General features: G+C 45.4%; 1 protein-coding gene across 2 annotated transcripts; it reads right to left on the reverse strand.

Moving 5' to 3' along the window:
- Positions 1–1050: 1050 nt before the first annotated feature.
- On the reverse strand, positions 1051–51453 carry SLC15A2 (solute carrier family 15 member 2). 2 transcript variants are annotated; one of them, XM_032189580.1, is made up of 23 exons: positions 51309–51453; positions 47938–48025; positions 47181–47322; positions 45488–45580; positions 44266–44365; positions 39146–39236; positions 36941–37018; positions 34241–34323; positions 32856–32942; positions 32452–32541; positions 32140–32184; positions 29893–29925; positions 28732–28820; positions 26964–27045; positions 24956–25081; positions 24078–24242; positions 21665–21711; positions 20337–20447; positions 18860–18956; positions 16451–16597; positions 15303–15407; positions 14605–14791; positions 1051–1110 (listed from the first exon to the last, which is right to left on the reverse strand). In XM_032189580.1, exons 1-22 carry the CDS (start codon positions 51438–51440, stop codon positions 14615–14617), a joined length of 2208 nt encoding a protein of 735 aa, XP_032045471.1. In that variant the 5' UTR covers positions 51441–51453; the 3' UTR covers positions 1051–1110; positions 14605–14614. The 2 variants fall into 2 exon arrangements, with proteins under 2 accessions (XP_032045471.1, XP_032045472.1); XM_032189581.1 differs by lacking the exons at positions 26964–27045; positions 28732–28820; positions 29893–29925.
- Positions 51454–71697: the final 20244 nt, after the last annotated feature.

The raw sequence follows: 71697 nt of genomic DNA on the forward strand, positions 1-71697 counted from the left end.
CTGGGCCGAGAACAATACCTGCAGCCACACAACCCTGCAAGGAGCAGAGACACATGGATGTCAGCCACACAGCTGCCAAAAACCCAGGATTTGGGCATTTTGGGTTGAGTGCGACTTCCCAGGGCCATAGGGCACATGGCTGGGGGGCTGGCAGCACCAAGCAATGATGTGGCTGCAGGTCACTTTTTTCGTGCCATTTCAATTAACAGTCCCAATGTGCTGTCTGGTCAGATTAACACCTGTCTGGTGTTAATCTGTGGTTAATTGGGTCAGGCTGGATGGCAGCAGCAGTGAGCACCAGGCAGCTCTGAGCACAGTCTCACTGCCTTGACCTCTCTGCCACTGTGCCATGGGGACCCCTGCACCTCTCCCCTCTCCACCACCTTCTGAGAAACCTGCAAAATTTCATGCATCATCTGGGACCCACTCCATGCTGCAGAGACTCGTATCTCATTTACAGCACTCCACTTTCCCAAGAAAAATCAATGCTTGTTTACATTACTACCATACAACCCCTATTTTAAAGTAATTCATGGCTGGGCCGATGCTATTAATTTTATTAAGCCGTTATTAGTGGGCAGATATTATTCCGCTCCATTGATCCTAAGTTGATGCAATTACCACTCGCGAGCCAAGCACCATATGTCTGGAAATTTCAATTCTGTTTGCAACCTGAACGGTAAAACCACACCACACCAGATGCTGGTGGTGGGAATCAGGGAGCCTGCTGATTTCCAGGCGGATTCAAAACAAGCAAAGAACTGCCCAAATTTTATAACTTAAATCCTTTTAAAGCAGAGGCACTGATATCAGCCTGGATCTGAGCTATCTGTGAATGCACCGTGCCAAAGGCAGAAATGTGCTCAGATATTCTCGAGCCTCCCGGGTCTTATAGTCCATAGAAATCTCATCAGTGTGGATTACCAGTTAACTGAAACATCCTCTGATGTGAACAGGACATTTTACACATGAGGCCAGCTAAGGTTAGCTCTGTCTACACAGAAAATGTGCCAACCATCAGGAAGGGCCACGTCCAGCTGCGGGTACATTGCACTCTGCTTGCAGGGGATGGATTTCACCCAGAGGCCTCAGAGCACATTTTCCTCTTTCCTGTGGAAAAAAAAAAAAAAAGCAGTGTGGGAATATGAGACAAAGCAGTGCAAATCCTACAGTCTCAAACATCCCCCAGGAAATCCAACCACAAGAGTGACCATCTGATCATGAGAGGTGTGATGAGTCCCCAGGAGCAGGAGGATACAGGAACCCCATTGGTGATGTCCGCCCCACTGAGTGGTCATATGGACACAAGGGAAAAACAACGACAACAACAAAAAAAAAACTCTTTGCAGCCAGAAGGAATCCAAGACTGCAGTTAAAAATAAAAATAAGAACTCACACAGCTTGGAGGAACATTAGCTCAGCCACATCCTTGTGTTCATGGACAGAAATTGGGTTTGTGTGTATCTGCAGGTCAGAAAGAACCTGTCACTCAGGGACTGGGAGAGAAAAGAGAGAGTTCCTGTGCCAGGAGCCTGCAGTGTAAATAAAAGGTGGTGGGTGGGAGGATGGATGGATGGATGGATGGATGGATGGATGGATGGATGGATGGATGGATGGATGGATGGATGGAGTGCACATCTGCTGGGGCTGCCTCTGTCTGTAAGGCCAGGTGTCCCGTGCTGAGACTCAGGCCAGGGTCCCCGCAGGACAAGCCAGGAGGTACCATGCAGCTGCTGGCTCCTGCTGCTGGCTGCTGCTCCGGAGGGAGCAACTGATTTATGGGGCCCACTGCACTCAGCTAAAATGCTTGTTCAACATCATAAACCAGCAGCCTTGTCTCCCACGCAAAGCAAAGAAAGGGAGAAACAAAATGAATGCTTTTCTCCACAATTGAGATGTTTCCTGGCAGCCGTGGAGCTCTGCAGGGCATTTGCACTGGGCAGCAGGGCAGAGAACGGCATCCCCACCTCGGCTGCCAGCAGACTCGGCCACTGAGGCTCTCCACATGGGAACACACTGGGAGGGTTCCCACTATCATTTGGTGCCCGGGACGGGGCACAGCAGGGCAGGAGCATCCTCCCTGAGGCACTGAGGGATGGAGGAGTGGACACAGGGGCTCCCCAAACCCAGCATTTCATTAATGAAGTTGTTTGCAAGGTGGTGCCAAAATGAAAAGCATGGCTGAGTGGTTTATTTAAACCTTTTGGAGGGTTGGAGACCAGGGTTGAAGCTGCCCTGCTGCAGGTGCCAGCAGTGATGCATTTGCTGCAGAGGTCTGGGGAGCCTGGAGCATGGGCCGAACCCATCCTTGGTGCTCAGCACCCTTCTCTGGGGGACAAGGCACACGAGAGCCCTCCCTGCCTCTCCCCACGGCTCAGAGACCCTGCTGGAAATGGCAGCAGGGTTTGGCTGATCAGCACTTGGGGATCTGCTTTATTTTAGCTGCCCCCAAAAGGACCGCATGCAGGGACAGATCAGATTAACAGGGCTGATGGAAAACATCCTCCCCTTTTTTACCCCGACAGCCGCAGCCCTTTATCATGTCTGAAGACAAAGTTTTTCAGCCATCAGTTTTCTGCCTCAGGGCTTTGTTTCTCTCCAATACAAGTTTTCTATTTCTTCTCTGAGAAAAAAAGTGGAACATTTTGCTGGCAGGTTTTCCAGCCAACCTTGTGCATTAGGTGTGGCAGCGGCCAGGGCTGGCACATCCGCACCCACCCCCCATACACTGGGGCCCTGGTGAGGACAGGGTGCAGATGGCAGCTTGCCAGCCATGGCAGGGGGAGGAGAAGAGAGAAGTGATTCCTTGCTGCTCAGCCTGGCACCACATCCCTTCACCAGCCCCCTCACGTCCTTCTCAGCCACATTAGCGACTCGCCACACTCCCTGTGCCAGGACCGGATTCAGCCGTGCTGGCATTACGAAAGTGTGCAAGGGGCTGGGACACATGTGAATGAAGACAAATATTCAGACCAGCCCCTGATGGGCCATTTTGCTGGCTTTCTTCACATCCTGCAAGGTCGAAGATAAGACCACCAGCAAGGGCGATGTCCCTCCTGGAAGGTGGAGGGACACTGGTGATGCGGGGACAGGGTCCCACTTACTGGCGTGGCATGGCCAGCACCGGGGTGTCATGCACCGAAGCTGACGTACTGTGTGATAGATTTGATGCACTTCACACTGAACTTGATGCATGGCTTTGGAACCAAATCCATCACCTCTTCTGTCACACTCCATATACTGAATCAGAGTCACCACCTACTGAATTAAAAACTTCACATGCAGTTCACATCACACCATAAATCAGGCCGAAATGGAATTAAATGCATTGTATGCTAAGAACTCATTAATCAGCCCGTAAATTAAACATGAGACAAGCCTGTAAGAGTGGATGTACCCAGATCTAGCCCCTAGAGCACACGATGCCGCTGAAGTCTCTGAGCTTCTCCACCCATTCCAGAGCATGTGTCCATGCCAGGACCTGCTGGGTACCAGGTCTGGCCCTGTCCCGGGCCCACCCGAAACCTGGGCACCCCACAAATCCTGCAGGTGGCCCTCAAACCATCCAGGCCCACCTGAGGGAGTTCAGACCTGAAGGACAGAAGCAAGTCAGAGCCAGGCCCTGCCCCTCCTAGGGAAGCAGCAGCAGGAGGCCACGAGGGCTTTGTGCCCCTTTCTGGCAGCTGGCTCACACCCAGCACCTCTCCCCTGCAAAGGGATGGGCTTGAAACCCCAACAGCCTTGGTGCTGAGCATCCTTCTCCTAAGCCCTCAGCAGGGCTCCTGGTTCCCTGACTGTGTTTGGGCACCTGTAACTCAACTTGAAGGCAACAGGAGTTTAAAAAAATCTCTGACAGGCCTGTGGCAGGAGCACAGAGCAGGGGGCTCTGGCTGCTCCAGGCCAAAGATAGAGACTGGGCCGAAGACAAGGCTTCTGAAATTCTTAGCTAAAACCAGGCTTCTGATTTCCCCTTCTTGTTATCTGCCTTAAATGTGGTTTTTGTCACACAGTTCAGGAGGCCCCTGGGAAAGGTGGGACAAACTCCTAGCCCGTCAGAAACAGAGACCTCCTTGGATCCGATCCACACTGTTTCCTTTTATTTTCCTATTCATCTGGTCCTCTCAAAATCTGCTCAGAAGCAATTAGAGCCTGTCAGCTAGAAGCTGATGCAACTTTTATTTAATTAGCCCAGCAGCCAATAAAGATCCCATTCATCAATATCTCATGGAAGGTATGGCTGGCGGTGGAGGGGGGGGGGCGAGATTTGTCATTTCTCCCCTACATCCAGATGGCTGCGAAGCATCTATCAGTGATCTGATCACACGCATGGACACGTGCACATCTGAAGAGACCGACCAGCTGGGAGGCATCTGTCCAGAAAGCAGTTATGGGGGAAAATAGTGCAAGACCGTCCCAGATGCTCCATTAGTGAGTCCTGTCTGTAATTCAGGCTCCAGACCAGCTTGGGCAGCAGGTGACCCTGGTGGGAGAGCAACTTTGGAGGGCTTTTCCTCTCCTGCCCCATTTTGCTGTCCTTCCCAGCAACAGGAAAGGGTGGAGATGTGTAAGGAGGGCCCAGTGCCAGCAGGGTGAACTGGGGCAGGCCAGGAGAAGTATGGATGGGGATTTCCCCATCCCTGCTGCCATTGCTCTAGGAAGGGGGAAAACAGCCCCCGTCACTGCCCATAAACGTGTTGGAGGTGGGAGAGGGGGACAGGGGAAATTAGTACCCAGAACTGATGGATCCCAGCAAAATTTTGGGGCATTCAAGATGCCAGAGGTAGCTCTTGGGGTGACACCTTCCTCACATGAGAACTTTTCCCTAAGTTGACTGTCAGAGCATCAAACACTTGCCTGACCTTCTGCTGGACCAATGTAAGCACATTTGGCTTTGGGGCTTTTCCCAGAGAGCAGGTAGGGTGGCCAAGAGGATGGGGACCTGGGCCTGGCACTGGTCTCATGGGACAAAAGGGAGATTTCACCTGCTCAGGCCCGCAGGATTGGGCCCCTGCCAGCATCTGTTGCCAGCACTGTTTGCAGCTTCAGCATTACAACTCCCCGAACTGAAAGAAAATAAATCAATTATCACAGGATGGTTCATAGTTGACAAACATGAGTGATGGTATCTTTGTAATTAATGATTATGAGAAAGCAGCTGAATAGTTTGGTTCCTTGTGGCTGGTTTGATATGTGATACACAGCAGTCGGTGCAAGCAAAGCAGGTAGTGGGAGCTGGTTTATCCTTGGTTTGTCCAGCTGGAAGCTGCACCTCCCAGACCTGCACACCAGGCTGTTTTCTCTCAAAGCTTTAACCCCCCATGGCAGAAGAGGCGGGTTAAGGAATACACCACATCCAAAGCTGTATTCCCAAGCTGGGAGAAGCTTGGGAATGCCAACTCATAAAGTGTTAAGTAAGCCTTAAAAAGAAGCAAGATGAAGGCTTAAACATCAGGCTGAACTACCCATGCAGTGGGGCTTGTTCCAGGACTGAGAACATGTGTGGAGACACGCTGAAGCACGCCACTACATCCAGAGGAAGCGAGCGATGCAATATACCCTGCGCAGGGGGACGGGCACTTAGCAGAGAGCTCTCAGGGGCTGTGCTCAACCTGAGCCTGTGGTTTAACTGCTTATCAGATAAAAAGTAATGAAAAAATACTCCCTCTATTAACAGATTATTTCGAGCCAAGCTGTGGTGCTTGCCTGTTTTTATTCTCTTCCATCAAGTCTTGTTTGATTTGGCTTTTTTATTATTTTTTTTCCACTTAAGGCCAATGTGATGTGCTATGCTTGGAGTTGCCAACTTCAGACATTTTTGCTGGTGTGACGTTTGGCATTTCACAGCTCCCGGGGGCTCCTCTTTTAAGGGGACTCTAGGGTTTTGCTGCATTAAAACAAACATATTCTTTCCAGGTCGGGTGTGGAGAAACCTATGTGTGGCATCCAGCTTCCAAACTCAAAAGAGAAAAAAAAGAAAAAGAAAAAGAAAAACACTCACACACACACACAAAAAGAAAAACCCTCAAAAGTGTTATCTTTTAATCATCTTTTCAAACACTATTCCCTTGGGGAACCCAATTCACAGATTTTCCGCTAACAAAAGGTGATTCTTCTGGAGAACAAACTCGCTCCTCATCTCCAGCGCCTGGCTTGCACACCACTGAACTCCTGCATTGTGCACGCGAAGCCCACGGCCAGGAGCCGCAGGGCAGCAATGGCGCGGTGCCCAGCGCCTGGCCCAGCGCCCAGCACGTGCCCCAAAGGGGCTGTTTCCTGCTTTCTCTGAGCCTCTATTCTGCTGCTCCCTTCCCTGGGAAGATGCCCCTGTCTCCGTGACAGCTTCCCCGCTGGTTAAACAAACCCAGGGGGAAGCACGGGGCTTTCCCACGCGGTGCAGCACCCTCCTTGCATCCCCTGCAGACAACTACTGCACAACAGCCTTCCCCAGGGAGGTGTGAGGACCCGTGGTGAGGACCAGGCCCAAGCACCTCCTTCTGGATCTCTCCTTTCTAGAGAGGCTCAGGGTTGTCTCCTTGCTCCCATGCTTGAGCTCAGACAGGACCTGCCTCATAAAGCACTCGCAGGCTGAGCAGGCCCAGCAAGCCCACGACAGAGAGAAAAAGAGCTCCTTTTGCCAGCACTTCATGTTAAGCTTCTATATTTAAAATGACTACTTAAATGAATAAATGAATAACAGGTCTAAGCACTTTACCAAGCAAATCCGATTTCTGCTTAGGAGAATTGGATAGAATAAAGCTAAAAAAAATTGCTTCGAGGATGGGATGTAATTGAAAGTGCCAGCACAAGTTCTCTTACTGTGCTTGTAGGTTCAGAGAAGAAACTTGCTAATGAACAACTGCTTTAAACAAGGTCACCATTAATACTGACTTCAGCTGTCAAAAAGACTGAGATTGCAAACTAAGAGGGGCACAAGGAAAACCTCTTAATTTGTTTGTAAAATATTTGCAAAGTGTCATATCAATAATGGATAATAAGAAAATGTTGGCCCTCCAGAGCTGGTGCACACTGCAAAGCTTTGCTGAATTGCACCTAAACTGTTATCAATAGCGCATTTATTATTATAATAGATGAAAAACAAGCTTTCTGGCTGAAAAACAAGATCAATTTGAGCTCAAGCTATTTGGATGTATTCTAAATTCTAATTTGGATGTATTCTAAATAAAAATGCAGCATGAATGATCGAAAGAAAGAAAGAAAGAAAGAAAGAAAGAAAGAAAGAAAGAAAGAAAGAAAGAAAGAAAGAAAGAAAGAAAGAAAGAAAAAATAGAAATAGGAAAAGGAAAGGAGAAAAAAGGAAAGGGAAAATGAAAAGGAAGAGGAAAGGGAAAATGAAAAGGAAGAGGAAAAGGAAAAAGAAAAAAGAAAAGGAAAAGGAAGACAAAAGAATAACCCTACTGCAATTGCATATGCTATCCAGCTCTGACTCAGTACCTGAAAGAAAAAAAAGAAAAAAAAGAAAAAAAAAAAAAAAAGGAAATTTTATTTGTGTCCAGCCAGACATTTCTCATCTTCAGGGTTTGATTCAGAGCCTAAGCTAACAGAGCTTTTCCTAGTGGGTCAGGATCCAGCCCCAGGCTTGAGGGCTTGATGCAGGAAGTCAGCCAGATTGCGCTGAGCTCCCGGTGCAGGTCAGGATTTGATTAGAGTCCGGCAAAGAAACCCAGACAAAATCTATCTTGCTGCAATCAAAGACAGCCACAGTTTAGACAGGGAAAAAAAAAAAAAAAAGAAAAAGAAAAAAAAAAAAAAAAAAGAGAGAGAGAGAGACTGTAGAAGGAGAAAAAGCAGCCACCTAGGTGAAAGGGGACAAGGTTTCATTCCTGGGGCAAGTGCCTTGGGGACTGAAATGGTCGGAGTGGCATCTCACCCGCAGCGTCACCACATGCATCAAAACCTGCAGGAGACCAACGTGCCCTCGCCTCCCCCCACAATTAGGTGGTCTCCGACACCTCCTGGGGCTGCCTGCCACCCTGCAGAATTAGGCTCCTCTTTTGTTCTGACAAAGAAGAGACCAGTGAGTTGCAGACTTCTCCCCGTAGCTCTCTAAATAATTGCATTTTCTTATGTCTTTTAATCGCAAGCCCCATGAGGCCCATAGTACCACGTGTGCAAGCCAAATTGGCCCATCAGATCAGTTTATCAAAGGGGCCTCATTTAATCTCAGTCTTTGATGAAGATAGCAGCCGTCAAAGCCTGCCCTAATGATTTGCTGAGTTTACTTTGCCTGCAGATCTGCGGCATGAAGGGCACTTGGCCTCCAAGCACAGCATTGCTAATGGGAAGCCACAGCAAGGGAAACAAAATTGGCAAGAGAGAAAGGAAGAGAAATCATAGCAGAAACCTGGAACAACTCTGGAGACTGAAGAGGCAAGATAAACCCTGTGGTGGGTGTCACCATGAATAATATCATGAGACTGGTCAAAAAAATTTGGAGGCAGAAGCTCCTGTGGAGTGAGTTATTGCTACTGTGAGACTCAGCAAGGAGAGGATGAGTCCAAGGAGAGCAAGGAAACGCAGAGCCAGGGGAAGGAAGGAGCTCTGGGGAGAGCAGCCTGACATCAGAGCCTTTGCTGCACAAATCCAGCTGGTTGTGAGGCACTCGGTGGCGTTTAATAGTTTTCAGCTCCGACAGAAGAGGGAACTCGGAGCCTGCATTACAGCAGCTCGAGGAGCGCTGCGGGCTGAGAGAAAGCAAGCACAACCCGGGGGTTTCAACCAGCATGTACAGACGGGTGGTGCAAAAAAGGGCCAAGAAAGTCCCCCCGGTGGGGATACAAAGGACTCTACTGGCACCGTTAGCTCTGGGGGATTCCTCACGGCTCCACCAAAGATGGATGGGCCATCTGACAGCAAACAGGCAGGGCCATTTATTTATTTCACGCAGAGAGTGCAGGTGCTCAGAACAACCTTTGGGGGGAAAACAGAAGAAAAACAGAGACATGAGCTCCAAAAGAAAAGCCACAGCCAGCAGCCAGCAAAGGGTGAAATGCAAACATTGCTCTGGCTGCCTGGTGCCTGCAAAGGTCCTGCTGAAAGCACCTGCAAGCCAGGCAGGCAGCGAAAAGCGCCCAGCACCGTACATACAGTACACATGTGCTTTTAGCATTGCACATGATGTGGCAAGGTCTGGGAGATGCCTGTCACCCATGAGCTGGAAGAAGAAGGAAGAGAAAGTGCCCACCATGGACAGGCAGGGCTGGCCCGGGTCCCTGTGCCAGGAGGAGCAGCTCTGCTCTGCAGCTCCAGGGTCTCCAGCAAGTGTGGGAGGCTGGAAAGAGCAGCCTGACCATAAATAACGTATGCTTCTGAATTATCTGCCTCCACAAGATGTGTAGGGCCACATGAGGTTCTCACAAGAGGCCAGAGCCAAAAGCAACTGAGGGTAGATGCCCTGTTAGCACCCAGATACTTGGCTCTGCGTGGTTCCTGCCCAGACACGGTGGTGCCACGGGTGAGAAGCTTTTCTGGCCTCAGCCCCGTGGGCAGCATGACACAGGACAACCCTTTTCTGCAGGTCACTTTGGCTCCTTTTCCTTACACACATGGGTACGTCAAACAGGACAGGTCGAACAGACTGAGCTGCATATGCAACAAGAAAGAAAATGTATCTAAAAAGTGATGTTAGCTCAATTTTTGTGCCTTCAGCTGGGCTGCCAGTTGCCACCCTGCTGGATTCCAGCTGCAGCTCGTCATTGCTCAGATTGAATTGCTACCTTCTGCTTTGGGTTTTGACTTTCTGCAAGCATATTGCAATTTTAATTAAACATTAAACCAGTGTTTTTGAGAGTTTTGTTGTTTACCTTGTTGATTAAGAGTCTCTGGGGTCCTAAGTTCTACCCTAAATTTAGGTCAGTTCTGGCTGAGCCCTGCAGGATAGCTGCTAAAACTACTCGTTAAAAACCCAGAGATCAGAGTTGATCAACTGGCAGTGGGAACCTGTGGCGTGGCTGCTCCACATCCTGGCAATCTTCTGGTCTACAGATACTCAAGGCAGGCTAATGTAGATCTTCTAGTGAAACACAGCATGGAAAGAGCTTGAGGAGATGCAGCAGCTGCTTGATCCAAAGCACATTAAGAGACAGCCTGTTTGCTTCATTATTGACCACCTGGGATGGCAGGGAAGGAGAAGCTTTAAGTGAAACAATTATTTTCCTTCATGCAATTTCTGTAACATGGAATGAGCCCTCCTTCGGGCAAAAAGTTTAAGGATCCCCCATTTCTGTCTTTCTGGGAAGCACTTTGCAAGAGATGGAAAAGCCTTACAAAGCCCATGGGTAGCATGCCTTACAAAGCCCCAGGGAAGCAATGCCACAGCTCGGACTTAGGCAGCCTCACTGATTTTGCTTTTTTTTTTTTTTTTTTTTTTTTTAATCCTAAATTGCTCAGGAAACCCAAGGGCCTCACAACATCTCCTCATATGTGACAGGTTTATCACACGTGTTGACATGAAGGACTAGAGTACAGCCAACTGGAACCAGAAACGTTTCTTAAATGCTGTTGTTTAAGTCGTATCACAATAATACATGCTAACAAAATGCAGAGCCTGGTACCATCCAAAAGTCAGCAGCTGTGGTATTTGCCACGAAGCTGAACTCCCAGGTTTAAGCTGCTGTTGCTAGAAAATGTTTCTTGTGGCTAGGAAAAGAAATTCAGCACAGAGAGGAGAGGAGATGATTCCTCTGCGTGTGGCCCTAACTAAACCTGCTGGTTACCATCCCCGTCTAGGGCAGACCAGGCAGAAATGAACCAGCATTTGCATCACCCTGGTAAGAGAGCCAGATCCTGAAAATGTGAGTGGACTCAGACTAATGAAAGAAGTTACTTCCTGGTGTAAGTGATGCTTCTTTTTGCCTTAAAAAAATAAATCACAAATGAAGCACAACTTCTGGAATAAGGGGACTATGGGGAAAGGGAAGAAGAGAGCTGCAAGCCCCTTGAGCTGCACAGAGCAGCTTGCTACCTAACGGTGCCCTGGTGCCTCAGAAAGAAGAGGTAAATTTAAGGGGCTCATAGCCAAGAAGTTGTTTTGCTGAGGTTTAAATCTCATTTTTATGCTTATCTCATGCAAAACTGGAAGGAAGTAATGCAGGCCACACTTAAAAACTGCTAAGGGGAAAAACATGTTGGAGTGCAATTGGAGGGAAGTTTGCTGCACTAAAAGAAAACTTGATCAGAGCGTGTCCTTCAGAGAAACAAACACACATGTACACACCTCCACAGCGGAGCAAACCCCTGCAATCTCCGCGCAGGCTTGTGCAGCGCTGTGCTAAGAGGTCCTCATCAGCTCATTACCGTCCCTTAGCTGGAGATGATCATTTCTGCAGGTCAGCCTCCGAAACAGCTAGCGTGAGCTTCCCCTGATCAGCTGCAGGGCAAACTCCCCCAGCAGCTGGGAGTCCCTTTGGTGACAGGCAGGGCTGGCCAGGCAGCAGGATGCTAGTTCCCCTCAGGGGTTCACCCAGCTTTACACATACAATCACAGTTTGGGCTTCCCCCTCTGATCCAAATTCTGAGGATCAGTAGAAGTAATAATTTTCTAAAACTGGGTGTTAAACACCGAGCGTGGCCCTGTGTCTGGGCTCTCTGTGCATAAGAAGAACCCAGAGACCTCAATACCGCACAGAATCAGGCCCCAAATCTTCGATACTGCCCTGAGTCCATTTGAAGGTGATGGAAGGGCTCCTAGGATGGATCTAAGATAGAAGTGCTATGCTGAACATGCCATTTTGCAACCTTCCACAGCTAACGCAGGGGCAGCTCTTCCTTACAGCCCCCAGCCTGGTCCTTGCTGGCACGCCCAGGGAAAATCCCTCCAAACTGCTGGTGTGTTTCAGATCAATGGGTCCAGCCAGCAAAGCTCTACAGCTGCAGCAGAGGCAGTGAGGAACGGCCCTGCCAGCAACCGAGCAGCTGGATCGGAGGGGAGCTGACCTCCCACAGGTGGGGAAGGAGTAACCGCATCAGCTGGAGGAGAAACATGAGCAGAGCCTTTCACTTCCTCGGGCAAAAGATTCCCCGGAGGGGCTGCAGCAGCAGCAGCCCCCAGCCTCATGTTAGCACTTTATTTACAGCATTGGCTTCCTGCTCGTAACCTTCCCTACTGTGAACTGCAATTTTTCTCCCCCCCAGCATTATGGCGATGGTTTGGAACACAGAGATGTTTGGAAAGGGACAATTTGGCATCATGAGCCTAAAAAGCAGATACAGATGACATCCTAAATGTATCTTTTACGAGTTTGGAATGATTCCTTTAAATTAAGCTCAGAGTGTGTGACAGCTTCTGGTAATGTCGCCAGTAAGGAAATAAAACATAAAAGTCAAGAGGTTTTTGAGCCCATGCAGTCTTAAAGATCACATCCTTTGAGCACCTTGCTTTTCCTCATGCCACTCTGAGCTGCGATGTACCAAGTGCTGCCCAAGGAAAGTGCTCCAATAATTTTCAGTTGTCTTTTCACCACATATGCCCTCGAAGCCAAGCACACTTCCAAATTCAAGGATTATAAAAAATTAAATGCTCCAATAATTCTAAATCGTGGCTGTTCAGTGCTACTGGAGCCTGTCCATTCCTTCAGTTTGGGGTTTTCTGTTCTGTTTGCAGAGGGAAGGGGGGGGAAGAAATGCTTTCTATTAGCGCTTCAAATTGGAAGCCAGTCAAACAGCATCATAGCAGAGTGATTCAGCAGCCTCTGAGCTGATTCTCAGTGTGTCATAAAACAGGGTTTGGAAAAAAACAATGCCTGGAGGAGAAAGAACACACACAAAGATTCATGGCAAGAGAACAATATCAGAAAGGAGCAGAGGGAATAATCCTCGCTTGGCTTCTGAGGCGCAGGTCAGATGGCCTAATAGATGGCTTTCAGTGCCCTTCATTCCCCACTGAGTCGCAGGGTTCAGCTGCCCGGTTCCAGCTACCACAGCTTAATAAATGGCTCTGCATCGACCGAACCACATTAAGCGTTTCTGTGCGCACACCCGCAGCCTGTTGTCTCAGATAAATGACAACGGCCCCCCTCTGGCGCAAGACCCAGATGTTATTTCACAGCAGGCAGGAGCTGATGCAGAAATCGTAGTGCAAGCTCATGGCCATTTAGGACGGTAAGCAAAGGAAGCAATCTGAGGCTGAGAGTCTTCCAGGTGCAAACCAAAACGTGGGGTTTTCTCGGTCTTATTGATGAACACACAGACAGCAGCACATTAAAGTACCAGAGATGACAAGTTAAGCATATTCCCTAGCACCACCCTGAACAGGAGTGAAATTAAACATGTATTTCATGATATAACCAATGCCAAGTTGGAAGAGGAAAGTATCATCAAAAATCTATTCTCTGTGAACCTGAAAATCCTATTGACAGCCCTTTTGTAAAGTAAGTCATACCTGGCCCAACTGCAGCCTTGGAGTGGCAGAGGAAGGCAGGGACTGGCTTGGGAGTTTTACTACATCAGCAATGGTTGAAATAGTTCTAATGCAGAACAACAACAATCACAGCTTCATGTAAGGAAGGAAAATCAGACAGTTATATCACAGTTCTGCTAAAATACCTACATCCAGAGTTTGGTAGAGAGACAGAAAATCAGGTAGGAAAAAGAAAAATCTCATATGCCATGGTCTCATTTTGTAGACTGAAAAAAAAAAAATGATAAAGTGCATCCTTGTTTAAGTCACTGCGGGATACCTGGGATTTTATAGAAACTGCTGCAGTGTGTCTCCCAGTGGGGAATAACTGAAGCATGAGATGAGAAAACAGCCATACCCTACCTTGCAGTGGCAGGTACTGTTAAAGGAAATGTCCAATATAAGCTTAAGATGGCAAATAACCGCCTGGATTCCTGAAGTAAAAAAGTGTAAACCAATTCTCTAATCATGTCTAATCAAAGAATACTATCAGCCAGTGCAAACTTCTAAGAAAAAGCGTGTATCAGAGAGATGGTAGCATGCATATCTTGTTCAGTAGTGTTTGGGGAATATTTGAGCCTGCAGCATTTAATTCCCTGTTATTACTTCTGGGCCTGGAGCTGAAAGTCATAAATCAGGGCCATTCATAATTTGCAATAATGGGGTGAAATACTCATAAGGAGAGTTACATGATGAAACCTTTTGGGATTGTAACTCTTCCAGTCCGTGATGATTGCATTAAAAAAAAAAAAAAATCTTTCATAATCTCTAACATCTATTATTTCCTGATTCCTAGACTGAGTTTTCATCCTTTTCCCCCAACATCTGCAGCTTTTGCTGTCATCTGGCATGCCCTCCACCCTTCCCTCCCTGCTGCCCTAAATATATGTTTAAATCAAAATCATAGGAAAGCATCCCTTGCTTAGGAAGATGGGCAGGTTCTAAATTACACTGTATTTACTTATAAGCGCATTTAACACCAGATGAGCTTTCCCAGGGAATTTTGCTCTGATTTCAGGACCCCTACTGTTTATATGGAGGGCTATTTTGTCCCATTTAGATGGTGGCTACATTTTGAGTAATAAAGACTGCAGTGCTATAAAATAAAATAACATGGTCCCCATTTTTCTTTCACCCTACCACCTACCCAGTTAAAAAAAAAAAAATAAAGAAAAAAAAAAGATCCCAACCCATGATGTGTTAGAGCTTTGTTTTCTGAGTAACGAGACTAATCATGTTTCCTCTGCTTGGGGTCTCTGTCTTCTCTTCCTTTTCTCGTAGGTCCTCTGGATCCACGCTGACATAGAAATATCCCATGATGGAGAAAATAATGCACACAGCAAAGAGTAGAACAGTGAACAAGACAAATTCAGCCCACTGGGAAGAAAAAGAGGGGAAAAAAAAAAAATCAGATCAGGAGATCCCAGACCCCCAGTCCAGAGGGTATCTTTGCACTTCCAAGTGCTTCTCAAAGCACTAGGTTAAAGTTAATTCCCAGCATCCAAGACTGCTCACAGGGTAGAAGCTTTCTCATCCTGTTCTCTGGTATGCCATGTAGACACAATGTAATGATTAATATATGCACTATACCTTGAAAGAGACTGGTAACATTGGGCTAGCATCATTAAACCTTTCCTTACAAGTCTGCCCTGACTGGAGTACACCTACCTGGGCTTTTTGCCCACAGGATGACTTTGGGAGAAGAAATTTCCTGGCTGAAATTTCCAGCCAGAGCCCTGGCTGGAAAGAAGCTGGTGCAGAGTGCCAGCACCCCATGCAGGAGCCCAGGGCTGGGCAGAGAAGCTGTGTCTCCAGAGCACAGGCATCCAGAAGCACCACCCAGAGCCTGTTTTAAAGCATTGGCTCTGTTGAAAGCGCCGAACCATACCTGTGCCATTGGTGCAGCCTGGGCAACGATGAGCACAAAGGTATTCCCAACAGCCACCGTGAGCAGCCAGCCTGCCTGCAGTACTGACTTCATGCTGGCTGGAGACTGAAAAGAGGAGAAGGGTCTGGTCAGTGCCTGCAGTGCTCTGCCCCCACGTCCAGTTCACCCACCACCCCTCCCTGTGATGTCCTGGCAGGTACAAGCATCCCTGGACCCAGCCTAGGAGGAGATGGTGGAATTTCCTCCGCACAGTGCTTCCTCTGTTATTAAGTCCTACAGCTGCATATAAGGAGGTTTCAAAACATGTCATCCATAACAAGAAGGAGGAAAAGTCACTGCTGTTGCAGAGCTGGATCCTGATCACCCCCAACCTTCATCAGCTGAAATTGTAAAATTGTGAAGCCCGAGGGCTTGCAGAAGTTCTGTAGCTTGAAGCCTGGTGCCCTGTGGCTGCACATCTTTGGAAAAGAGGCTGGATCCTGATGTTAAGCTTCCTGATGATGTAAGGTTTTCTATATTTCACAACAGATTGTCCCACTGGATTAATCACCCTCATTAATAAACATCTGCAATGTACTCCCCAAGGACAAATGTGAGTAGCTTCTGCTTTTTGATCTTGCAATATCTCAGTCCTCTCTGCTCATAAACCTTCTCCACAGACAACCTAGTACACCACAATCAAATTATCCACTGCATTCTCATTACCCCTTCAATCTCTTACCTTAAAGCAGCTTCCAAGCCCCCATGCCACCCTGTAGTCCTTGAGATACTTCTGCATTTTTTTTTTACTGAAAAATACATACCCAAAATATTTGGGAGAAAAACTTTCTTGCTGGGAGAAAAACCTGGCATTACAGCATTCAGAGCTTTCCCATTAAAATTAACTTCTATACATTTCTGTTCTGTTTTCTCAGCTTTACCAGAAAAGGGGTTTCCTGAGTATAATTGAGAAAAGCTATCTTCAGAGTATGAATGAATTTAGCTTGAAGGCACCCAGCAAGCTGCTTTATAATCCTACTTTTAGCTGAAGAACAGATAACATTGTTAGGAAGCCAAAGTCATGCCAAAGGACGTATTGCAAGTCAATGGCAGATACAGGAATAAATCCCAAAGTCTAATTGTAAGCCTCTTATCTTTAAGTGGAGTACCTGAGAATAGGAGAAGGCCAGACCCGTAATGGAGAACATCACTTCTCCGGCAGATATTAGTAAGTATTGTGGTAGCTGCCAAGCCATATGGACACTATTGGCTTTGATGTCTTCTGACTTCCATGTCTTAACAGCATCTCCAGAAACCTAACAGGAAAACAAAGGCACATTGATTAGCTGCTGAAAGATCAGATCCTTCCCAGCTTGGACTGCAACAGAAAATGTATTAAAATGAAGCTTAAAGCAAAGACGGAAGCAAAGCTCTGACCTGGAAGCAAAATATGGGCCTGATCTCTGCCATATCCAAGCCTGTTGGGAGAGGGCTGACTCCTACTGCCCAGGGCACAGGTGGCAGCATGCAGATGACCCAGCTAGCTCACGGGCTGCAAGAACTGCATGAGTTACTGCAGGCTGGCAAGTGCTCGCTTCACCTACACGGCCACTGTTTCAATTTCATCAGCACTGTACAACTCCCCTGCTATAATGGTGACACACAAACAAATCCATTCCACGAATTCAAAGAGCAGCATCGGCTGTCCTGTATCAGGTGTGTTCAGATAGTTAACGTAGCTGTACTCCTAATTCCTTTTGTTTGCTTTCCTAGGTGTAATTAGTACTGCCTCTGATGCATAGGGAGTCAGAGAGAGATTTGACAAGCAGTGTGGAAAACACTAGGTCGAAATGACTTCAGGCATAAAACCTTGTGTTTAAGGAGTATTTTGGGAAAATACAAGGGATGTTTAGGAAATGTACTTGATCACCGTGCAGGGAGGCAAATCAAGGGAGTGTATTTCAGAAGGCTAAAAGAGGAGAGCTGTGCTCTTCAGCCCATAAACAAATGCCACGAGCACCATACTACAACCACACACTGAGGAAGATTGGGTAGAAGGCAGCATCCCCATGATTTAAGTATTACAGTTCAGCCACATTAGCAGACTAATGTATTGGAGTCTTGGTATTGGATGTAGCACTCCCAGCAGAGGAGCAGGGCACAGTACAAATCACTGCAACAATTAAAAATTATCTTGGCCTGGAGCAAAATAACTCTCTACAGAAGAATGAAACTACAGGACAAGAGATGGAAAAAGCAGAAGCCCAGAGGGGCTGAAGCACAGAGCCACCCCTGAGCAGCCACAGCTACAAAGAGGATTTCTGTAGATAGGACCACAAAGCGGGACCCTTACCCACAGCAATGGGGGATGCACCTACCTCATCTGGCCCTGACTCAGCTGTGTTACTGGAGGCTCTGGGGCAATGTTCTTAGTCTAATGTTCTTCATGAAACTAAACTCAGCTTCTCATCTGGGGAAAGAGGCTTGCTGCCACAGAGGTAGGGTCTGGCCCATATCACTTCAAGTGTGTGTGTGTTTTATGTACATAAATCTCCGCACTCACAGATGGCAGCATCTGCCTGTTCCCTCCAGGACTGTGCATCCCATTCCAGCTACTGGAGTTTAAAAAAAAAAGTGCCAGGTGTTTTTCAGCTATGTTTTTCCCCCTGCATATTTGGACTCTGCAGACATGAACAGATTCCATTAATTGCCCAACAGGGAGATGTTATTGCCAGGGAGTAGCTGACAGCACTTTGCTCTGCTCATCACAACACAGTAGTCAAAGCCCCAGAGGGCAGCTTAGCAGTGTGTCCTGTCAGACCTGGTTTGTCTGTGAGCCCGTGCAGTGGAAAGGTTAAAGTGGGTACTAAGCTGATCACGTTCATCTCCGTGGCTCCTGCCAGCTGGACCAGAGCTGGAGCAGCGCGCCTAAGAAGCTGGCAGGCAGGCAAAGGATTCCACCCTCTGCGATGTTCACACCCCTGGGTTGTTCAGAAAGCCATGCCTTGACTTTACAATGAGCTCCAAATGAGCTGTACAGGGCGAGAGAAGGAAAAACAAATGAACAATCTCACCAACCTCCATCAGCACTTTGCCCTTTTCTTCTTCCCATGTACGTCTGCAAGCCTTGGAAGATCAGCCGTCAGGTCAGTAAGTGAAATGTGAGGATAAAGCAAACTGTTTCTGCAGAGTTCCTCAGGTGTGAGGTATTACCAGGTACAGTATTTTAGAGACCATAAGCACCATTAGCTCTTGGCAGTGTCTGCAGTAGCTCTTTGCTATGTGCTGGCACAAACTGCAGGCCACACAATTTTACATTAAGGATTTCCATCAAGGAAAATACCTTACTTCTTGTGTAGCTTGCAAGATCACAGCCTAAGGTGGACTGAGTACCCATTCACTTTGCTTGTATATGTGCCAAAACCATCTACTAGCCCTTGAGTAATGGACTGCCTTCAAATGGCTACTGCCTAGTTCTTGCTGAGTGGAGAAAGCAAGTGAAAGCCACCAACATGAGAACAAAAGCACTGCCAGAGACCAGAGCAAAACGCACTTGTTACCATCACCAGGTCACTTACATTAGTTACCACAACAGTGTACGATGCGCCAAAGTCAAGCAGCCCGAGGTCCAGGGTGAATTCCCCCATTTCAGTTATGCATTTTCCATTGCTGTATCTAGATACAAGGATGAAGCACAGCATTTTCTGGTTATTCTCACAGACAAAGAGCACAAGGCACAGCTAACAAAAATACCCCTACAATGGACTAGGGAGGATGAATGATGTAAAGCTGCAGTCATGTTAATGTCAGAGCATCTCTAGAGTTCTTGCCGTATTTTCCTTCCAGAAACACTGACTAGAGTTCACCTAATGACCCGGGCTATTACTAGCATTTTTAAATGCTGCTTCTTCCTAGCATGGATTTCTCTTTTCCCCCAGATTTATTTTACTTTCAAGTTTTTCTTCACTCCTTTAGGAACCAGACACTTATCTAGGGCCAGACAAGTTAGCTGGGCTCAGGCAGCCTTCAGAAAATCAGAGCTACACACCTAGAAGCCATGTTGCTTCCTTTCAATAGAACAAGTTAGCCATCGTATTTGTTCTTCTGATTCTGAAAGTGTAAAGCGGCACAGATGCTCAACAGCATTGCCACAGTGGTTGCTACATCCTTCTAAATTGCAGCAATAAGTATCTTGGATGGAGCTGATGCAGAGAAAAGCCATGAGGCTTTTGAAACATCACAAAGGCCAGAAATATCCTCCAGGAGCCAACTCCAGTGCTGCCAAACCAAGGCCATATGGAGCTCCTGTCTAACAAGCCCAGTCTGCAAAGCTGTGTGATGTTACTCGGTGTTACCAGCCCACATACCAACACTTCGTGGCCTGGAATATGAATTGGTCCTTCTCTGAGAGCATCCTAACATGAAGACCTCAGGCCTGAGAGAATATCAAAACACAGCAGGTGCCACATGGCAGAGGGGACTTTTCCATCTCCCACCTTACTTTGCACAGGAATGGAGATTCTCTTCCCTCCAACCCCATGTGCAATGTGAAGAATAGGTCAGAGAAAGCTAAGCCCTGTATTTGGACTTCTAAAAGCTTTTTGGGTTCCCAAGATTCCTTTGACCTGACTCTAAGAAAATCATTGCCTAAATTAGGATGGCATTACTCTCATGTCGTAGCAGAAATGTTTTCAAGCTCTGTTCCCGATGATTTTATCTTAACAGAGCAATAACAGCCATGGGAAGGGAACTATCCCAGGCACTGTTTGGAACTTAAATCTATTCAACTAGATATTATGCACAGAGTTGCTGATCTGGTATCCTTTGACTTGGACGCTTTGCAGACTAAGTGCACAGTGCTTCTGTACACACACAAGTGGTCCAGGGCACCTGCTCTGCACAGAGATGATATTTCTGCTTTTTTACAAACATCTGCCCACACAACCAAATGCCAAGACAATAGTAATGAAATTTTTGCTATTTGCCTGAGAAAAGCCCCATGGTATCCAAGGAAAGGCTTCAACAAGGACCTTCAACACAGCAAGGGAAACTTACTTGTCCCTCTCTAGCAGCAAGTACTCAGAAACACCGTAGTTTTTCTGAACAGCAATGAACTGTTTGCTGTCAATGGTGAGGTTGGCATCTTGGCTCAAACCATTGATGAATCTGCAATGAAAGCATATCAGGCTGTCACACAGGGCAGGAGGAGCACAGCATTAGACACTTCAGAAATGCACTGTCTATCCCAAAGCATTCTGTAACTCCATAGGCTTATACTAGTTTGCTCTGCAAGCTACCAAAATATTAGCTTGATTCATTGCCCAGTTTTTCCAATAAAAGATTAGCTTCCCTACTGCTGTGTAATTTTACCCTCTTATTTTCTCCCGGTCAAAGTGACCCCCACTTCTTGTGAGGTAGAACTTATCAGCAATCTCTTCTCAGACACCTTCAGAGATTCCCCTATATATGATCAAGAGGACAGATCCCCAATGCCCCCCAGGAAACTATAAAGCTGGGAGTCCTGATGGGTGTGTGCACCATGCTGGAATACTTTCCAAGGAGTTTCTACTAGTGGGAATGAGTTTTCTAGCAAAATAATGTGCTTTCATCAAAACAGTCTTCCATGGGAAGGCACAGGCTTGGGGCTGTTAGTGAAACCAAACACTTTTAATGTGATCTTTGTTATAAAATATTTCATTTTTCGGTTATTGAAATGGAGTGGAAATCCCTGAAGATAGGCAAGCACTTTACGAAAGTAACTTTAGAGGGGGAAAAAGGGATGTCTTCCTAGTTAAACCTCCTCACACATTTTTGAACAGAAAGTTCTGGGATTCTGTCAAAAAATGCTCACAGGAAAATAACAAAAGTTCCTGACTGTGGGTATTGATCAATTCCCCAAGGTGCTGTTTAGTCAGCAGGAGCCTTCACAAACACAGGGCTACGAACATACTGTTCTCGTTGTATCCACTTCAGTACAAATTTGTACGTGAGGTCGGATGAGATAAGTGAATGTCATGGGCTGGGCCAGTTTGCAGACGACAAACCACAGCAGCTCCTTTCTAGATTGCTTCTTCCCTTTCTTTCCTAAAGAGATGGGACACAGGGAGATGAATTTATCACCCTCCCAGGGGAGGGGATCTTTTACGTTGCCATCTCAGCCCAGCCACTCCTAGGCAGTAAATGGCAATAACGTTCAGCTCTGTGTGGTGAGTGTGGGAGGTGGCACACGGAGCACTCTGACACCTGAACCTTTTCTTGCAGAAGAAGCATGGGCCACATTCTAACCCAAGAACACCTAGGCTATGGTGCACACAGTTTGTATTAGACAAAAGCAATTTCCCTCACCCCACCTCCCTTGAATCCTCAAAACAAGCCATTCATACCTAACAGCTGCCAAACCATTTTCTGGCTTTGCTTTCAGGTCTGTAATCTAAAGAGGGGAAGAAAAATGAAAAAAAAAAAAAAAAATCAAATATCTGCATTAATACAGCCTGATAAACAACATGTAAGAGAAAATACCTGTGCCTGTGGAATTACATGTGTTACAAGACTGTGGAAATTAACTGGACTCTCACATAAACTTTATATCAGGCCACAGAAGTGAAGCCTTGGTACAATGAAACCAATTGCAAAATTTCAGCTCCACCAAGGGCTTAAGATGAGATCGTATGTTCCTTCTCACCTCCTGTACAACACAAGCTACAGAGTTTCAGCCAGTTATCCTTCTATTGAGGCATCTAACACCCTCTAAAATAAGTATTTGTCTCGATCTGAAGATAGCAACAGAGCATTATCCACGTTAACTTTTCAGTGATTAATTACAGCCAAACACAGGTGCCGTATTCCTACAGAAACAGCAAATTGCCTAACTTCCAGAGCTTTATTCTTGGCTTACTCATTGGCTTCACAGAGCCTAAAGCCAACAGGGAACATTAGGTTACTATTCTGATCATCATGCATCGCTCATGTTTTCCTTGACCTTCAGTACTCAAGAGAGAAAAATGTCTCATGGTGCAGGCAGAGAGCAGGAGACACCAAGACGCACTGATTTATTTTGTGGTCTCAATCTCTGCGGGCACATCCTTGGATTGGCAACCTGGTTGCCAAATTTTCTAGCCCTTCCTTCAAGCTTTCTTCCTGGTGTTAAACCGTGAGCTTCTAAGCAAGAATCCAAAATTTCAGCATCCCTATAAAATGTCTATTCTACTTCAGTGTGATATGCTGATCCAGAAATAATATATGCCCTAAATAATGAATAGCCATAGTGAATAATAAATGTCAGAGCAATAAATAATAAACAACAACATCATTTCTTTCAGTGGGAGGCACATGGGGATTAACACACTAGTTCATTGCAGGCGGGCTAGACAAATTATTACTCACTTCCATCAATGATCCCCAGAGCTCTCAAATTTATTTGCTGCCCACTCAACCACCCACAAAGGAGAAGAAACCAGTTTCAGATTGGATCCTTCCAAGGAAGCATCCTCACCTGAGTGAGGGAGGCAAATCTAGCATGGGTTTGGGGGAAACTAGCATGGCCCATGGCCACTCCAGGACAAGCCCCACAACACAGCAGTGATGCTGCCATTGCTGCCTTGTGTTGCAGTGTTGGACAGTATAATTTACTACACTGTCTTCCACACCTCCCTTATCTAGTGCTGAGAATGACAAGTCAATAGCATCACCCAACAGCGCTGCATTGAAGCCTGCCCATGCCAGAGGCAGGCTAGATAGCTGGGGCAGCACAGAGATGCACTGAGGTTTAGAGGTTGCTTTGCTTCAGCCTGTCTCAGTCTTTCTTTTCATAGCGACTGTATGAAAATCAGTGTATGAGTATCAGTTCCTAAAGGAAACAGCACACAATCATCAGGGTCTCAGGGAAACTTAACAGCACTGTGTGAAAATGAGCCCCAGGTTTCAAACCATAAAACAGAAGGGAAAAAAATAAGGAAAAAAATAAATAAATTCTTGAAACTCTACATTTTTAAAACCAATTACACGATTCCTACTACACAATATTGAAAGCCTTTGCAGTGGCAACTCCGCAAGGCAGGAAGCTGAGGAATTGCTAAGAGAATAAGAGAATTGGTGTCTCAGCACGAGGGCAGATTCTGATGGCTTTTACACATAAACACACACACCTACCACAACATGGAATGACACCATTCATTTTAAGACAGCTTCTTGGCATACAGCTGCATTCAGAAGATATCAGAATCTGGCCCTACATATCCCATATACATCTCTACAGTTATTGCAGCAATACACAGAAGTCCAAACAAAGGCGGCTCCGCAGCAGAGCCGGAAATGAGCTTAATCATTTATTCTGTTCAACAAAACAAATGGGCCTTCTGTGCTTTTTCACTAAACACTTGTAATAACTAAGCCCAGAGTCATTCCTCTGATGCTTTTATTCCGTGCCCAGCCCTAGAGCCTCTTTAACATCTTCGCTTTATAGAAGCATCTTTTGGGGAAAATCTCTGTTTCTCTGCTTCCTCAGCTTTCACAAGCTCTGCTGCCCAGCAGGCATGACTCTGCTCTCCCACTGCAGCATTCACTGGATTAAAGTGTTCCTAGCAACTCTCAGATGCCATAACACCTCCATTAATCAACCAGCAGAAATGTGTACAGATCCAGTGCCGCCAGCTAAGAAGTCAGGTTTAGAGCATCTGAGAGCAATCAGACAGACACTGCAACTGAGCAAATGAATTAATGAGCCTATTACCCCATTACCCATTGTATCATCACAGCCATTGAATTAATACTGTATTTACACTTCACTCCCACACTCACTAGGCGACTTGATAGGCTTCCTTCTGCCTCAAAAACAATTAAACTGTACACTGATTTTTCCTTCACGGTGTAGTTAAAAGTGAGAGACAATCCTTGATGTTGCAGGATGAAGTGAAGGTTCTGTTGCTCGCCATTCAGTATCAAATTTGAGTACTCAGCTGGGTCCTGTAAGGAAAGAAAAAAAAAAAAAAAAAAGAGAGAGAGGGGAAAAAAAAAAACTTGGTTACACACTTTCTTCACATGAGAAAGGCTTCAGGATGGTCAGCTCAGAGCTTGGAGTAGCTTCCTTTGCAATTTGTAAGCCAAAGGCCAGGGAACCTCCCACACACAGAGCTCCCCTTTCCTTGGCCCTGCTCTACGCCAGTGAACCCATATCTAAAATGTGGCAAGCAGCTGGTGGCCAACAGACTTCTGTTCTGAGACCCAAAATAGGCTGACCTGGAAATAACCTGGAAGCTGAAGTAGGAAACAAGTTGCAGTGCCCATACCCAGTTAACTATCTTCCCATTTCTTTCCCCCTTTGCAGATAAATACTTCTCAGATGCCATCCAGATCCCAACAGCAATGTCCAGATCGTGTCTGAGCACTGAGAGATGTGATCTGAATGCCTCGTATTGGGATATTCCTCCTTTATTCCTAATTCTAGGTGAATGTTTTTAGCCGTTTCATCCTTTGTCAAGAAAATACATCCCCAAACCTTCCCTTTCCGCCTAGTCAGAGATAGCATGCTCCTTCTCCAAAGCCATTCCCATGCACTTCTAAGGTGGCAGAGAGCAAACTCTAGCATCTGGGGGTTTTATGGGTAAGTGACTGAAAAAAAACCCACCCTTTTTCAATGGGATGCAAGTCAGGTGTGCCATCCCCACACACACACTTACCTGAAAAGCCTCCACAGGCTGCTGAAATAGGTCCTGGTCTTGGATTGTCACTTGAACGGGGTTCTTTGCCAAATTCAGGACCTGAATTAAACTTTCTTTTGGGACAAGTTGAGGCATATCGGTTTCCTAATTAAAATAAAAGGCTTTAAGTGCCATCTGCAGGCTTTATTAGTGTTTTAATAACTCTTCCTTTTTAGTCATAATAGTCTTCCTCTGTAATGACACTTTTCCATCCCTTCCTCATCAGAAGTTGCACTGAGAGAAAACTCAACATAAATCTTATTTAGGGAGGCTTCCTCAGAGTAGCTCAATAGCCAACCTACCCTTCTTCACAAAGGCTGCTCTTCACACCACTAAATGTAGAGGCTACACAGCTGCTGGGCAGGTAGAACAGTGTCACTCTCTCATTACACAGTTCCCAAGTGCCTGGATTTAACCAAATGCCATATCAGAAAGGAAGAATTGTGATAGATTTCAAAAGCAGGGACCAGAATAATTGTTTTCCCACTGCAGTCGGTGACTGGGAAAAGAATTAGGCCAGAAGCTAAGCAGTTTTGGGAATCCCAGTCCAGCTCCATGTCTGTAGTTGGTGCTTTTGCATCGCTTGACACCATGTTACCTCAGCACAGACCTTGCTCCCTGTGTTCTAGGAAAGGGAAGATAATGCCTGCAGTACTCAGGTATCTCTTTCTGCCATGAGTCTTTTCCTAGAAGGCATACTTCAGTCAATGTCAGCTTTGTACTGCAGATCTAAAACTATTTTTTTATTTTGTTGAGGTTTTATGTTTTGTTGCTGTTTGTATTTTTTTTTTCCCCTCACTTTATTTTCAGGTAGCTGCCAGGGATAAATCAGAGCTATCAATTTTTTTCTATCTCATCCTGTAACTCAGGAAGGCAGGGTAATTTGAACCTAGCTTGGAGGGGAGCCACTGTCAGAAAATATAGGGTGACACTGTCTTCCATGTATTTCTCAATCTTAATATTCAGCAAATCCCACTACTGTGGCTTTTCACTTGCACTACCCACAGCAAGCCAAGGCGGGCCACCACACGTGCCTCTTTGCTGGAGCTTTTAGTGGCCGTCAGGGTAAAAGTTCCATGGATAGGCAGGGGGCAACATCTAACTCATCGTGCCTCTGCCTGGATGAGTTGCCCACAGCCAGAGCAGACTTTCAGTGCTCAGAGAGAGCTGTTGTGGCTGGCAATGAGAGCATTTCATTGCTCAAGAAAAGAGATCAGAAAGGACCTCAGCCCACAGTCTCATTGCAATGGGAGACTCATCCATGGATTCATCTGAGGAGCCAGCAAATATTAATCCAGGGCTGTGTGCCAGCCACTCTGTAACAGAACACTTTAAGTATACATGGAAAGCTTTAAAAATTAATCCTACTGTATCTTTCTTAAGCCAAAGGTCAGCCAAAGTTTGCACAAAGCTGGTCGCGGGCCAGAAACAAATGGCACAAATCTGCAGGGGCTAACATTGAATTTACAAGAGCTTTGCTGGCTTTCTGTCTGGGGATGGCCAGCAGCCCCTGGTGTCCATGACTGCATTCACCCGCATCACTGGAGAATGAATTGATTGTGTGAAAAACACATCCCCACCCAAAGTAGAAAAGGAATAAAATAAACTGAAACAGTAAAGTATAGGCAACCTACAGCAAGAAATAGAAGAGAGAACAGACTACCTTTGGGGAATTAATCTCTAGCATTAACTAGGTGTCTGTCAAGCACTGGTGATGGAATTATAGAATATAGACCAATACAGGTGTCTGGCACAGCAAAACTGCAAAGAGCAGAAAAAGAGAGAGACGAAGACACAGAAAGACAGACAGACAGACACAGAAAGTAAGAATTTAAATTAGCAACTGGATTGGTATGTTTAGTTGTAAAGAACAAACTCAAGGTGACAATCCAGGATCACAACGGGTAAAAGGATTATCCAACAGGCATCAATAAAACACCCGAGGGAAAGCCAAGTATTTTTGAGGTATCTCTTGTGCTATACATACATTTATTTTGACTTCTACAATAGCTGCAAGTCCAAACGCCATCCCTGCAAGGATCATACCTGTTGCCATTTTCTTAATAGGCCTATGGAGCAAATGAAAGCGGTGCCATTAAGAAAAGAAAGTAATTTAAAATATAAAATATAATTCCTCAGAGCCTAAGATGTGCCAAAACCACATAATAAACTGTCCAACAGGTGGAACTAGGGATGACGTGCTGTTTAAATTGCCAATCATTTAACTTAAAACTATTCTATTTTTCTGTATGAGGCCAGCACTGAGGCCAATTAAAACTGATATGCCATGAAAAAAGCTCTGTGCTTGCAAGTTGCATATAATCTTGTTCCTAGCTCTTCTAGTGGGAGTAGCTTGTGGCATTATGTTAACCTGTGATGTTGGAAGGAGCACTAGAAATGACACATCTTCAAGTCTCTTTTGGGAAAGGCAAAAGATAAGTAGCATGCTATTTAGCAGCAGGAATGAAGAGCAGAAAAAATGTATAGTTTTTGTCAACAGCATTTCTGACCATCTGTGTCATCATTCTGGGTTATTTCTCCTGCCAATAGATTTACATTTCTGGAGAATAAGGAGCTTGCTTCTGAAACTGGTGCAGAACTAGTACAACTCTGCCAGAGTTATGTGAGACAATCTGATATAAAAGGGTGTAAAATAGGTTCAGAAAGGCAGGTCCACTGAGTTGTTGAGATTTGAAACAAACGTGGATCTAGATTCTGTGGTTTTCTGCTCCTTGTAGTAGTCTGGACTCATATTCTAGATTAACAGGGATGTGGGAAATCCAGATTATGAACCCAAATTCTGTCTCTCAGTTACGTGCCCTGGGATAAGAACATATTTACTGTTTCTATCTTGTAAAAAAAAAAACAAACTGGTTTTGACCTCAAATTGTGCATTGAGATTGTGTAGCACAAACTTTTGCAGCCACACAGATGGAAACCCTGAAGACTACAGTATTTCCACAGCCACATCTATGGGTAAACTGGGTAGGAGCCTGTTGGCATCCAGGGGACAGAAAGAGCATGACATTCAGTCCTGGTCAGTGCATGGGTTTGTGCTGCTGGGTGAGCTACTCTGTGAACTGGTCATCGGACAGGAATTCTTCCGCCAAGCTGAAGCTTTTGAAGCCGATCTCCCACTTATTCCCTCTTTCCACACTTTATTTCACATTGAGTGGTGTTGGAGCGCACAAACTTGGTTTGTTTCAGCTAGATCTGTACTAGCAGGTGCACACAACTTACTTCCACTTCTAAGAGGCATCAATCCACAGAGGCAGACTAGAGATACTCAGAAGTAACACACACCCCAAATGCATAAATTGGGTCAAAATGGTTGGGAAACAACTGTTTTGCTCTAGCATTTCTCACCGGTTCCTATCCTAGTGTGGAACCTGCCTTCACAAGACCACACACAGCCCATGTGGGACAGTGAGTTTGGCCCCCTGGAAGCTTCAGGAAGGGAATTATTTAACAATGATACAGGAGATAAGGTGAAGGACATGTTGATCAAATTCAAAAAGGACTGTTCATATCAGCTTGAGGGAAAATCTGTTGATAGAGCAAAATCTAACACCACTGAATTTTCCCCTCTGGAATTTCCAGGGCCTACAGAAGATGGTGACACTACCAGAGAGGCAGAAGCAGAAGTACTGGGAAGGGTGAATAGAAATTTGTGTTTCTTCTTAAAAGCTGTTCTTCTGCACACTTGCTGCAAAAGAGGAAGAACTGAGGTATCCGCATTGTCCCCAAGTACTTACGTGAAATTAAATTTGCACATGCTTATCAGAGGGTAGAGCCCAAGGTCAAAAATTGGGATGAAGACAAGAATAAGAAGTGGATTTAAGAACTGCAATACAAAAGAATGGGAGTTTAGTGACTAGAAAGCAACTTTCAGTAATTAAACTCATAAAGCACTGTCCTCCAGAAATAATTCCATTAAATAAAGGACATGAACAAACACTTTCAAACCTCCTTTAAAAATATAATCACAGTTTGCAGTTTGACGGCTTCTGCAATTTAGGTTTCACAGGCACGAATACATTTTGTACATATCCTCCTCTCCAAGAGGTAAGCAAGCATCACCAGCCCCATTTCCCTGAAGAGAGAACTGAAGCATTATGTTTTTAGAGAGTACAAAACCCGCTGAAATGGAGGCAGGCAACCTTAAGGGCTGTGGTGGGACCTTACAACAGATCAGCAATAATGGAAACATCTTGGGACTTGAGCAAAATCCCAGAGGAACAGGCACTATTTTGTGAGATTGCCAATTTCTCATACTTGCACACAGCACAGGAACCCCCCAGGAACTGCATTTCCCCTGGGAGGGCAGAGCTTGTCTGCCAGCCTGCAGTGGCAGAGCAAGAAAACAGAGAGCGACGGGAGAACAAGCAGAGAGAGATGCTCAGTCTCAGCTCTGAAGGATGATTTTAGGGGAACAGAACAGCCTTGTATTTCTTCAGAGCTGTTCAGCGTAGGAACTGTAATCAACTGTGACAATATGGCACCGTGTTAGAGCCTCCACATTTTCATTTGCCCTGCAGGAAGGGAGGAAGAAAACATATTTCAGGTGTAACACTGATCCCAGTGCAGAGCCATGTTAAAAGGATACACAGTTTGTATCCTCCACATGCCAGCACTATTCAAGAGCTATTATAGTGGCATATCCCCCCACACCTCTGCATTATTCTGCAGGATTCAGCCTCTGTGTTAGGACAACCTTGGGGTCTTCTGAACATCAAGTCAATAAGCTTGCTTAAGAGCTAGTGAGCAGCAAGCAAGAGTCCACAGCACACTAGTTACCAGGAACACTGCGGTTATCTTCAAAAGGAGCAGAAATGGGCCACTGGTCCCAGCAGAAAAGTAAGAATGAGAGAGAAAAAGAATTTCTAAAAGAATTTCCTACCCTAAAGTATTTTTACCTGCATTTGGTCAGGCTGAAGGACATATATTCCCTGAAACAAAAAGACATTCCAAGTGATTCATAAACACCATGATATGACAGCGTATGTGGTTGATGGCAAATAAGCAACCAGCCCACAGGATAGACTTTAGCAGCAGAAGTGGCTTCCTCAAATGTTTTTTGTTGACACTTGACACTTGTCATCTAAAGACAAATAGTGGGTAAGAATCCTTTTGCAGAAGCAAGCTGCGCTCAGCCCTTGATATATGGCAGCTGGGACACCGCCTGCCACAGGTACCGAAACCCATCTTTCAGACTGGCTGAGCCCTAGGTGAGTGGTGAGGAGCAGGCACGTTAGTGTCCAAGCTGGGACCTGAATCCAGAGCTTCCTTCCTCTGCTTCTCTAATGGAAAGCCCAAATCCTGCAAGTGAATGCCCTCAAGTTTCAAGACCTCTGAGCTCTGTTTGCATTTGTCCCCAGCACCCCAAAAGGACAACAGAAGAGCACCCCTGAGCCAGCAGGCTGTACAAAAACCCATTTCTTCCCTCCATTTGCCAAAGGCACCAAATGGGCTTTGGTCAGCTGTTCAACTCTGACTTCTTAGTTTGAGGCAAGAGTACTTAAGATTTTACAAGCTGCTTCACCCTTGCACCACCGTGCTTAGCCCCTGCAATTGTGTGAGGCCAATAGGGGTGGATGGAGGGACCGCAGTCCCCAAAATGGGCAGATGGGCTGTCTCCAGGCAGGGGCTGGCGTTTGGCTGAACTCCACACTATGCTTTTCTTTTGAAATTAAGATGAAAAGAAAAAGAGAAAAACATTAGGAAGGAAATGGTACCTTTCTGAGAAAGCATTGTGGGGATTTGTCTCCTGTCTGCCAGGCTTGCCCTGAGCTGAATGTGGAATGACTACCTGTCTCTGCTGGCAGCTGCCTCCTGGGAGAGTAAAAAGCACTGGGCACAGCCAAGAAGCCTTGCAATTAGAAGTATCAGGCAAATACCTTCTCCCCCTGCTACTTTGTGTACACTATACAAATGTGCCATTAGGAAACAAGCCTAAAACATTTCATCTTACACTAAATCACTCCCTGTTAACTCCAGCCTTCCTAGCTGAGCGCTTTGGCTGGAGAGGGCAAAAACATGGAATTTTGCAAACACAAACTCCAACAAGCCTAACAATGAAATTGCATAAATGCTGCAGTTAATTTTCACCTTCATGGGTTGGGGCAGCTCACCATGGATGTTGAGAAGGAATGAGACTGAAATAAGCCAAAAATTCATCCAAGCTGGTGCAACAAAAACAACCCCAACAGTTTTCTTCTCCACCAGGGAGAGTTTAATAAGTGACTCCTGGCGATTTTTAGATGTTCTGCTACAGATCACTAAGTGCATGCAAGCACAACAGCAGAAAACAAAGTTTCTAGATGCACATCACAAAGACTTCAGGAACTTTCATTATTTTGCCTTTCTTGAGTGGGTAAAATATTACTCACTGTGTAGTCTTCTTCATGCCTCATTTGAATTAATTAAGCCTAATGAGTATCACATGCTGAGAGCCAAATTTTTAATGGGAGAGACATAGAAGGGCTCAAATTTGGGACCTTAAGTCAATTTTGAACTGTAAAATGGGTATTTATGATCTTAAATTCCGATGTGAACATCCACAGGCAGGATCTAGATGGTTTATTAAAATATACATCTGGAAACTGGCCCTTGGTGATGACATCTTGAGCCATCCAGCTGATCCACATTTATCTGCCACTACACCCTGCCATTCACATCCTTGACGTGCTTTGTGGCTACTAATTAATCCTCACCACATCTCTACCCTATGCACAGGATTCCTGCTGATCTTTAGGGGCTTCATTAATGTATCACCAAGTCAGCCAGAGCAGAGGCACACAACTATAACAGCTCTTGTTATACCTTGCAAGGGCTGCGTGAACTTTCCCTGACTTCCCCCTTGCGTGGGGGTAGGAGGCTGGAAACCCTACCTGCTCAAGGTCACGGAGCAGCCAGCTGCCAGCATGTCAGCACTCCTGACTTCACAAGCTGCCAGTGGCTTCCCAGCCCTCGCTCCTTGCCATGCCAAGATGTGCTGTGATGAATTGCACATGGCCACACAGAGCCTCTTACTTCTGATCATTGGAAGTGCAACTCAACCAGACTTCACTAAGCAGAAGCTGTTAGTATTGTAAGACCCCAATTAAAAAGCAAGAGCAGTGATATTACTGCTGGTCTTATCCCTGGTGACAGTAAGTACTTACAAAATCAGCATTCATCTTTGTGGCTTGCAAAGTCCACCGGGATCCCTAAGAAAAAAACAGACAGCTGTGAAGCCTTTAAAGCTTTAAGACATCCTATAGAAGAGAAAACATGGAGACAATAGGGCTGGAGGTCTTATTTCCCCTGTCTATTCCTTCCCTTCCCTATATTGCCTGTCAGTAGGCATGGCACACTTGCTTCTCACCCTCCTGTGCAAACTGCAAAGGCACAACCAGCGTTGAGAATGGGTCAAGCCCCTAGACACCTAGGAGGGGTGTAGTGTCCTGTGTCCTCAGAGTGCTTTGGTACCATACCTGCTGATCAAACAGGGCCCAGAACATCGGCAGTGGTATGAAGAGGAAGAGGACACGTGTCACCATTTTAACCTCCCCAATCAGCTTTTTCTACAAAGGGAACAGGCAGAAAGATAAGACGACAAGACAACACGAGCTTCCAGCCACAAAGCAAGAGAGCTCCAACATCCCTCTACATGGCAGTTATTTATCACATTTACTCATGGGCATATTTGCACTTCTGCATTTCAGTGCAGCACCTAAACTGTCCATTAAGGGTCAGGAGAGTACAGACATGGGAAGGGACACAACAAGTGAAAGACTGGCGTATGTGAGGAGTGGTGTGGCCAGGCCAGTCTTAAGTCTGTCTGCCTCCCTGCCTTCCCCTTTCCCCCTCCAAATCTGCCAGGTAAAGCATCACTTACTGAGTACTTTTCTGATGCCCAGTCGAGCCAGTGATCTCTCTTTGGAATATGATGGGAGCGGTTTTTCAGCCTGTTTTTAATAGCAAACTAGGGGAAAAGAAAAAAAGAAAAATGTAAATAGCTCCCTTATGCCTGCCATTTAAACTATTTCCTTTCTGTTTCAGAAGCTTTACTTATCAGCCCTTGCCACATTCCCAGCTCAGGGCTGCCCTCCCTATCCCCAAAGGTACACAGCACCAGATAATTCTGCTGGACACATCCAAAATCTGCATGTGCAGGACTGGACACTTTATGACCAATTCTCTGCAGTAAAGGTCCTGTGGGATTGGTTAATTAAAGGCATGATGTGGGAATGAACTACCTCCTGAGCCTGTCTTTCAGAGACAAATCTGGCATTAACCCCCATAGACTTTCTTGCTTGATTTAAAACCGGATAGGTTATAAAGTTTTGAACATAATTTCTTCTTCTGTTCTTTTCTGAAAGGCACCTGTTGGTTTGACCGCTGTGCTGGGAAGGGAACACCTCATTATCCACAGCAATGTCAAAACCAGAACTCTCCCTCCTTTCTTGTTCTGTAGGTCTGTCTTTGCATATTCCTAGTGCAGCCCATATCTCATTCAGTCCTAGAGAAGCTTTCAAGTTCATTTCTCACTGAAGGAGAAATCAGTGACACCAAATTTTTAACTTGTTTGTTTACAGTGCGTGCCCCAGCTGCTGAACAGACTCTGGCAAAAAGAGTGGCAGCCTCACTTAGAAACCCTATCCTTAAGATCTGGCTGCTTCCTCGAGGTAAATCTGTCACTAGCATTAACCTAAGCAAAAAGAAAACGTTTGCTGAATGTTTTCAGCTCCCTGAAAAAGAAACATCAATCTCCACCCAAAACCAAGGAAGTATTTTTGCACATACTATATTCAGCTTACACGTTATGAAAAATAATTGATAAGGCTATACTGCAACTTTAGCAAGCATCTCTTGCATTTACAAGAGCATGCTCAATGTGCGCAAGATGAACACATACTCTTACTGTCTGCTGAACTGATAAACTTCAGTAAAATTCTTCAGATGAAAAAAAAAAAGTCACATTTCTGATACTTTGTGAGTTTCTGAATTTTCCTTTCGGTCTCCTGCCTGTCTTTCAGCATCCCCCCCAGTGGTTCTACTTGGCATCAGATAAACAGTTCATGGAACTATGGAAAAACAATTGAAATGCTGAAAGAATAAACTGGGACCTAAATGTGTTCCTTATTCCTTCTAGCTCATCAGCAATACATCCAGGAGCAGCATACAGAAGAACTCCAAATGCCCCCTCCCCGTTCCCTTTGCACTTTTCTGATCTGCAGCCCCAGAGTCGTGCATGAAAGAGAAGGAATGGCACATACTTACTCCAATGCATTTGCACACTTCAAGTAAGACATTCCCTTGTGGGGGCATTTTTCTGTACAGCCCACTTCCAGCAATGAACACAACTGAAAAATATTATAATCCAAAAGGGAATTCACATGACTAAAGCTCAGCCCCAACCCCCATATTCAACAGAAATCCTCTTCCTTTGGGGCTTACAGGATTTTTGCATTTTTTTCAAAACAAAACAAACATACAGGACACCATTCATGCCTTCAGATGGAAGAAAATGCAACTTCCTACAAGAGGCAGTGTGATTCCTACAAAGTGACTGCCATCTTCTCATAATCTGCTCTGGCACAACAGGCACCTCCACACCCGATTCATGCAGGAAACCAGTGCTTTGAAAATTCTCCCATCTATGCTTTTTGTGGGTTAAACATAAAATACAAGCCACATTTAATTCCTGCACCTGATGTTGATGATACCTGTGCTGGAAACCATCCCCAAGTCATTGCAACCATGTGAGGATGAGTGCAGATCCAACCCAGGCTCTGTGTATTGCATCTCACACACATTTCAATGGCAACTGCCAGCCCAGCTCGCAAAGGCCACTGCATCACACGCTGGTGCTAAGGGAAATTACCTCCACTCATGGTTTCCATGGAAGGATGTGCAATTTAAGATATTGTTTTGCCTTGTTTTTCTCCCTCAAAGCACAAAAACATATGAAGCAAGGCTTCAAAATGTTGTCTGAGATGGAGCTATCCAATTACAGATCATTTGTCCTGCTCTTTGAGAGCCTTTGACTGCACTGCAATTCCAAAGATGTTAGCAGGGAGAAGCACAATAAAAGCTGAGCACGAAATCCATATAACAAAGCATTTTAAGCTAACCCAGTCACCAGGGTCAGTCCACAGCCAGTGGAGAAAAGTAGGCATTTTAATCCTAACATAGGAACGCTGCAGGAGATTCACTATTTCTCTTTTCTCACTACGAAGACCCTTTATGTCCTGTTTTGACTTGCAGAACTGTCAGAGAGGCATCTGAAGTCAGTTTAGGTGAATCTCAATCAAAGTCACAGAGTGGGCAACTGCACTACCTCGTTTTTAGCATCTCCCTGTGGAGTCGGTGGTGCCTCCTAAGGGAGATTGATGAGGTTTGCTGAAATATCTCCTGGGGATGCCACTGACTCCATTGGGAACTGAGGTTCCTGCATTAAGTTTAGCATTTGAAATTAAATAATATCAGTCCTCTCTTATCTTTCAGAAACTGAAGCAGCTCAGAAAATCTTGCTGTATAAGATTTCCATTCTGCCTCTAAACCTATCCTTGTTTTCCAGCATCACAGGGAGGGGGCCAGTCAGGACTGGAAGGGTATTTTCTGCAGTCCTGCATGCTGCTCACATAGTCAAATATATCACATCCAAGAGCATTTTAGCATGTTACAAAAGAACAGAGCTGCTTTGCCAGGGCAGGCTGTGGAATCTGGCAGCAGGACACTAGCTAAAAACACATTTTGACTGATGGCCTCACTGAAACTGCAGTATTTACATGTCCATTTTCCCCTGGGCAACTGCTATCCTGCTGAAAACTTTCAGCACAGAGAAGCCTACGCTGCCTTAAACTGATAGGAGTAGGCCATGTGGGAAAAGAGAAGCTGCTAAGGCCCATGACCATGCACTTTTTGAAAATAATTGCTGTGACACTGGCTGTGGCCTGATGACATTTCTTCAGTGTGCTGGTCCTTCTGCCGGATGGAAGTTTGAGGGGGAAAAACAGCACTCACATTCTCCAGGGGATGAACTTTTCGAATCACAGATGCTATGGTGAAATCAAACAATTGCTTGGTCTCTCAATTAAGCTAACAAGCTGAATGAGAAGTCACCCCATGCTGTCTCTAAACCTCTCAAATGCAGCATAATAAGGGGACTGCTCCCCTCAGTCGCTTGCAACTGTGAAACCAAAGCTAATGGGGTATCCTCTGTATTGGTTACTGAGGAGTAACTGTAGGAATGTAGAAATTACTGGGTATTTGACAGGGGTTGAAGAAGAAGTCTTGACAGTACATTAATGGGGCTAAGATGCAAGCTTTAGGGAGCAGGATGATTGTGGCTGCCTCCAGACTCTTGGGCAATGAGGGCTTATTATTGCAACATAATAATAGGCTGTCACTATAATTGTGGGAATTACTTCACCCAAGCAAACTGAGACAGCTCAGAATAAAGTAGCATCTCATTCAGCTTCTTCTGGGATTTCTGGGTGGCAAACAGATTCTGAGGCAAAAGTCTGATCCATTAAAGATGTCCCCGAGCTACAAAAAGCTTGTGCAAAGGTTAGAAGTGTCATATTAAGCTTCTCTTCTGTGAGTTGGGGAACTGAGGACCGCTCAGATGGCAGCTCAAAGGCCTAACTTACTGACAGGTAAAGCTATAGTCCGCCAGGAGAATGATTTTGGTGCCTCCCTTTGTTATATTGAACAAGCTAACTGTATTGTGATGCACCACTAGACCACTCAACAGTGTCATGCTATAGGATCGCAGGATGAGCATTGTCTGCCCACCACCAAAAACACCACGTGTTTTTTCTTACTGTTCTGAACTGTGGAATTGTTGGACGACCTTGTACCCTTGAGCTTCCCCTCACAGTATCCATCCAGAGCTGGTAAACTTGTTCATTTTCTCATCTATAAGTGGACTCACAAATGGTAACTACTACTAGAAGCATTAGAGTTTTCACTCACCAAGTGCCAACACCATCAGTGCTGCTGGGACACCAAAAGCCAGTGCATAACAATCCTCTCCAAAACATTTCACATCCCCTAAAAAGGAAGTCAGAAATAAAAGCATCTCATTACAGTCAGACTTATGTTACCTTGGTCTTTGATTTGCTTCCCTTAAATCAGTCACTTCTCTTAGCTTTAAATCTTCTTTGCTGGTGCTTGACACTGTGAATTGAATCTCCTTGAAACAGTTGTCCTCCCCTGACGAGGACAATTTGGAAGCAGGGTTAGTGTCTGCCAGCAGCAGCAGCTGATAATGGGATATTGATCAGAAGAGTGGAAGGGAAAGGGCAGACAAACAGGTAGAAAGAAGTGGTAGGAACCATAATTTGGAAAACAAAACAAAAAAACATTTTAAATAACCTCAAAACGCTATGTATTTGCATAGATCTAAACAATCAGTACCGTGTTTCCACATTATTTGTGCCAGCTTCATGAATTATTGAGCTAAAAACCCAAATCTGATTTTCTAGTAACCTACAGTGGACAAGGCAGAAGGAAAACCCCCTCCTCCTAAATAAGTGGGAGCCATTAGACCTAACGCTCTGGTTGCATCTCCAGTTCCCTTGCTCTCCTCCTTCCCAATCTCACCAGAGGCTGCCTGCTCCAGGTGTCAGGTCCTGCCCACCAGGAAGCCAGGTTTGTCAGAGCATGGCTTCGACTGATCTGAGGTATGGTTCCCTGAAACCCCGGGCCTCTAGACCTAGCTCAGTTCTCACCCCACACGAGTTTAGCAGACCGACTGCCAACAGCAGACCAGCCATGTGGTCTAGGTCTGTGTGCCAGAGGCTACAAATTACTGCCATCTTATGTGGAGCAAAACCAAATAAATATGATCAAAATAAACCAACACATTTAACTGGAAAACAACCCATGAAGCTTTCCGTTGTTCCTGTTTGCTGTCCCTGGGCAGTCGTGGTCAGCTGCATAGCTGTGTGCAGTGCCTAACACTTATTTGCTTATTTTCAGTAAATTAGCTGAGATCCAACTGGCAGCAAGACCTTATGGACATGCTGAACTTTTGACATGCAAAATGAGTTGGACTTCTCCACCTAAAAATATCCTGCACTTCTGCCAAATGTCTAAGAACAGCATTTCTTGCTTTTCCAGGAAAAGCTTTCACGCTTAGCAGAAAACGTACTCTTTCCCTATTCTCTCTACCTTATTTCCATGTTGCGACTAGTTTATTGGTACACTGCGAGTTTGGATGTCCCAAAGGGACCAGATTTTCATCAACCCCCTGACTACACCAAACAAGAGTCCCTCCCTAGCATAATGCTGGCTGTGAAGAGGGAACATTTGCCTTGGCCTGAACATGGGACTGTAAACGTGAGACAAAGCACAACTGCCCACAGCCTTGTGAAACGAATGGTCTGATGAAATAGCCGCTCCAAACAAAGAAAGCTTCCTGGAGGCTACAGGATGGAAGGAAAAAAATGCTAGTGAGTGTGAAGGCTACTTTGTCCCCGTCCCCATCCCCTTCGCCTATGGCCTGCTACCCTCCTGCCCTCCCTCTGCCTCTGGGTTTGTATTTACAGCACGCCAATCCCTTGGTTTCTGGGCACTACAATACAATGAAGGAAACAGCAGCAAGGCTAGAATGTAAAGTAGGTCTTAAGTGGGGCAGAGGCCTGTGCTTTGTCCTCAGGGCTAATTGTTCAGGGCTGCAATCTTGCAGGCAGATCCCAGCAGACATGCCTGGGTGCCAGGACAGAGTCCTTCAGCAGTCAGCAGTGCCCTGTGGGGGGGAGAAGGTGAGGCTCCACAACCGGCCCCGATAACTCATTTGGTCCTGGTGCCTGCCCTCGATGCCAAAGATCAATTCCCATCCACAGGTTACCTACGGGCAAGACAGGGAACAATCCTTCACTGGCCAGAAGGAGGATTAGCTGACCATTTAGTTCTTTCCACCTCCCATATTTTAATTCTACAGTTCAGGCTGGCTTTGAAATACAGCTGGGAACGTGGTTTTTGTGACTTGTCTGCTGCTAGTACCATAAATCTGTTACGCTGCTACGGCAGGATTAACAAGGCGTAAATGCAATACAGTGGCCAATCCAGAGATAATGTAATTTCTGCCATTCAGTTGTCATAAGAGCCTAACAATGCACAGCAGAGTAGTCAGAGGGCAGCTAATTTATTGTCTTATTCTAAATCAACACTGACCTCTTAATACAGGAGTTACAAACGTGGAGATCAAACTTCCAGCATTAATGGATAAATAGAAGACGGAAAAAAACTTGCTTCTCTCCGAGGTCTAAAACAAGAGAAGACAATATCAATGTCACGGCTAATGCACAGCATCGGGCTTGCAAATTGAACGCTATCAATTCTCTTGTTAGGAAGGCTGGGTAAATATTGACACGCAGTGCATAAAATGTTAAGCAAACAAGCTTGCCTTCAGGTGATGGTAAAAGCTCACACAAATCAGCTCACGTTACTTAAGAGGCGCTTTGGGGCTTTTTGGCATTTCGAAAGAAAAGCCACTGCTTGGAGAGTGTTGTGGGATTGGAAGGGGAGAGCATTTACTTATTCAGAGCAAGTAGCATGATTCAGATCCTCTGGCACCTAATTCAATCCAATTTGGCGTGGCTTGACAAGCTCATCATTTGTTCCCATGTCTGAGCTCTTTTTTTCCCCTCCTCTCTTCCTATGTAAAAATAGAAAAAGAAACCTGCATAGACTGAGGGGTTGTTAAAGACAGCATAGATGAGAGAGTGGCAGCAAATGAGAGGGAGCCAACAGGCAGGAGATTACCAACCTAAGGCCAGTCAACCTCAAACTAATAGGGTAAATTAAATCTACAGAAGCAAATTCAAGAGCCTGATGGAGGGTTGAACTCCAAGAGGAAGAGTTCAAAATTCAGCTGATGTTGTAACATGTTACAGTCCGTACAGCCAAAGGATTCCTGTTGATCTTCTTGACTCCCACATAATTCCCAATCTGGAGGCACTCAAACACTTGATGCAGAGTTTGGTGCTTTCCACAGAAGTAATGTATGAAGGGATTCACTCCAAAGCAGTCTTTCCTTGCTTGCAGGGGAGACACACCTGCACAGATACATGCACCCACAGTGCTAAACCTCCTCCCCATTCCTGGGTGGGCCAGCAGAGTGGAGAAAGAAGAGAAGGCAACCTCGCCTACACCACGCTCCTCTGTATCACCAGCTATTGGACATCTGAGCTGGGGAAACCAGCATTTAAGAACAGCCCACGCCCAGGCAGATGATATGTTTTACGTGTATTTAGGCTTCACTCCCAGCTGTCACCACGTCCTGTGATGGTAGTGGGCAAATTGCCGGGGACATGGCTTGGTTCCTGGCAGAGAGCTCCTTGGGGCACCTAGAGCCACATCTCTCTGACCTGAGCATGTTTTTGACCAGGAAACATTAATTTATCTCAGTGTGAGGAAGATCCCCAGAGGTCTGGTTTTGCCTCCTCTCCTTCAAACACATCTTGCTCCCTTAGACAACAATCGTCACAAGGCTGGAAAACAGAAGAAAATGCAAAGAATTGCAGACACATAAAGAGGACATCTCATAAGGAATGAAGCCTGGGATCCCAAAATGACCATGGTGCAGCCAACAGGCACTTTGTTTGGCAAGAAGCTTCTTATTACAGCAGATCGTTGCAGGGAAGGTGGGCAGACAGGAGAGCACAGGAGGACTTTCTTTATGTCACCTTGTGAAGTGGGTACCGGGAAGGTGACGCTGAGTCCCATCACCTCTCACCAGCACCCACCAGGGATGTTGGGTGTCCTCTGGCTTGGGTGAAGGGCTTTTTGTCTTGCCCCAGCACAGTTATGAAGATCCCATCAACTTGAGTTTTTGGCTCTTGCAGGATTTTATTTCCTAGCACATCTCAGAATCTAATCCATACGTCACTCAGAAGTGATTTATCCTGGATTAAGGAACTGGTAGGCCTTACAATCATTATCTCTTGTTTCTATGGTGAACAGCAAACAGCAATGAATCTTACTGCCTCCTAAATTCCATTTCTGTCCTCGACAAAATTTTTGGTTACCTGCTGTTTTCTACTGCTAGGCTAATAAAAGTAATTTTTCTTCTTCATTCTACCTCTGTGACTAGTTATTTGTCACCATAAAGAAATCCAGAAAAATCGGTAGCCTCAACAAACTCTCCCAGTCACAGAACAGCCCTGCTGTGGCTTGATATGGGTACTGCAGAAGAGTCCTCAGTCCTGACCTCTTCTATTCAAATTATTATGACATATCTATAACCCCTCATATCTGAACAACTCAGGATTTCTGAGAGCTGAGCAAGACTCAAGCACACGGCTCTCGACGTGATAAAGTCTAGAGCAACCATTACCAAAACCAGAGTGCTGATAAGAGGACAGTGATTTGGGGCATCTTATTTCACACATTTACAAATTCCAGAGATGGAAAAAATGGTCAGAGAAGCAGAAGTGAGTACAAAACTAACGACCTAGCAGCTTGTAAATTACACCCAAATTCCTTCCTTACTTTCTTAATCTTTGGAGCAGACATACATTAGTAACATGATTTGGATTAGCTAATTTGAGGAAAAGGTACCATGTATGATAATCCTGATCTCCTTGGCAACAGGGAAAAAAAAAAAAAAAAAAAGAAAGAAACAAAGAGAAAGCTATTTAGTACCCTAAAAACCATACCACACTGTTTGAAAGCAGCTTTGGCCTTTAATTAATAGACACAGCAGCCTGTGCATTTATATATCATATTATAAATACAATTTTGTTCAAGCATTCTTAGCCTGGACTGCTAATCCTATAGACAAGAATGCTTGGAAATCTCCTGCAGATAAATCTGCTTTCCCTATCTGATCTCCTGCTGTATCAGTCTCCATCACTGTTTGTAGTAGTACAGTTCTCAAACTGGCAGATCCAAGAATTTACAAAGTACTCTAAAGAAAACCAGACTAATGGTGCGCATTTGCCTCAAAACCTAAATTTGTCTCTATGTGGGAACTGCAGGGGAAATTTATTTATTAATTTTATACACAGAACTACCACATCCCTAGTTTCCAGATTGAGCAACTAAGCCTGTGCAGTTAAGGGTTCAGCTGAAGTTTATTGGTGTCCTGAAAACTGAGGGGGAATCAAATTCTTCGTTTCATTATTTCACCCTACCTGGAGCAGAAGATGAAAGACATAGGAAGTGTTCCAGAACAACACTCTGGAGGGGAGAAAAGTATTCTGGTTGGCCCCAAACCTTTACAAAATCAAAACTTCTCATTCCTATTTTAAAGACTTAAATTTCCTATTGCACAGCATAAAACCTTTTTTTCTTCTGAAAGGCAAAGTAATTTCAAAATGGTAAAATACAAACTTTCTTTTCTGCAAAGAATGAATAGAGCAGAACATATTGTCCTTATCAGACGGCTTTTTACAGTTTTCTTTTTCTAAATTAGTTTCCCTTGAAGGCAACACACAGAGGAATGTCTGAGCCTCAGCGTTTGATAAATTTGTTGGAGAGGTGTAGTCTGACTGCTGGAGAATGGGCACAGTCCCACACAACCACAGGCAATTCAGGTTTTTCTCTGTAACTCAGTTGTGACTGTAAGTTCGGGATAATAATATCCTGTGCCTGACTGAGGTGCTGAGATTCATTAGCTGAAGTCTATAAAACACTCTGAAGATAAGTGGTACATATTATCATACTGTAATTAGGTGGTAATTGAAAGATGCTGGATAAACATTATTAATCATTAATATTCATAGAAGTAGCACTTCTGAAGATGCTGCTGTAACACCTGTTACAATCCTTTTGGGACAGCTATTAGCGCTGTGAGCTGGGATGCCCACATGCTGGTATGCACGCAGCATTTTCCCAGAGCACATGTGCTGTACTGCCAGCCTGCTTCTGGAGACTGAGGAGGCTGGTGACCACCAGCTGATTGCTGCTCCCTCTTCCAAAGCATCCTTTAAAGCACCAGGGCTGACGGACAGCACAGGATGGGCCCTCCTGCAGAAGGATCTGCTTTGAAAAAGTGACCATGAAACATACTGGGTTTTGTTACCCCTTATTATTCAACCATAAGCTTCATCACTTTAGTATGACAGAGTTCATGTGCAGAAAGAACAAGGCTTCTCCACATTTTGAAACTGTCATTCTGGTCTGTTTTATTTATTCGTTAAATGCTGACTACATGCTGGGACATTGCAATAGACAAACAACAAACTGCCCTACAGAGCTCCCATCCCTTGTCCAAGGCCAAGGGGCCATCCCTTATCCAGCTCCACTAGTGCCTTTCCTGACAGACCATTATTCTAGTGTCCTTATTCAATGCCTCTGCTGACAGAGATTTCCATCTTCCAAAGGTCCCAGTCCTTCTCAGTACTTTTCTTGACCTATTTCTGGAATTCTTTTCCTACTGTCAATCCTAAATAATCCTTATTGATTTTAAAAGGCTGTTTGTCAGACTCAAACACTTATTTTCTTCCTTGTAGCAGAGACCTTCTGAGACTCATGCCATTCACAGAAGACGTTGATCTGAATACTGTCTTTGAGAAAACTGAAATTTTTGTGTGTTAGATCAACATAAATCTAAGTGTTTAATTTCAGGTCAATCTGAAAATGATGCTTTTTGCCTTGCAGTAGTACTTTCTGACCCACTTCACTTCTTCAAGCTCAACATTCTCCCTGGTGGTTACAGGACGTGAGGGCCGGGGCTAAACACTCGTGATGGAGAATGAGGATATAAAGCAACTGGATTACCATTAACAGGATCCAGTACAGACAGTTTCCCAGCTCTTCAGAACTTTCCATTCTGGAACAACTAGAAAACATTCTGGCTACACTTGGTACTAAAACTCTTTGAAAGGCTACAATTTTCTGCAGTTCTTTCTGAAAAACATCTAAGACAGACTATGACTGGTGCCTGTTTTGAGGGAAAATTCCCAGGAAAGCACAGAGCCTGGTGATACAACTTTCTCTTTCATCTGATGTGTTGCACTGCAGTGTGTTATAATCACACCTGTTAAGCTGGTTCTGAAATAGCTACCTTTCCATGCTGTGCCATACAGGATCTTCCAAATACTCTGACATCCAATTAACATTTGGATTATTTGATGCAGTTATGACCTATTGTTCCTGATATCAATCCCATTCCATTATTGTTTTCCTTTTCTAAACCATCCCAATTTTTTCAAGTCTCACGCAAACCATCTTACTACATCTTTTCCTAGCAAATGGGACCTTATTCTAATACAAAAGAATCTGATTGCAAGAACATCCTCATAACGTAACCAGACACTGCAGAGTTTAGGAAATAAATGAAGTCTTACATGTTCCTCTTCAAACTGGTCCCCACCAAATGCAGAGACACAGGGCTTGATACCTCCCGTTCCAAGGGCGATCAAAAACAGACCAACCATAGACAGGACCCTTCATGCAAGAACAAAAACAACACCATTGCAGAACCTTTCCAGTGCTTAGGAGAGCATGTTAGTGTCACCCAACCACAATTCCTCTGATATCACTGTCTTTTGCACATCAGCAGTGATGATAAGCAAGCTAAGTAGCAAAATAATAATAATAAAAAAAATAGTTATTAGTTATCCTCATTTTTGTATTCAGTATCAGTCAATTAACCAAAACGTTTTTGTCAGTGTCGTACTGTTCCAAGGCCCAGTGGACGTAGCAGACATTGAAGAATCAAGGGATTATTTTTCACTCATCTGAGAACAAAAGATTACAGAGATCAATTGAGGAAAAGAAAAAAAAGGAAAAAAAAAAAAAAGAAAAACAAAGCCTTTGCATATAGGACTTCCAGTTTGAATAACTGAAGCAAAACTGTTTGAATTAGACTGTTGGGTGCTTTCCACCTCCCAGTGCTCCTCAAAATCCCATTGTTGGCCCGACAGCAATGTCTGTATGGAACCAAGCATCAGGTCTGGGACAAAAGAAAAAAGAAAAGCTGCTCTGTAAACCAGAAGCTCCTGCTTGCATGCGCGTATTTTTAGAGCCCCGAGTACCTAGGCAAAAACAGCACGGTGGTTTCAGAGACACCAGCTGGAGAACTACTCTGAAATTCCTATCGGTTTGGAATCTAGAGAGCAAGAAGGGCAGCACCCTGGAGGCGACAGACCTTTCCTCTGTCACACATCAGAAAACGTGTATTTAGGGCTTTGTGTTTCCATGCACACAAGGGGACCTTGCTGATCTGAGCACCAGTACTGATGAGAAAATGAGGGAGGAAGGAGGCTGGTGTAGGAAGCTGGATGGAAGAAACCAAACTCCAGTAGCACGGTGTAGCAGACAGGCATGGTCAGAAGTCCCTGTGTCAAAGGGCTCAGTCTCAGCGGTGTTTTCCAACTCCTCCTGCTGCATTCTCACTCTGAACACCCTCTTCTGCTTATTCAGACATCCCAAACCCTTCCCTGATAAGAGCAACCCATGCATGGTCCCCAGACTGCTGTCCTCATGGAGGTGAAACAAATGACAGTCCTGGGTCAACCACCTACCACTGCAACCTCCTACAGCGTTATGGCTTTGACAGCTACTTACACATGAACAACCTGGTTGCCCAGGGATGGAATTGCACCCACGGACTTGATCAGATGTCCAACCACATACACAATGGAGAGGTAGATGATTGTCCTGTGAACAAAGCAAACAGCAGTGACTGAAGGTGCTGGGTGATGTATGATCTGAAAACAGAGTGTGCCTGTGCTTCCTGATATGGAAGGGCTACTTGGCAGATGCACAAGGAACTGCTTTGTCCATATCTCTGGTATCGCAGACACCTATAACTTTTCTGTGTCAGCACTGAGCACAGTGGAAGAAAGAGATAGTCAAATGGGCTGAGATTAAGGAGGGAGAGACCCTATTTTCTTTGCAGAGGTTGCTGGGCATAATAAACTAAAAACATTCCAGTCTTATCATGCAAATAGATTGCAAGTAGGCAAGCACTGCTCAAGTCCAACTCATTTTCCAGACTACTACTAACTGGCAGTTTGTAGCATGCACTTAACTGAATCCCTACACTGGAAGGCATCTGTAGGGTCTGTTGCCCACACTCAACCCGCCTGACTGCCACATCCAAACTAGTGGCACAGATGTGATCCTTGACACATCCAGACCCTGGCTGCAACAGCTAACTTAGAGCCACAGCACATCATTCCTAAAAGCCCCTCTAATCTGTTATCCTGTCCTTGGCATTTGCCAGGCCCAGCTACTACAGTAAAAGCCAACACCCATTAAGACATAGGGAAGTCTCTTATCTAACGCACAAAAATCTGCATAATGATTTATCTTCTCACATCATCCTGCTGCAAGATAAATACCCTCAAAAAGCAACGAACATTGCTAGGTGAAACCTCAAACAATAAAGTTAATAAAATTCCCAATTGTTTTTGTTTGTTTTTTCATTCTAAAGGACAGGAGAATGACTAAAATTGAGCACAAAGAAAGAAGAATATTGATGTCCCTTTAAAAGCTCTCTGCTGAAAAGGCAGATTGCAGCTGTTTTTTTCCATGTTGAGGCTCTCCTGCCAGACGCGCTTAGTCCTATAGAGAAAGGTTCAGCTGCACTTCATCACTCTGACAGCAAGACTCCTCAGGCAGCGAACAGACAGTGCCAAGGAAAGAATGTCCTGCATCCAGCTGCTCACCACCACTCTGGGCAGATGATGGTCCCACAACTTATCAGGCTAAGGGAGGACTCCTTGATTTTCTGAGGGAGAGTTTACCTGATTATGTGCTAAGGGAGATGGTTTGAATGAACCTGGGTTACTCTGGGACAAAAAATGTGTGCATTCATACATCCCCTGTGCTGAGAAAGCATAAGTAAGTGGGTACAATTAGTGTCATTGCATCTGAGACCACTAGATCCAGAAGATGACACTGCTTCCTCACCATCCTTGAGTCTGTCTCAGCAACAGATCTCATCAAGCTGAGGGTTAACCACTACACCTTAGCTTCCTTGAGGTGCATGGGGAAGGAGGGTGGAGGAACCTGGGGTGATTTAATTTGTTTGAACTTTGTTGCCCATTGGTCCTTGGGAAAAAGAGGAGCACAGAACAGTGTGAGCAAACAGCTCAGCTGTTCATCCTTTAACACAGAGGAGTTGACCTTTGTAAGCACGTCTTCGCCGCACCCTGGGCAAGCTCAAAACTAGGAGCACATGCAGCACTGAACCTTGTGCAGACTGCATGGTGTAGATGTATCCTGTATGAATTAGAGACATGACTTTACTTACTTGTATTTCCCCAGCCACGAGTCTGCCATGATGGCTCCAATGACAGGTGTGAAATAACAGAGAGCGGAAAAGGCATGGTACACAGCAGTGGAGAGATTCTCATCCCAGTGGAAGAAGCTTATGAAATACAGCGTCAGGACAGCTAAAAGGAAGCAAACAGACCACATCAGGTAATTAATGTGCATCTCTGCAGGTAAGCAGGAAACTACATCACAGTGACAAGAAAAACACTGATTTGTGTAGCAGCTACGAGCACTGTTGTGGAAAGATCTGTGCTTTCAGACCTGTTCCTCATAATCCCTGACACAGAAATGCTCAAATGAGATATGCCAGTACCAGGCTTTCTTTGCTCATAAACATTTATGTTTAGCTGGAAATTATATTTTCTATCTTATCCTACCCTAACCTGTAGTTCTGTTTATGCGTTTTTTCTATTTGCAAATTATGTGCCTGTATGATTCAGTCCTCCAACACTCTGCACACAACTGTAACACATCACACACTGGAAAACCACATTCAAGACAGAAAATCATATCAAAAATTAAATGGGAAGTGACACTGGAGGTCTGCAGTCACTACTGCTGCTTTGAGCAGGTTTAGCTTCCATGTTAGGGCACATTGTTCATGCCTGCATCCCAAAATACCAATTTACTTTGAAAGACAACCATGACCACATACAGCACAATCCCGGAACACCAGGCTGGTGTGTACAAAAGCCCAGCGATGCACAAGTCTCTTCCTAGACATAGCCACATACCTCTCATGCCATAGTAGGAGAAGCGCTCGCAGAACTCGTTCACCACAATGAAGGCAATGCTCAGGGGGTAGTTGGAACCACAGAGTTTCTGCAGGAAACAAACCAGAAAGCATCAGCCTTGTGAAAGCTTTTACCCACAGTGCCTGGGCAGCAGAGAGGAGGCCAGTCCCAAACCCAAGTGCTCACTGCTGTCTGTATGGCCCGTGGGATGGGTCTCCTCAACCTTCACAGGTGTGAGGAGACCCCACAGCTGTCTTGCTTTGGTCAGGGCTCCCCAGTGAATCAGCCTGACTGGTGATGGCCTGGTAAGGAATCCCATGAGGACTCACAGACCACCAGCTAGTGCCCCCATGCTTGCAGCTCCAGCGGAAGGGTCCTACCACCTCTCTGGTGCAATATAAAACCCCACCGAGATGCAGCACCTCCTTCAGATGCCTTTTCTTCCCACACTTCACATGGAGCTACTGTCCTCCCCCCAAAAGCTGCCCCTCCTCGCACCAGGCCTTGCTTCAGCAGCTGGCAGCCCCCAGGGAGCTGCTGCCTGCTCCCACCTGGAGCTGCTCCTTCCCCTGCGACCACTGCCCTCAGTGTCTGCACCCTGTCACATCAAACTGTGCCACCACGTTCCCTGAGGCAGAGCATCAGCTGCAGCCTCTATTGCATATTCTAAGAATGCCGGCATAGTTATGGATAATTCAATTTATTAATCAAAATTTAAACAAAGCAGCTACAGGCTTCTCAAACCTGTCTGAGCCTGGCCACTCTCCCACCGAATCCAACTTTTCTCCAGCTAAAATCAGAACTTTCCGAGTGAAATACTCAGCATTTGGACAGCAGAGTCTTAGTACGACCTTGTGCGGGCCCCCAGCCCTCTTGCTGCCCCCCGGCAGTCCCAGCTAAGCAGCTGGGAGCTGCTGGAAGCTGCTTAACTCTGCTGCCTTGCCGCAGGGAGAGCAGGATTTCACAGCACTGCCCAGCCCTGCCAGCCAGGGGAGGAGACAGGCTGGCCCTGCACAGGGTGCGGGATGAGGTGGGTGTGAGATTACCAGCTGCGTTTTTATTCATGTTTTTAAACAGCCATGGTGTGGGCCTGTGAAGTGAGATGAACCCTTCATATGCATTTCTGTGCCTCGTGTCAGAAATAATGAATTCCTGTAGCACTTCCCAGAGCCCCAAGTGCAAATAGAGATAAGAAAAGAGATATGTTTATTCAGGTTAATTCCACCACGAGATCTAAGTTTATTTGGATTTCCCAAGCAATGGCATCGAGGTTACAAGACTCTAGGTAATGATGCTGTCTTGCTCGAGACTACAGAAGAGCCACAGAAGAGAAGAGGCTGGCTGCCTGCAGAAAAACCAACACCCCTAACCAAAACCCACTTTCCATTACTTAACCCAGCATCTCTAAAGACAAATATTTTTGTCCTTTTCTGAGATATTTTTCTCTCACTATTTGTGGAATGCCTTTTTATAAAGAAATCCTTGGCTTCTTTGCTTTACTTGAATAAATATGTAATTATCCATTTCATTTATTATTTACGCTGAAACCATCGTGCTCAACATATGGCTTGTAAGACAGAGTGGGCTCCCTTGGAAACTGCACTGGGGCCTCCTGCTTTGAGACCAGCCTAAAAACGGTAGCGTATATAAGCTGCAAATGCACAAACACAGAAACAGACACACACAGAGTACCTTTCTCCAACAAGCTCTTCATAATAAAGAGGAAAAGCTGTAAGAGGCAAATATTTCCTGTGGGTGCTTGGAGGCATTTTTTGAACTTGGAAGTAAAATGATATACCGGGGATATTTTTTCTTCCTCTGTTTCACAGCCCTCTCTCTCAGTACTCATGAGATTTAATATCATTTGATGGAGATGCAGAGTGTGACTCTACAAAACCAAGGCAGCCAGATGTCGGGGTCGCTGCTGCATGAGCTCACTGCTCCACACCTGAGGCACAAGCCCTGCTGGATTCAGCTCCAAGAGGAGAAGGCACCACGTGCCTCGCTGTGACCTGCAGCGACAGAAAACCACTCCAGCCACTCCTGCTCTGGGACAGGCACCTCAAAACGATGGATAGGGGCAAGCAGGGAAAGGAGAGCAGGAGGCAGTGACTTCCCAGCCAAACCTGCCCAAGTGCCTGAGCCAGCACCTTGAGTAATTGCTTACAAGCACAGAGCAAGGGGCTGACAAGCAGGGATACTTCCACCTGGCCTGTACACCATGAGACAGCATCAGCACACACAGAATCCCTGGGGTAATCACTTTGCTGTATCACTGACCTGCCTATGGCCTGCCTGGACATCCAAAAGTGGGCGGCCTTCATCCATGACGAGAGCTGGACGCGGTATGCTGGCTTTTGCAGAGAAGGACCTTGCTCAGCAGAAAGCCCCAGCAAAAGCAAATAGGCTAAGCCTGGATTCGGGAGTACACAGGTACTGTGCTGTGCCTAGCTAACCACGGTAAGCCTGGGATCTGAGGGATTACGGAGCTCTTAAGGATACTGTGGAAGTTGATAGTCTATGTCTTCGAGGGGAAAAAAAAAAAAAAAGGTCATTTAAAGTGCCAGTAGATATTTGTTTTCACCCCTCTCTCCTGCTGGCTCGCTGTAAAAGGGAACTAAGGAGCTGTGGATAGCAGATAGTTACTGTCTGCACACTACTTCACGTTGTGAGCTCAAGATTTGGCTTGCTAATGACATGACTGACTGCAACAGCAAGTATTACCACATAGTTCTGCAAATCAAAGCAGGTGCAGAATGAGCCCTTTTCTTCCCCAGACCAATGCAGCGTACAGTATTTTAAGGCCAAGCACCCAACTAGAATTAGCCTGAGAGTCTAAACAAACATCAAAGCTACAAGATAAGAGAACAAGGAGCTGAATCTGGCTCTAGCTCACAGCCAAAGCTGCAAACCTGAAGCTCTGGCACAGGCATCAGTGGCCTGTCCTCCGTCCCTGTCCTTCCTTCTGCTGGGCAGAAGCTGGGGACTCTTCCTTGTGTGTCTCATCAAACTAAGCAAACGCACAGCCCAGTTCCCTCCCTCCAACTCACAACACCCCCTTCACTTCACTGCAGGAAGTCTTTTCCCACAAGGAAAGGAGCATTTAGGAAAAAGGCAGCAGCGAAAACCCTTACCCTTTTTCCCAAAGACACAGACAGCTCATTTTTTCCCCTTTAAGCTGTCCTTTCTTAACTTAATCAGGTTAGTGGAGGGATTTTTGCCTTGAGTTGCTAATGCTTATTTCAACTCTCTGCAAGAAAGGGTGTTTGTCTCTAGCTAGAGCACAAAAGAGGAAAGAACAGAGAGATCTTGCAATGTTTAGAGCAAGCTGAGCAGAAAGCAAAGAAAAGGAGACCAGCTGTAACACTCACCGGGGATTTTTTCTGAACAGGGAAATCTCCTTTGGGGGGATCATCTCCTGCAGAAATAAAAGTGAACAAAGTTTCCTTGGATTCGTTTCTCTGAAAAGCGTTCATCTCCCCTCTCGCCTTGTCTCCCACCATGCTATGTGGCTGTGGTGAGTTGACTGGGAAGATTTCCAACCTCAGGCATGAAGTTTGATTCAGTTTGAGTTAACCCTAATTGAGCACATTTCTGCAGCCAGGGCCGAAAGGGGAGGGAGATGCCGCTAAGAAAGACAACTGCAGAGTTCAGGAAGAGTCAGGGAGCGCAGCCGAAATCGTTCACAGGTTGGGGCTGTCAGCACTTTGTGGCACAGACCTCCTGTGTGCTTGGCATGCCCCCAGCTATCCTACGTGCATCAGCCCAGCATGGCACTGTATGCTGAACAGATGTGAGCTGCATAAAAATCCCGAGTCCCAGCCACCTCTGGAGCCTGCAGCTTGAGGGGCGAGGCGTGCATCTCCCTCCCAGCGTGGTAATGGCAGGTTTGTTCTGCGGGGGTCTCGTTCCACTGAAAAGCCACACACCCGTCCCGAGTCATGGCCACTGAAACGCTCATCACACCAAACCCTCGGACGCTGGATGTCACGGATGCCTGCACCGCGTTAAATCATTTCTTTGCTGACCCGGGGTACCTTTCCACACCAGCTCCCCGGAATGACTTTGCCTTTCCCTGGGGACAGTTTAATCTGAGGGCACGGCCAGCACCCAGGAGCAGCCCCAAACCTCATCTCTGCTTCCTATGGGCTCCCTACGTGACAAACACTTCCTACGCTTCCTACTCCCATACAACTTTGCTTTTCACCTGGGTCACTTCTCAGGTGTCACAAACAGCATCCAGGGAGCTAGAACTCACTAAACCCATGAGAATGACCCAAAAGCATACCCAAAGCTGGGGGCAGTGCAAGGAACAGACCTTGAGCACTGTGGTCCTGTCTCCTGCCCGCCAGGCCAGCACGTACTCGAGTCCTTGCAGCCTAACACCGTGTAGAAGGCAGCAGGAATATTTTTGAGCTGGCTGGGGGTATCTCTTAGCCAAAGTATCTCCAGACAATCCCCAGTAGAAGCCTGCTGTATTCTGTCATGCGCAGGTGAGCAGGGCAAACACAGCCAAGTTATTAAAGGACTACAACAAAAGCAAGACAGAAAAGGTTTCTCATCCCTTCTGCAGGGCTCCCACACCGAAGCAATGCGATACCTTAATATTTTCAGCATCCTGCAGCTATATTTTCTGTGTGCGTACGCAGCCCTGTGCTTTACATAAGCTAAAAGATTTTTTTTAATACTAGCATGAAAAAACACATCAGTCGGCGGGATTAACATGCTACTTGTCAAATACACTGCAGAGATGTTTAGGCCATTAGCTGCCAGGAGGTTTTCTCAGACAGAAAGGCAGAAAAGGAATTCAAACGTCTGGAAATAAATGGCAACTCATGCCAAACAGCGAGAACAAGTTAGGGAGAATAAATCTGCAAGCAACTCAGATACAAGTGATTTCAGAATAAAACTCGATAGAAGGAGACCCGTGTGGCTGGGATGAAAATCGGGAAGGAATTGTACCACAGATGGAAATAAGGTGGCATTTCTGAAATGAGTATAAACAAACAGACCGAGCATAGAGTGATAGAGGCTGAAAAGCTAAGGCACAAAATGAATTACAGCTAGCGGGGGACACAAAAGGCAATAAGAAAAGGTGTTAGAAATACTGTCAATATTGGAGAAAGAGGAAGGGAAATGAAAGTCTTATTTAAACTAGAAAACGAGCAAACAAAAGCTCATCCAGAGAAGCCAGAAATGTTGTGCTCTTTTTGTCTGTCTTCACTTAAAATAAAAAGAAAGAAAAAAAAAATAAAATAAAATATCCAAGATGCTTAACACCATTAAAATGAACCAGTTAAATATGGGTGAAATGTGACAAAAAAAAAAAAAAAAAAAAAAAAAAAAACACTTAAAGAATACTTGGATATTCAAAATGTGCTCAAATTTTTACAACCTGATGAATTTCTCCTTCAAGTGCTGGATGTAGTTTTTAAGCCACAAGGCAGGAGAAGCTTCAGTCCTGTCTTTAAAAAGGCAGGTTGGGACAGCCTGGGCATGTTCCTCCATGGCTGGGGAGACACCTAATCAGACAATCCCTTCTACAAGCACCAAAAGGAGAGTAAGGATGACAAAACAGCCATTTTGGATTGGCAAAAGTGCTCTCAAATCTGATTGTTTTATTCTTTGGTGACAGGATCAGTGGTGTAACAGCTACAGCAGCTGTGGATGCGATGCATCCTGACTCCAGTGTCTCTAATGTCTCACAAGGAAAATAGGGTTCAGATGAAATACCCATACAGTGGGCAACTGGAAAATCCCTCACAGGGTAGCTAGCAGTACTTTTTCATCAGATTGGAAAGTCATGAAACACACAGGTCCTCAACTTCTCCCTGAGCAAAGAGGATATCAGCACCGCCAGTGTGCTGCTCGTCTTTGTGTCTGGAAGCAGGATGGGGTGAGCCTTGGGGAAAACAGGCAATTAATTCAAAATGGTGTTGCTAAATGGGAGAAGCCACCTCGTGGCTTTGGAACAGTTAAGATGAAATTCAGGAAAGAAAACCACCAAATGCTACCCCTAACCGTCATCGGGGAAAAAAAAAAAAAGCACAGAGATGAACTATTCTCCATTTTCATCAATGGTAAGATGAAAAAAGTAACTGACAGGCAGATGGATGAGGTGCCCTTCTGAAGTTTGTCCCTCCTGAATTTCTGTGAAAATCATGTTCTAAACAACTTTAACTGGTAAACATGAAAGCAAGGACTGCTTTCTGTGAGCTTTCCTCTTTTCTGAGTTGTCCTTCATGCAAGTGGGCAATCTGCATGATGATTCATGCTTAAATGTAATATTCAGCTACCAGATGCCTTGAACAGGCAGAAGTTCCCATGAATACATTATTCTACAACTTTCAGTTCATCATTCAAGTTTTTTTCAGATCCCCAAATCCACAGGAGGACAATCTGCATTTTCCCTTTGCATTCACAACGCTTAGATTCTTGCTGCTTCCTGCTGCAGTGCTGTACACATTAACCTGTTTATACTCAGCTGATCCGTTCACTTCTATCTGCATTCATCTTGTGGCACAATTCCTTCCTGATATTCAGCTCAGTCACGCTGGTCTCTTTCTAATGAGCCTGATTCTGAATTCACATACACTGGTCATACTTTTATAGTACTTTACCATATTTTTGTTTTGTACCAATCAGAGAAACTTCTCTTCCCTGCTGGTACCTTTCTGCCTTCAGTTTCTTCTAGGATTAGCAAGAAGAAATCTAAAAAAGGTTCTCTCACCAGCTTGGGCTTCCTTTGCAGCTTGCAGCACGCCATCCTTCTCTGCCATGCCTGCTGCTCCAGGCACACTGGAGGCCCCAAGCTCTGCTGTGCCTGAAGACGACCCTCGTTGAACCTCTTGGCGCTCTGTCTTCCTGTTAATGTTTCACTTCCAACAGCAGTCCTTTGGTCACCAATAAAATCGTTAAACTTTCATTTATTTTGGATCTTGAAGTCTCTGTTCATCTCCAAAATGTCCCAGGGAATCCACCTTCATGATTACAGCCCATAACCAAGGTTGCATGGCACCTCTCATGGATGTTCAGAGGCAATCGCTTTACACTGTAATTACACCATCTCTCAATAAAGTGATGACTACCTGATGAGAACAGGGACTGGACCTGTGACTAGGCAGGACTTACAGCTGGCAATAAAACCAGACAGACTCGTGAGGCTGTACACCAGCTACAGAGCTGGCCCTAACTACGCACATCTGTTAGCAGTTAAGACTGAGAAGACCCAAGGTTTCATCACCTTTTGACACACTGGCTTCAATTTCTGGTTCTTCATGTGTCGCACAGGAATGCAGACATAACACGGACATGCCGTTCTCCCAGCCCCTTTACACTGTAGAGCTATGAGCCACCTAAAGGAGGATCAACTTTTTTTTTTTTTTTTCTGGCCTGCTTCTGTTGTTTATTCCTTTCTGCTTCCTCCCCATAACCTCCTCTAAACTGCTGTGACTTCCTTTCAGAAAGGATCTAAGGCATTTCCCTTGCAGGGGAAAGCCCCAGATATTTTCTGCAGATAAAGAATTTCACTGTGAGCCATTTCTCTGCATTAAGCAGTAATGTGGAGTCTCCATCACCACACATCATTGCCCCAGAGCCACCCACATCCTTCTTCCCCTCCTCGTTGCACTGAAATCCCAGTCCCACCTGCTTCATGGCTCCGTATCTCTCCTCATTTCCTCAAAATACAAAATATAGTCAAGGCTACAAGCATATAGGCAGTTGCTACAGAATTCTGCTATTAACTGAACGAAGTCTGGCCCAGGGGAACAGGGGAAGAAGACTGAAAGGATGCACTAGGGAAACACTGAGAGACATCTGAACCTTACAGTGAAAGGACACGTGCAGCAGTAGCTACTTGCATGTGCAACAGTGAGTGGCCCAAGCTATCTGTGGATCAAATTCCAAAATGAAACAAGGAATAAAGTTCTACGGATGATGAATCATTTGACAGGGCAACAAGGGATGCATGGGTTGAGGTGAAAGGAAGAACAGCGCAGACATCTCATAAAAAAGGTGATGGTAAATTGTGAGCAAAAGGAGGATTGAAGCAAAACTTTAATTATGGCTACAAAAGAGCAGACTATTCATACCAGATATATTAAAGATAGATGGTAAGGAGGATTTAAATCCAGAATGTAGGATGTGTGGCCAGGATCCAGGGAGCATTAGTCATATTATGAGCACCATAGATAAGTACAAAGTAGAGGATGGCACAGCTAGCAGTATTAGACTCTGGGCAAACAGTGTGAAAAACAAGCAGAAAAGAAGAATGAGCACTGTAGGCCAGACAATGCAACAGAAAAGAAAAGATGGAAAGAGAATAGTTGTTGGGAAGAATAAAAAGGTTTTCTTGGTAATGCTTGTGACTTGTGTTAGAAGATTAGGGGGGTCGAAAATACATCTGGAAACAGCTTTTCAAAGGACTTTTTTATAAGACTGTCATACCATGAAAAAAAATAGGATATTTCTCTTTATCTGGAGGGAATGCTCAAGCAAAACACAGAATATAGAGCTGATCAGATGAGCAGAAGAAGAGAAAAAGAAGAAGAGAAGAGCAGAAGAAAACTCAGCACAAAGTACAGCCACAAATGTAAACTACATTCTAGGCTCTTAGGATGGGAGCATCACAAAAATCATTGCAGGAATTAGACTCCAGAATTAAACTTGGAGTCCTTTGGAACAGAGCAGTGATTAACAATATGTAAATACCATAAGTATTTAGTATACAGTAAGTATAAAGTAATGAAAGCTACATATATTGCATAGAAAACAAGCAATAATGTAACTATTCAGGCTGTCAGTAAGGAGAGCTGGGGCTAAGCGACCTCTTGTATTCCTTTCCAACTATTTCGCCCCCAAGGTTCCAAGCTGTACTTGATGCCATGCGATAAGGTACAGTGTCCTGCCCCAGAGCAGACTGGTAGCACTGGTTTCAGCAGATTCAAGATGAAGAAAAATGGACATAGAGGTGCCCCAGGCAATCTGGGCCCAGGAGCACATGTCTGGTCCCTGGGATGTTTGTATCTTCTGTCCTTCCTGCTCGGCCTTCATGTCCCCTTCAGTGATTTAAAGAATGCAAGTCACTTCTTAGAGACAGCCCCTGATTAAAACATACCTAGTTTTACTGTTCACACAGGTATGTAAAGTCAGCAACAGAGAGTGTCCTCTGGGAAAATAAAGAAAGAAAGAAAGAAAGAAAGAAAGAAAGAAAGAAAGAAAGAAAGAAAGAAAGAAAGAAAGAAAGAAAGAAAGAAAGAAAGAAAGAAAGAAAGAAAGAAAGAAAGAAAAATAATAATAATAATAATAATAATAATAATAATAATAATAATAATAATAATAATAATAATAATAATAATAATAATGTAAAAGGCAATATGAGCACAGCTTCTAACTCCCTACTCAGTGCTGTTTGACTCCTGAGGGTGTAAGTGCCAAACTCTGAATGTCTTTGTTATGCACTTAACAAAGAAGGTGTGCTAGTCTCTCACACACCCAACACCACAGAAGGAAGAAGAATGGCTGTGATGTGGCAGGACTTTGGAAAGGCACCTGAGGGCTGTTTGGTGAACATTTTCTCCCTGGTGGTGTCATAAGCAGGTTCTTACACAGTGCCATTCAGCAGCAGGTGTCAGGGCACTTCACTGAGCAGGTATCAGAGATGAGTAAAAGAGAGAAAAATTGTCCTGATGAAGGCAGTCTCTGCTGAAACCGCATGCATGCCAGCTCAGCAGTCTGTCCATCAAGCTGCCCTCCCTGCCTTCAGTGTTATCACAGGAAAGAAAAAGCAGATACTGATTTATTCTGCCACAGGCTCAGAGAGGGAAAACGGCTACCGAGGAAGATACCGCAGCCTGCAGCAGCTTCAGGTCTGGAGGAATGCTAAAGGACAGTCGCATCCAGTGTCTCAGTCACCTCTGGGGTGCACTGCCCTCCTCTCTGCACTTGCTTCCAGCCTCTGGGATGGATACTGCCGTGGGCAGTTCCCGTTTCACACTGACCCCTCAGCTGGCCAGCAGCTCCTTCCTGGTGGCAAGTCCTACACCCACTCCCATCCAGCTCCGCTGTAAAAAGCTGCTTTTACTCACCGCTAGCAAGGGGCAGCTGGTAATGAGAAATGCTGGAGTCCTGCAAGCACTCAGTTCCTCGCAGCCCTCTCGCAGGGATGCCCAGCACTGGGGGGCTGTCAGACAGCAGAGGAGGGTGCATGGCTGCTGGATGGGGTAGCAGGATGCCAGGATTCAGTTCTGACTCTGCTACTCATCAGGCACCATGAGCAAATCTTGCAGGTTTCCTAGCCTCAACCCCACTGGCCATAAAACGAGAGACAAGCAGAACTAATCTTCCATACATCTGGGGTGAACATTTTCATTTATTAATCTGGCTACAGAACTGGGAGAATCTCAGGGCAAGCATTAATTGCAGCCTTTCCTTTCTTATTTTTTTTTCCATCCACAATAAACAGCCTGATTGTTTTTTCTTTGCAAGCTTCTCCGTGTCAGGAGAGGTAACGCACTGCACAATTGCAAATCTCTGCCATCACACAGAGGGTATTCTCACCATCAGGACAGCTGATTTTTTTGACTAAAGCTTAAGTTGGATTGTTGTTGTGTAACCAGTGTTTCATTAGGGCAAGCTGCCAGGGCACATGTAAATCCCTAAAATATCTCTGTCCTAATAAAAAAAATGCCGATCTAGTCCAGAGAGATCTCAGCTCTACAGCAGTGACCCCTCCCAGATGCAAGCACAGATATGATACGGCCCTCTGCATTCTAGGGACTGGCATTTCTACTGAGATTATAATCAGATCTTGCTGGACCAGCTCCCTCCATTGCCACACCAAGGGCCATGCAGGCCAGGGGCTCGTCCAAGATTCATTAACTCTGGTTCCCTGCATTCTCCTAATGAGCTGGCAGTGCCATCCTTTCTTTTCAGCCTCCTCCCGCAGTGACCACAGGGACCAGTTTGCTCAGATGGGGAGTGCTAGCAGCTCTCAGCAGCTCCATGGGTTATCCCTCTATCAGGTCCCTGACAGAGAAGCATAAAGCTAGACAATTAGAGACCCATTAAAAAAAAAAAAAAAAAAAAAAAAAAAGTTGGGTCTTCACATATTCTGACAGTTTGTAGCCCAGTTTGTAGCCCTATCTGCATCTGACCAGAGCAAAACCCACCTGGCAGAGGTTTCACTAGTTCCACCATGTGCTCTCTCCTTAAACCTATTTCCATGGAGAAAGCAGCTGCCTGCAAACAGGGAGCAAAAGCAAGATGGAAATTGTACACACGGGCTGCAGGCAGCATCAGCATGAGCCAGCTGCAGCTACTGCCAGGTGATGGGAAAGATGTGCCTGTTCAGGTCAGGTAATGCACCCACTGCAGTCTCATCCCTGGAGCCTGACAAGGGACGGTGGTGTTTCCACCACAGCAGTGGTGCTGGGGACATGCTGGTACAGGCTGTCCACCTCCCCGACACCTTGTGTGCCTGTAGCTGATGCCTTTGCTGCTTAGTATTCAGCTTCAGATGTCTCCAAGTACTTCTGCACAGCCCTTGGTAAACAGAGGAGACCACAGTGGTACTTAGTGACACAGAAATCCATTAGTACCAACGTTTATTAGCTTTAATAAACCCATGCTGAAAAAAGCAGTCACCCTTTACGTGACCTTCGGCTATGCCTGGACTACACGATGAGACCTGGCCCCGCTGGCCCTGTGACACACAGAGGGCCCCTCACGGGGTATGGATTCAATTGACTTCAGAAACCTTTGAGTGCTTGGCAACTTGCAAGAAGAGGTTTGTTGATAGAAATATTCGCTATCAGAAGCAAAGTGTACATGGCACTTTTTCCCTGTCTCTCGTTCAGGTTTACATCTAACAATCAATCACCAAATAGACTCAACATGGAACGCCTTAGCATTGTATTCAGCTAGAAATATTTCTTTGCTGAATAAACTCAGATTAATATTCATTCTCCCCAAGATAAAGACACCTAGAAATAATTTGAGGCAATAGAACCAGTTTTCAGCATTCCTGCCACTTCCCATTGTTAACAAACAGACGATCTAATAACAGTAAAGTCAGAGGAATAATTCCTCTTTTATACTAGATCTGATTGACTAGACATGACAGATGGTGTTTTTATTACTTTCTGTCTTTACGCCATTCCAAAAGAGGTCTCGTCTAATGCAGCCCAGGCTGTGTTTTCAGTCTTAACCTCTCAGATAAGCAAACTCTGTTTCATCAGGTTAATGGATCCTTACTTGATTCAGGAAGGCAATTTTCCTTAAAGTTATTCTAATCAAGTGCTCAGAGCCCGAATTGTGCTGGCTGATTGACTGCCAGCAACAGTTAAATCTTTCAACTAAAGACCAGAGTTATTTTCAAAGAGGAAAAACAACTTATTATTATTATTACAGAACCAATTACAGGACCAATCCTGTATTCAGTGACTTCTCAAACACCAGTTTTTACTACAATCACAGAATTAAAGATAAAAGCCAAGTTAATACAGTTTCCCTCTCAGTTGTTTTATTAAATAACAGATGGGAAAGGAAAATTAGAGAGATAAATGGCCTGCTGTCTATTGATACCCCTCAATTAACTGCCCCTAAGGTAATAGCATCTGACCCTAATCAGCCTAGACTCCTTCAAAAAGAGGCTCACTGCAGCCTGTCCTCCTGCATCAGCCCCCAGACTGAGGGCTGTGAGAGCGAGTGACTTACCCAAGAGGCTAGAAGAAAAGACACACAACCATCCACCCTCTAAAAGAAAAGCCCTGAAGGAAAACACACACCTTGAGCTCCTTCAGGAGTGGATTTCCACCTCCAGACAATCTGACTCGCAGGAGCCTCAGCCAGAGCGGCTGGAGGTGGCAGGCCAAGCAGGGAGCTACTTGACACGGGAAATTTTTCTTCGCCATTTTCTGAGCAGCTGAGTGTTGTCCTAGCAGCTCTGCTGAAGTTATTGATGCCTCAAATGAAATGATCGTTCTCAATGATTTTTATCTACCAGCCACCAGATTTTTAGGGTTTAGGGTTTAGTCAGGCAGAGGATTATGTTGTAATTTCAAGGCAGGCGTCTTTAAAATGGTGATTATTCTGCAGGAACGATAAAAACGCTGGAGAATGCATTAACACTTTCCTTCCTTAGAAGGGCTTAAAAGGCAAGGAGAAGTTGTAATACAGTGGGAAATCTACAGATCTATATTCTCCCCCTTTCTATTACAGATCTGTCCTCCAGACATGGGTTGGTTGTGATCATAAGCATGCACCCATGCACAAATGCATATCAAAAGAGAAGGGAGAGAAAAAAAAAAAAAACAAAACAGCAAGGACATTAGCATCTCCTGCCCAGGATTTGCAGTCAAGTACAGCAAGCACAAGCAGGAGGACAGCATGGCCGTAAGAAGCAGCAAGAGAGCCAGCAGCTCTCCCAGTGTTGGACTCATTGCCCTGCAGCTCTTCTGTGCCTCACGCAAACCTGAGCCGCAACCGCTGGCACCTGAGGAGCCTCCACCAAACCCAACCCCCAGCAGCCTCCCACCACCGTCACCCAGCTACAGCTCAGCTGGGTCCACGGGTGTATCTCACTAAATAATTATCCCACTGCTTGCTGAAGACCCAAACTTCATTAATTCATGCTCTTCCTCATCTCACTTGTTTCCATAGCTAGTTCTGCTACTCTGTAGATATTTTGTGTTTTTTTAAATGTCCTTAATATACAGGGGGTATGAAAGGTTTTATCCATGTCTTGAAGCTGGTTATTTATTTATTTAATTATTATTATTTTTAAGGCTTCTGGCTTCCTCTGGGTTGGAAAGGGAACATGGTCAGCTCTTGGCTTCAATGCCAAAAGAGAAAGGCATGTTTGAATCAGAGGTCCCCAAATCCCAAACTGAAGTTGGTGAATGGCTGGGCTCAGCCTCAAGGATTAAAAGTTCCCAGGCTTTCTCAGATGATCTTCTAGTGTATCCTGTCACATGTGAAACACACATCACACACCAAGAGGCGGCCTTTTGAAGCAGCGTTCTCCTCAGATATAGCATGGAGTTGATTACGGATACCTTTGGGCTCAGAGCAAGCACCACTAGAAATTGTTCTGATGGGGATAAACACAAATGCGTAACTTAAAAAACGCTACAGCGTAGACAGCCTCCAGGAACAGCCCTGAAACTGTGCCCCCGGTTAAACAAACCCAGAAGGGGATTCCCAGAAGAAGGAAATCCCTCCCTGTTAACTGCTGCTGGGAAACAAGGCATCTGAGCAGCAGGAGGAAAAGATGAGCTTGACTTTTACTAAGTCTTATTTACTACATCTTTTTTTTTCTTTTTTTTTTTTTCTTTTTTTTTTTTTTATGACCAGTGTACAATGCCCCTGAGCCTGATACAAAACCCCATAACTTGGGCCTGTGGACATAAGCAAGATTCACCGCGGTCCAGCTTCCAGCACCTGGGCACAGCCGATTCCAGCCGTCTTGGAGAGAACTGCAAAGAGGCTCTGCAGCTCTAGGATAAGCTGCCCCGGGAGGTTTCTCATTGCCTTTATTGAGTGTTGGGTCTGGTCTCACGCACAGGAGTGTCTGTGATCAATGAACCCACAATTCGCTAGTTCTGCCCAAGGGCTTATTCACAGTTAATCCAAACCAACTTGATTCATGAAACTGGCTGGAAATCTCATCAGAACAGGCTTTGCAGAGAGATTTTTGGCACTTTTGCTTCCAGCACTGGCTGAAAATAGAGCAGAAAGAGACTCCAGCCTCCTCTGAGTTATTTTGTCAGATCTGGAGATGAGTGATTAATTTACAATAAATAATAATAGCTTGTTCATTTGCTGCCTTTTGCTTTTTTTTTTTTCTTTTTTTTTCTTTTTTTTTCTTTTTTACCCTACAAACAGTGCATTTTTTCCCCTTAGGTTTATTTGTTTTTCAAAACTGTACATCATGTAATTTCTGCAAACAGTTTCAGGTAGTTTGACAGCATTAGCAACATAAGCAGGCATGACGGGACAGATAGGTTACAACACACACTTCAGAGCCTGTCATCTGGATGAGCATACGTCTCAGGAACAGCTTCACAGCGCAGATTGGCACAACTCTTATTCTCGAGCACTTTCATGGGTATTTTGGTCTATTGCCTCCAAGCAGCCCACTCCCACAAATATTCCTCATACGACGTCCATCTGCTGAAGCACTCCTCAGCCTGGGAATGTGGAAAGAACAGAACACAATCAAAGCACGTTACTTACCGAAATACCTGCGGCAAGTCTCAAAGAAACGTCTTGGCGGAGTGTCCCTACATGGAGGGATTTCCATGATGGGAGTGGTAAAGCAGCCCAAGACAAAAAAATGAGCACTATAAACTGTTTAAACTTCAAAATGTGTCTGAGGTAAATGCAGGGAACAAGAATAAGGTTGTTTCTTCTTGTATCCACAGCAGCACTCCTATACCACGCTGACGTGCAGAGAACAAATGGCAAAACAGGCTCTTGGCCCCACAGTAACATTGTTCTGTTTGTTGTCCCTGGAGGCCTTCAATTAATCTTCATCTGTGGGTTTGGCCAGAGAAATGTACTGGTGAGCCTCCCCACTCTGCTTTCTGTATGCAAACTTAAAGTTTCCTGAGGATTCATTAACTCTTTAATTCATTCATTTTCTTTAGAGGGGTCTTTTGTATGTGCTGTATGGCTCGCTGCCTTTGTAAGAGTGGAGTTATTGATGGCTTCTCTTTCCTACTTGCATGTGCTCCAGAGCAGGGATCCTGTAGAAATGGGTGGTCCTTCAGGGAGGACAGACAGTTAAAAGCAGAATTGTGTTGGAGCTATCCTTGGCAGACCTGGTCTCTCTGAGCACTACAGCGTCCTCCTTTTTTTACAGTTCCCTGCTGGAGAATCAAAAGCACCAAAATCTGGCTGCATCAAGCCAACGTACCAAAGGTGATCAGTGATCAGAATTGGTGCCGTATGCTTCCAAGAGTTCAGATTCAGCTTAATTCCTAAAATCAGATTCAGCTTAATTCCTAAAATCAGATTTATGCTTTGGTGAAAGGCAAGGAGGAGGGAGACTTGCTGTACTGACTGCTCTCTGAGAAGCTGGTCCTCCTGTGCGTACCAAACACTTCAGAGGCTGTTAAGACTCCACTTTCTGTGCATACAAGAATCACTTTGCCACTGAAGTGCAGCTTGCATTGCAATAGGAGCAAGCCAGGCAGGTAGGGATGTATTCCCAAGGCAAAATAACCTGGGTTCTTTAATTACCCAAGCAAGAAAAGAGGATTTCACTTTCTCCAGCCTTGCCTTCATAATCCACTGTAAAACTGAAATTTGCTACTCAAGAGTTGGTACGCTGCAGAAGGACAGAGCCTGACCCAGCTGGCCACCCAGCCAGGCACCGCTCTGCCCCCTTCCTGCAGCCCTTGAGCATCCCAAAAGCTCCAACATCTCCCCCCCAGTTCAGGCCCAGGGCTCCAGAGGTGACAGCTATTTCAGCCCCGATGCTCAGGCTGCAAAACCACCTGCGGTATGTTAGTTATTATATAAGGCTGATTGACAAACAGCATACTATCACTTGAGAGGAGATAAACCAGACGTTCAAGCTGCTTGTGGCAGAGCAACTCAGAAGATGTGATAAGGTGCCATTGGGTCCCTCGAGATTAAGAGCCTGGCTCTCCTCTCACCTGTTTTGGTGAGAAGCAGAAGGAGCTGTGTTGTCTGTAGGGCTGAACCTAAAGGGTTTGACTGGAAGAATCTCCTCCTTGGGTGTTGGCAGGACTGCAGCAAAGGGAAGACATCTGGGCCCCCACACCTCGGTGTCCCCAGGGAGCACCGTCTCATTTCCATGCTGCTGGAGCATTTTGCTCTGCTCTTGGCAGGGAATCCCAAACTTCTGGGGTCTTCTGCATATCTGCACAGGGCCAAGCGTGCTCCAGCTATGTGAGCTGCCCTTCAGAGCCTATTAACTAGCATCAAAGCCACACGTACAGGGTTGTGGACATGCAACCCTCCTTGGGGATAGCAGAGTGAGAAGGTGAGGTACGTGAGGGCAGGAGTTACACACTGATGGCTGTCGGGTCACCAAAGAGAGGAAGGAAGGGAAGCAATACGATACCAGGGGTGCTCAATTTGCCATAAAAATGATAGCTTGAAATATAAAAAGCTTAATAAAATATTCATTTGCCTCGGAGTTCATGCAGAGGAAGAAATCTATAAAGGTAAACATGCCCCAAGCAAAGAGCATCCCAAAAATGCTGAGGCAGTTCTTGTGTCCAGTGCCCCCAGCACATTAACACGTCAGGGCAGTGAAAACAGGGCCGGACAACACTTCAGTTTATAAAAAGGTCAAGGCTATTTTCAGCCAGCTGCACTTGGCATGCAGAGCATGCTAGCTTATCACTTCTCTCTGCCCCTAATGCTCCATTCCTATGGGATTTTGGAACCGCTGATCTGACCACAGTCAGGAAAAGTAAATATATCTGTATTTTTGGAAAGAGCTCTGTAAGAAACTTGCAGTATGCACGTCCAGAATAAACAGGAGACAGGAGAAAAGTTGGCTGTAGTGGTTGCCACACAGAAATAAACCCTGGGGAAGAATCACAGAGGGCAACCGAGGAAGGAAAAAATAACTGAGGCTGAAGAGAGGAGATCTGGCTGAGACACTGAAGTGCGATGAGTGATGCTGAGGACACTGCCTCCTGCAAAGTCTGGCAGCACCGCTACCAGATACTCTCACATTTCTCTGTCGTACTCCAGTGCTGCGCACAGTCAGGGAGACGAGCAGGAAACAGCTCATCCAGCCACACTCTGTGCTGCTGAAACAATGGGGATTCAGCGGGGAAAGCTGCAGCCCAGGCACAGGCACCTTCCCCTAGCCCCTCACTTCGCCGGGGGGAGATGGATTGTTACTCACAAAACCAGAACGTTTCGGTCGCAAAATGAACTCGGGGAGTCAACAGCTGCTGGAGCAAACAGCCTATTTCATGAGAATTTAGCAGGGGAATAATTTAATGGAGCTCAGATAAAAGGCAGTCACCTGGAACTCAGATTTAGAAGAAATTGCTTTTTTTCTGAATTACTGGTTTAGAGGTTAAATAAGGAATATTCATCTGCACTTTTTTCACACACTTCCCCTGATCACTGCACTAATGAACTCCAAACCATCCAGGGAAATGATTTCGGTCCCTCCTCCCACCTCTCAAGGAACAAGTTCTTTATTAAAAACTAATGATTGATTCCCTTTCTCAAGATCAGCAACTGCAAGTTTGGGGGCAAATTCAGCCCTGGAACAAACAGGAGCAACTCCCTCTGCGCTGATTAGGAGTTCATCCTTCGCTAAAACAATCCCAAAGGCTTCTTAAATTAACCGTCTTGATTAAGGATGGGTTTAAGCTTTAATTGGGTAATTGCTGAGGTCTGTTATCATTGGTTAGAGCAGAGATTTCCTCTGCTGTATCTGGGCCAGACAGTGGTGCTTCCTTTGCACCTTGGTTCGACCCTCCTCAGGCTGAGGCATCATATATCATCAAAGCACAGCTGAGTATGTACACATCCAGACTTTTTAATGTGCCAGCCTCAGAGGAGGCATCGTCCTGTTCAGTGGCAGTCATGCTTCAGCACCAAGCTGACGTTGTGGCATGGCATACAGGGCTGCAGAAAGGCAAGAGGAGGCTCTAGGACATGGATCCACAGATACAGCCGTGAGACTCCCCTGATTTCAGTGAATTGCCACCAAGAGACAGTTCTGCGTGCTAGGGACACAGAGCTGGAGTAAAGGCTGGTTAAAAACTAATATGGTCTGCAAGAATGAATAGATTTTCTCTGGTGCTAAGGCACTGGGTGGCTCATACCCTTGCATCTCACATTATTAAAGTAGCTACAAGACCAAGTACGAGGGGAGACTGGGCTGGTGGTAAATCTCAAGAACGCACATTTTCTTAAAGGCCTTTATAGGGATTTGGAGCCAATTGCCAGTGAATGAGCAGTTAATGTCTCTGCTTGTAGTCAGGACTGTAAAACATGTGGATGCACATCTCTGTTCATTTGGTGTTGCACTATCAAATAATTTTTAGGTGCTTTATGAGGCTTCTTACTGTGGTTACCTGACTCAGTCCAAAGACAGAACTGCCAGTGTTTAAAACTAGAAGCTAGGAAAAACTCTTTCTGGGGTTAATTTTATGTCCATTGGTGACCTCTTTGCCTCCTCTTAGCATTCCAGAGATAAACTCCCTGACTTTACAGCTCTGCAAAGAGCCTTTCTAATTGAATCAAGCAGATTTAGCTTATATTGACTGATTTTTTAAGCAGGAAGTAGATATTTGCTTAGACCGGTGAAAACTGTGGGCTTGCAGGGGAAAGGAATTGAGAAGATTGTCTCCAGGTAAGAAAAGAGAGATTAAAGTTTCAAAATTATTCAGACATGCCATTTCAAAGCTCTTAGTTGAGTTATAGTTTAAAAAAAAAAAAAAAAAAAAATCTCCAAGCCCACACTAAAAGGTCACAACTGAAATAAAACATCAAAAACATTTTGACTGACTCAAGACATGTCTTTTAGTATTTCAAAATGCAGGCATCTTGTTCTGCTGCAGGACAGGAAGATTTTCTAAATCTCAGACATTCCAGTGAGGTAGAAACATGCACCTCTGAGCCTCTAAGACCATTACATTCCCAAGTCTTCTAAAGTCGGAGAAAATTGCAATGTCAGTGCTCTTTCTTGCCTCGTCTCCACATTGCTGATGGTGCACTGGCATGGACAAAGCACACGCATTGAGGCAGGCTGTTACCAGTGAGCGATAGCACAGGTTTGCATGGCCCCAGCTGCCTCTTCAGTAGCCATGGCTCATTTACCAGCCAGAGGCCGAGCTCTGGGTCTGTGTTTGCTGTTAGGGAAGGGCAGAGCAAGAAGGACAGCTGCTTGCACAGGGTAGGGGAGACCTGCCGCCTGCACGAAGCAGATCTGCCCCACATATTGACCTCCATCCAGCCCTGCCCTCCTGGGGCAGGCACTCAGAGGTAGCTCAGCTGTGTGCTGGCTGCCAGAGAAAACATTTCCACCTAGGGTGAGGCCACCACTGAAACTGAAGCTACAAGGAGTCAAAAACTGCCTCATGTGACACCATGACTGTCAGACGCTGTGGATCCAGATGCACTGAAATGGTGAATAAGGCTGACTCAGTCTAGCTCGAAAGCAACCATGTCAGGGCAGAGCCGCAGCTTACAGTGGCTAAATCCCGCTCCACAGCCATGCTGTTGGAGCACTCGGTCCCTCGCTTGGTGTGGAGATGTGCCAGATGCTGGGTCAGCCCCGTTCATGCAGAACAGATGACGTTGGCCATGCCAAGGAAAGCTGTGGCTGCTTTGCAGAACTATGAAAGATGGGTTGGGTAGTTGCCTGAGGCAGTTGATATTGATGTGCAAGCCAGGAAAAGGGCAGCAGGTCTGCCCAAATGGCAGGACGGCCAAACACAGCCTAGAGAGCACAGCGAGCAGTTCCTCTTCTCCAGCAGAGGCTGGACAGATGGCCTGGAGAGCAGCAGGTCTGCAGCACTAGTCACAAAGTGCTTTCTTAGTCAAAAGAGTCACTGACGGCAAGAGGCTCCCTGCCTGCTTCCAGACCAAGCAAAGAGTTTTGGGACCACAGGCTTGGACTGTGCAGCTGTATCTGGCCAGTGGAAGCAGGCCACGCACGTGGTAGCTCCTGCTCTGCTGTATTTTTGGCCCATGCCCCATCCTGGCAGGCAACCAGGATGAAGGTAATTTGACATGCGATGAACCAAGGCAAGACAGAAACAAAGCCAAAACCAAGACAAAGGGTCAGCTCACAGAGACTGCCAGAGCTGACCACGTGCCTCAAAAAAAAGGAGAGGATATGAAAGATCACTGTTAGCTCTGGGATTTTCCTGAAATAAATGTTCTTTGGCTTCAGGGCACACAACAGAAGTTCACGTCATTGAAACTTCTGTTTCCAGCGTGCACTTGGAGAGTGCTTGTCCATGAAGGCACTCCAGAACCATTGTGATGGGCCACGGTCAGCCGATTTGTGTGGGTTTGCCTCTGTTCTTCAACGTGTGGAAGGCCACACAGATTCACAGGCCCTCCATCCCTGCTCCTTCCCATCAGCTGAGGAATTCTCCATGCCCATTCCAGCCATGACAGAGGTAATCAGCACTGGATTTCCCCCGGTATCAAAATACAATTGCACTGCCATCCAGCAGCTCTCCAGCAGCCCACCTCAAATGAGCTACTGATTCCACTTGAGTCCCTAAGGAGAAAGCAAGAAGGTATCAGAGCCAGCCCCATCCATCAGCATCTGCAGAGAAGAAGACTAGAGAGTCCCCTGAGACACACCTCTCTAGGACAAAGCAAGCCATGCTCCTGTACCCATCCTACCATTGCTAAGTGAGCCAAATTGACTAAGCAACTTAGGAAGGTGCAGCCTGCTCCTATCTATGGCAATGGGTTGTTCTGCGAACTGCAGCAGGCCTGAGAAACCAGGACATGTCTCAGCCCATCCCCACTGGCTGCAGAGGAGGTTTTCCCTGCCTAGGGTCTGAACTTACGCTACTAACAACTGTTAAAGAGAAATCTGCCAGACTGGCAAAACATGCAATACTTGACATACAGATTGTCTGAGACATTGAGACATCATTGTACAGCCATCTCTTGACATACTGGCATGGCCCTTCAGGCCAAGGACCAGTCAACCTCAAATTGCTTATTCTCAAATAGTTACTCAAAAAAAAAAAAAAAAAGAAAAAGAAAAAAAAAAAGAAAAAAAAAAGAAAAAAAAAAAAAAAAAAAAAAAAAGAAAGGAAGAAAGACCAGAGGTGGAAAGGCTAAATATAATGTAATGCATCACATTGCCTTCAGTTACACTGCACCATCTCCCTCCTTTTGCTAGAAAATTGCCATAGCAGCATTTTGCAAACAACTTTCATGAGAGTTTACAAAGCAGCAGTCAGACAGGAAGGTGGATTGAAAGATTACAGAAGGGAAAACACAGGAGAGTGGTTCCTATTGGAGATGGGTCACCTCAGGGCCGCAGCTCCCAGCATTTCCCACCAGCCAGGCACACAGAACCGCTGTCCCATCAGGTGGGAGCAACACACTGCACGTAGCATTCAGACCGATTCACGGGTGGTCTGGTTTTGGAAGGGGACCATTCAGCCATTTGAGGAGCAGAAAGGATCATTAATATCTCTTTAGCTGTTCTGCTGAATGGGCTCTCCTGGGAGCCATCAGGAACTGCACTCCTGACACAAGTAAAGTGGTGGTCCCCAGATCAACCACAAGCATAAAACCAAACTGTTCTTTCCAAAAGAGGCACACAGGGCATCCTGTGACTGACCTGGGCTCCTTTGGCCTCACCTAGAAAACAGGAAAACCAAAAGCTCCACCTTTGAAAGCTATTTAAGTGTGAGCTGCTACCACGTTGGGAACAGAGTCATCTGGAGCAACAAGCTTTTCTGTGCCACCAGCGCTCTTGGAAGTGCAGCACAGCAAGATCTTGGTGATTTCTTTCAACTTTTTAAAGCAGCACTGTCAAGAAAAAGGGGTTTTGGTACTACTTAACCCAGAGCTTACCAGAGTTGCTCTTCTCTCTGCACAGTATGTTCGTTGCTGTATTACAGAAAGGTTACTCCACATACCCAGCAGCCTCACCCTACAGAAATTCTTCCCCACCTTTCTCTCTCTCCCCTCCCCAAATCCCCAGCACACACCCATATAGAAAACACCCTGCCACACTTCAAACACCACCCCAGTCAAGTCTTTCTTTTTTGGCTGCCTGACTGCCAGCCCCAGCATAGTGGGGCTGCCCATTTGTAGAACTCAGCACTCCAATGCACTGACCTTTAACACATTGTATGGGATTGCCTGTTTCTTAACACAATCACCTATTTTAAGTAATTTTCTAGAAGTTCAGTTCATTCTTCTGCTTGCCTAAGGAGATATAAAAATTTACACCTATTGTAAAAGCATGAATAAAAGCTGATTGCAGAAAGTAAAGACAATAATGTGCTCATAATACTAACTAGCTCACTTGCACTGCCTTTCTGTTTAAAGGAAGATTTGTCTTATCATCAACAGGGTGTTGATTTAGATTGCTGCTAAAATTACCCCTGTAAAAGCAGACCTACTTTTATTGCATTAGTATAGAGAACAGTTATGTACAGTCTTGACTTTTATGCCTGTTGCCAGTGGTGATCAGTCTATTAATTATTAAGCCAAACAGGTTCTGCAGCAAGAGATGACATATTTAATGCACTTGGGATACTTTTTGAAGAGGTTAACATTTACAAAATAAATAAGAAAAAAATCAACAAAACCTTTTTAGAGTAGAAATGAGCTAAGCTGATAACAGAATCAGGTAGAGAAAGCAAAGTGTTTGAGACAGCAAAGCAAGAAGGGCAATGCTCCAGTACTTAAAAGACTCACATTTAGTTTCCAGCTCCTTATAGACTTCTGGTGTAACTGGAGCTAGTCTTTCAGGCTTGGCAGCTGATTTCTGTACTGATAGAGTGCAATTTGACCAAATATAGCAGTGAGAGAAAGAACTACACTCTCTACTCAGATGCAGTCACCTTCAATGGTAGCCACATCCATTTTGATTCTTCTTTACATAGCTCTCTCATGACCTGATACTTGAGCTGCAGGTCAGTTTCCTTCAGTAGCCATCTTGCCCACCCCATGCTCACGTATTTCTAATCTCAGTTCTTTAATGGGTAATCACTAACAGCAAAGAAGTAGCTCGTGTGGATGCACAGAAGGAAGAAGTTTCTG

This window comes from Aythya fuligula, chromosome 6, assembly GCF_009819795.1.
Source record: "Aythya fuligula isolate bAytFul2 chromosome 6, bAytFul2.pri, whole genome shotgun sequence".
In the NCBI taxonomy this organism is placed as follows: Eukaryota; Metazoa; Chordata; class Aves; order Anseriformes; family Anatidae; genus Aythya; species Aythya fuligula.

Coding starts and splice junctions, on each gene's coding strand:
- SLC15A2 (XM_032189580.1), bottom strand. CDS start 51,440: ATGGTGGGAGACAAGGCGAGAGGGGAGATGAACGCTTTTCAGAGAAAC. Junction 32,943..34,240: donor AAGTGTGCAAATGCATTGGA/GTAAGTATGTGC, acceptor CTTTTCCCCTAG/TTTGCTATTAAAAACAGGCT. Junction 15,408..16,450: donor TGGCCTTCTCCTATTCTCAG/GTACTCCACTTA, acceptor TCCTCTTTTCAG/TCTCCAGCCAGCATGAAGTC.